General features: G+C 39.8%; 1 protein-coding gene across 1 annotated transcript; it reads left to right on the top strand.

Annotated features, from left to right (window-relative positions):
- Nucleotides 1–18,075: 18,075 nt before the first annotated feature.
- Nucleotides 18,076–58,982, top strand: SNX9 (sorting nexin 9). The gene is made up of 17 exons (XM_009873749.1): nucleotides 18,076–18,156; nucleotides 20,480–20,554; nucleotides 21,391–21,513; nucleotides 34,729–34,912; nucleotides 35,664–35,817; nucleotides 37,200–37,284; nucleotides 38,103–38,228; nucleotides 38,515–38,632; nucleotides 41,845–41,975; nucleotides 43,336–43,439; nucleotides 46,228–46,331; nucleotides 48,990–49,067; nucleotides 53,187–53,263; nucleotides 54,171–54,260; nucleotides 55,681–55,795; nucleotides 56,811–56,902; nucleotides 58,832–58,982. The coding sequence occupies exons 1-17, from the start codon at nucleotides 18,079–18,081 to the stop codon at nucleotides 58,877–58,879; spliced, it is 1,782 nt and encodes a 593-aa protein (XP_009872051.1). The 5' UTR covers nucleotides 18,076–18,078; the 3' UTR covers nucleotides 58,880–58,982.
- Nucleotides 58,983–71,838: the final 12,856 nt, after the last annotated feature.

Genomic DNA, 71,838 nt, shown 5'->3' with positions numbered 1-71,838 from the left:
TCAAGTGGTGCAAGTTTTTTTTTATTCTACACATTGCAAGTTATGGCTGTTTAACTGGAAAGTTAAAATTGGGAAGTGATAGTCAAGGAAGACTTGAAATTTTATTGCTATTATTTTCATATGCTTGTAACGGAAAGCAATACTGAAGAGAAGCTTACTTTATTTTCTGTGAGACTCCCCCAGGAAATACATCCCTCTCTGAATTTCCCTGTTTTGGATTTTAATTTGTTAAATTTAGGCAAGTGTCAGCTCTAGTAAAGGATACATTTATTTATTTTAACAGCATAAGGAAGTAACTGGCTCAAGGAGCAGTTTTTAGGAGTTCTGCCAACTAAACAGTCACCGTTTCACTTGGAAAGTAAATTTTGCTTTTTAAATTGTAAACAGGCTTCTCACCTTCTGCTTGTGCTTCTTCCAAGATAGTCTATTTTTAGAAGAAATGCAAAGTGTATTTGTATTGTATGTGAAAGTGTAAACAAAACTTAAGTAATTAGTCATCTGGAGTGTTAATTTCTCAAACTTTAATGGTGTGAAATCCTGTATCGCTGGTAGGGGCGACTGACAGTCAGGCCTGGCCTGTGCTGCACGGGCTGTAGCACTTCCTGAATTAATTCGGGTTTAAACTAGAATATACTTTCCAAGGAGGGGTGAGGGGAAATTCAGTCTTGTTTTGAACGCTTCCAATGATGAAAAATCCAGTCTTTATTTATTATTTTTTAAAAACTAATAACTCTTTCGCTGTTGATGCTTCTTTATATTGAATCTAAATTTGTTCAGTTTCTGATTTCAGTTGTATCCTTTTGTCTATGAGATTCACAACTGCCTGTAGTGCAGTGTTAGGTTTCCTGGGTGGAAATAGCGATTTCTTCCACAGCTAGCTTGTAAACACTGGCCAGTTTTCTTGCTTTGCACTTTGACAAACCACAGCAATAAAGTTCCTGGAGTTTTCCGGTGTGAAGACATAGTCTACAGTCATGTAATCTGCCGGCTCGCTCCTGTACCATTCTGACTCACTGGATTTCTTGCTGAAATAGTAAAAGCTTTTAGGGGGAAAGGACCGCTATTTTCATGCAAAAAGAGCTTTACTGATGCTTTCCTAGCTTATTTGTTAACCGGCAACTTGGTAGAGAGTCTTTTGTCGCAGTGGGTCAGGGGTGGCTGTAGGCCCCAAGTCCTGTGATGGCTGAATCTGGTGCTGTGAGCTGAGCGAGCACTCACCACTGCTCCTTCTTCCTCACTCCTCGTCCTCTGCTGCCTGCACATCCCAGGAGTTGGCTCCAACTTTTGTCAGGCCTCTCTTTGAGCTACTGTTAAGTTGCCGAAATAGCAAAACATTACCTGAACAGAAACAGGGGGCTGTTTTCTCCAGTTCTAGGGAGGGTATGGTAGCTGAAAGTTTGCTCGGACCTGGCACAAAAAGTTGGGTGAGGTGACAGAGTGGGGAGGGGGAGACTTCTGTGGTGTAGGGTGGAAATATAAATGGGAAATGGAGGATCTGAGGTTTCTGGTGGCGACTCTCTGGTTGGCTGGATCCTTACTATAACTTGGCAGTGGATTTTGTGATTCTCTAAAGGCTTGTTCAAGGTCATGTGCTCTAAAAACCAAAGCCAGTGAAAAAACAAACCTAAAACAAACACAGAAAAAAAGGATTGTTTAGGATATGCTAACTTCCAAATTTTACAGTAATTTAACTGAACCTGACCTCAGAAGTAGGCAATTTTATATATAGATTTAAGAATGGATGCGTTAAGCTAGATACGTTGTTGTGGTTTTTCCTTCAGAAACAGAGTTGGTCTTACTAATTCCTTATTTTTAACTGTACCTTACAAAAGAAGGTAAAAAGTGCCTGCACTGAAAAGAATAGAGCTTAAACAATTTTCAAAACTCAGTCACAAAGAAAATGCAATATTGTAAATGTGTTTGTGCTTGTACAAGTCCCAGATGAGAATCTCATTCTTCGGTTTGTTCCTTGCGACTTCTTTGGCCTTAACTCTTTTTTTTTCCCCACTAGAGTTTGCCAAATTCCAGCTTTACACATGCCCTTTCTTTTGTTTTTTGAGTTTCATTGAATAAGGAGAGCTGGAAATGTCAGGAAGTGATATGCTGGCTTTCAAACAATGGCCTCCCTACCTCGGTCTGATTTTAGAGTTATTTATTGTATTTTTTAATGTAGGCAAGTCATTTTCTTGAAAAGCCTGATGTTTTGCCATTTGTGAAGTCCTAATTTCAGAAGGAGGTGATGATATTAAGAGCAGCTGATAGGTTGCACGCATGCTGGTGGTGAAGACAGTTCTTCTGAAACGTGTGCTGCTAATGTGCGGTGGGTGTTGTAATTTTAAGCTGAAACTAGGAGCTGATAAACTCTGTATAGGAGTAACACTCTTGGTGACATTACTTCTACAAGCCAGGTATTTCACAAGACTGGTACTGATAAGCTTCGTGAGATTAGGCCTCTCTTAGTGTCAATTACAAGAATTTTTCTTTAACTTTAGGGGCACCTGTATCCCACCATTATGTTCTTGATCCTTCAATGGTTTGTCTGCTTTAAAACTCATTTCTCTAGTTTGTGTGACTGGGCCCTTTTTTTTGTGGGAAGAAGTTCCTTGAGATGAAAGCTTGGGTTGAATATTCCGTTCTTAAAAGAGCATATAGTTTAGGAATACTTATAAAACATGTTGTTAAAAGCTTTTTTTTTTTTTTTTTTTTTTTTTAAAAAGTCCACTGAATCATGTTGGATTATCTCTTTCAAATGTCACTAACCAGACATAGTTGAAATTAGTGTGGCTTTTTGTAGTTGTGATGAGGAAAGATCATAATTTATATAGGAAGATTTTAGGTAGGAAAAGATAACACATTAGACTTCAATTAAAGGTTATTTTTAAGTGTATCATTCCTTTCATCTTTCTTATTGATTCTTTATTGCTTTTACTACTGTAAGGCTCCCCAAAGAAGTCTCACATTTGCCTTTGTATCATCATGAAGCTGTTTGTATGTTTGCATTACGAATCGGGCAGAAATAATTCTTTGTTCTTATGTGCAGCTGGGAAATGAAGCGTTCCTCTCTCTTAATCTTCCAAAATACCCAAACTTTGCATTCTGCAAGTCTGCCTTCTATATTGTCATAACTTGGAAAGTAGACTTTCTGGGAAATTGCATCTTAAGAGAATATTCAGTTAATAAATCTTGATACATCTGTGAGCTGGCGTGAACTTATGCCATGCAGATAATTTCATAATCCATTCAGCATGTTCCTCTATTTAAATTCAGCGAAGCAAGATATACTGCAAAGAATGAGATGATGGTTGATTTATATATGTAGGATGTGATGGAACAAAACTAATTATGCAAAGTAATAATTTTGGTTTTATGCTCTCAATCAGACGAAAAATTGTTTAGTGTTTTTTAAGCTATGATTAAGTAGATGCAAAAATATTTCCTGGAACTTTTTGGATTATTTTGGTTTGGTGGGGTTTTTTTAAGGGGCAACAAGCTGACTAAGAGAAGGTGAATGTGTTTGGTAATGCAAATTTACCAGAGATTCCTGACTTAATGATGGAGGGAGATGTTAGGGTGAGCATGAGAACTGATACGGTCTTATTTTTAAAATTTTTATAGTCTTATTGTTTTCTGGTTTTTGTTTTCTGGTTTTCTGTTCTTTTTATCTGACCTTTTGATCTTTTAAAAGTTCACTGATAACAGGTTATGTTACATTGCATTAATTACTAGTTCAAGGCTTCTCATTTCTGTGGTGGGAAGCTGGAGAGGTGGTGAGATTCTGTATGATGCTGTGCTTGGGTAATGATTCCTCTGACTCAGTTTTTCAAAGTTATTTTAAGCATCTAGGCATTGAGTCATCAGAGACTCATTACCAGAGGTCGTCACTTAAAAACATGATAACCATAGCTAAAGAGGAGGAAGTCTAGTATCAGATGTCATAATCTTCATCTGGTTTATGGATTCAGCAGTTCAGATTTTTCACTCTAGTAGGATTTCTCCATATGTAGGTGGTATTTCAGCAAGAAATCTTTACAGTTAACTGTGGCTTTATAAAAAAGTTTACTCAATTCTTTCAAGATTCTCCTCTGTGAAATATCTTCCTCTCTTAGAACCTCTGATTTTCGGATGTTGAAAAAGCTCCTGAAACATTGAATATTCACACATTCTTCTGTTTGTAAAAACCTCCTTATCTGATTAAGACATCTAGGAAATCTTTGTGTGTACGGAGATTACAAAGGGAAAATGATATGAGAATTTGCTGGTTTAAATATATAGGTTCCCTCCTGTATTTATAAGCAATTGCAAGATTGATGGTGTTGCAAAGCATGATTACAAAAGCAGGCAACAGAGACTGTAAAATAGTGGGAGTGATTTGTTTCAACCAGCATTGCGGTAGGACAGATCAATATGTAGATATCTGGAAGTATTTAAAGTAAATTAACTATTGCCATATTCGTTTAAAGCTAAACCTCTTCTGTTTCAAAGCGTATTTCACAACTACAAGGTCACTCGAATTCACTTTAAACCTCTCTGAGGGGGCAAAAATCAGAGCGTGTGCTTTCACTTTCTTTAGTTGTATTCCTGCTTTCTCAGCAATATACGATCGGCAAGTAGCTTCCCAAGTAAGACAAAGTGCAAAAACCAAAGCAGTCTTGCAGTAGTCCAATAAGCAAAAATTTAACTGCTACTGAAGAGAAAAAAATATATGCATATTGCTTACTGGAAAATTTAATTTAAGCTCTGAGCCTTATCGCTTCTTTCCAAAGCGGTCTTTCTCTTTGAGTTTTACATGAGTAAGAAACTTCCTTTTTTTTTTTTTTTTAGGAAAAAAAAAAGGAGCAATTAAGATCAGAATAATTTAGCTTTGACAGATGGTCCTCTGTGAGATCCACAGTAAGAGGAGAAGGGCAAGAGGGACAACTCTTCTTGTAGGGCAGGCTGATCCAGCTGTTGTGTAGTTGTGAGAGGACACTGAGGCCATGGCATGGTGCGAAGGACACATGAGCCATCCTGGGCACTGCTAATAGGAGAGTGCGTGCTCATAGTGAGTGTGCAGGGTAGAGCCAAACCTGCAGCTCTGTGCATGTCAACACTTGTTTCTGTCGATAAAAACTCTGTCCTCCTGTATTTTCAAGCAGCTGGGATTGTTTAGTCTGGAGAAGAGGAAGCTCAGGGGAGAACTTATGGCTCTCTACAACTACTTGAAAGGAGGTTGTAGTGAGGTGGGGATCGATCTCTTCTCCCCCGTAACAAGTGATAGGATAAGAGGAAATGGCCTCAATTTGCACCAGGGGAGGTTTAGAATAGATGTTGGGAAGAATTTCTTTACTGAGAGAGTGATGAGGCACTGGAACAGGCTGCCCAGGGGAAGTAATGGAGTCGCCATCCCTGGAGGCTTTCAAAAAACATGCAGACGTGTAGGTTAGTGGTCATGGTAGTGTTGGGTTGATGGTTGGACTAGATGATCTTAGAGGTCTTTTCCAACCTTAATGATTGAATTATGCCCCCTCCAGACCCTGCCCCTTGAAGAAAAACACCATATGGGAGTGGTTTCCAATGTGCAAAATGGGTGGCTGGAAAGAGGAGGAGGTGGTAGGAGGGTAGGCAGGGCAGCTGGAGGGAGGTCCCTTGGGAGTCCAAGCAGAACAGCTGCTTCTGGGGGTGGGCAGCCAAGCCTGACGTGGGGTTTCTGCAAAGGGGACTTGCCCAGGTGAAATCATTCAGTCCCACTCTTGTGAAAAGTGAGACTGGTGTTTTCTTGTGACTTACGGTTGTGTTACCGACTTCTGCTCTGAGTGCCATCTGCTCCTCCTTGGCAAGGGAACTGTTGTGCTTTTATTTTGTGTATTCATATGGTATCTTTGTTTGTACACAGTACATTTTGGACTTGCTTGGCTTTTTCCAGCCTTCTGAGACTACAGGTCTCAGTGTTCAGAGCAAAAGTAAGTTGTTCTCATTATTCTAGCTGAATTCAAGTAAAGTGTTTGTTTTCTTGGCTGATAGGACAAAATGGCTAATTTTCAAGAAAAACTATAAAAATTCTCTTAGGGTAGCTTTAAACTGGTTCTCTCGTTTCTATGAGTATGTGTGTGTTTTGGTGTGGTGTTTTGTTGTGGGTGTGTATTGGGTTTGCCTGGCTGGATTTCATTGAGGGGGGACGGGACTGTGGAGGTGGCTTCTGCAAGAAGCTGCTAGAAGCTTCTTGAGTCTGATAGAGACAGTGCCAGACAGCTCGACCCAGACCAAAGGGAACCCCGCTCCAAATGGGGCCCTGCCGCTGGCCAAGGCTGAGCCTGTCAGTGATGATAGGATAGGAACGCCTCTATTTAAGAAATGGGGAAAAGAAAGAACTATGCCACACAGCAACTGGCAGGGAGACAGAGGAGTGAGAATATGTGAAGACACCAAGGTCAATGAAGAAGGAGGAGGAGAGGATGTGACCCAGGTGCCGGAACAAAGAGTCCCCCAGGCTGTGGTGAAGCCATGTGAAGCAGGCTGTCCCCGTGCAGCTGGGGGAGGACCCCATGCCGGAGAGGGTGGATGCCTGAAGGGGGCTGTGGCCTGTGGGAAGCCTGCGCTGGAGCACGTTGCTGCCAGAACCTGTAGCCCGTGGAAGAGAGGAATGCCCATGCTGGAGCAGTTTCCTCCTGAAGGACTGCAAACCATTGAGAGACTCACGTTGGGGCACCTTGTGACAAACTGTCTCATGAGAGGACCCGCACTGGAGAAAGGTGTGTGAAGATCGTCTCCTGTGAGAGGGACCCCACAGTGGCCCAGGGGAAGAGTGAGGAGTCCTCCTCCAGAGGAAGAAGCAGCGGCGGAAATGATATTGGATGAACTGACTGCAACCCTCATTCCCTGCCCCCCTGTGCCGCTCGGGAGAAGGAGATAGATAAAATGGGGTTGATGTTAAACGCGGGAAGAAGGGAGGGACTGAGAGAAGGTGTTGGTTTTTGTTGTGGTTTTTTTTTTAATCTGTTTTTATTTCTCACTACTCTTCTCTGATTTGTTCTTTAATAAATTTAACTGATTTCCACAAAATCAAATCTGTTTTTCCCAGGACGGTAGATGTGAGGGATCTCCCTGTCCTTATGTCAAACCATGGGCCCTCTGATATATTTTCTTCCCCTGTCTTAGTAGAGAAGAGGGGGTGATAGAGCAGCTGTGTGGGCACCTGGACGCTGGCCGTGGTCAAAGCACAGCAGTGGGTTTTTGTGTTTGTTTTTTTTTTCAATATTATATAGGTGGTTTCCAAACAAAGGTGATTGAGATAAGACTATTGCATTTATTTCTCCTGCTAGTTCTGATTTAAATTTTGGGATTCCTTGAAGAGCCTTTACGGTTCATCTCTCTGCAGCAGTAAAACCATGACTGATGAGATGCTTCCTTTTGTTCTATGACTTCACATTTGAAAATTAAGCCTAAATGTTTTGTTTTCTCCACTGCATTAATTATTTTTTTTTTCTGGGGTTAAGATGTAATTCAGTAATTAAATATTGCAATAACATATGATAATACAATATAATTGGTGCTTACCTAGTTGCAGCGCAGTTCTTGCAGCAGTACTGCAGTTTCATCCCTTAAGAACAGCCATTTTGGCTGTTTATGGAATACAAAATTAAGCATCTTCCTTGTTGTAAATAAATAGACCGTATTCTTGAAAGTTTGTATATGGTTGTTGAATTGCAATTTTTACATCAACAGCTCTGTCGTGTTCTGTCAAGCTGCTAAATTTTCTGGTAATTTTTCAGGAAGCAGAAGTTCAAAATTTCTTTTCTGACCTCTTTGCTGCTTTCTGTCCCTGTAAAAGTTGCTGATACAATTGCTGGTGACCAATTTAAATCAATTCCTAGATAGAGGAAGATGACTTAATGACAGAATCACAGAATGTTAGAAGATGGAAGGGACCTCAGAAGGTCATCTAGTCCAGCCCCTCTGCCAGAGCAGGATCACCTACAGTAGGTCGCACAGAAACACGTCCAGGTGGGTTTTGAATGTCTCCAGAGAAGGAGACTCCACAACCTCCCTGGGCAGCCTGTGCCAGTTCTCTGTCACCCTCACAGGGAAAAAGTTTTTCCTAATGCTTTTCTGGAACCTCCTGTGTTTCAGCTTGAACCTGTTGTGCCTTGTCGTGTCATTGGACATCACTGAGAAGAACCTGGCTCTGTCCTCCTGACACTCCCCCCTGACATGTTTATTAGCATTTACAAGGTCACCCCTCAGCCTCCTCTTCTCCAAGCTAAAGAGACTCAGCTCCTTCAGCCTTTCCTCATAAGGGAGATGTTCCACTCCCTTCATCATCTTTGTGGCTCTGCGCTGGACTCTCTCAAGCAGTTCCCTGTCTCTCTTGAGCTGAGGGGCCCAGAACTGGACACAATATTCCAGATGTGGCCTCACCAGGGCAGAGTAGAGGGGCAGGAGAACCTCTCTCAACCTACTAGCTACTCCCCTTCTAATACACCCCAGGATGCCATTGGCCTTCTTGACCACGAAGGTACATTGCTGGCTCATGGGCATCCAGTTCTGTTTTGTGCTTCTGTTTAGACATGATTTTTAAAATGTTTTTTTTAATCTATTTTACTTCAAGTATGATAAGACAATACTGCCAGTGTGTGCATTGCATTAAATGGCCAGTGACTAATGTCCCGTTCAAGTGCTGGGTGTTTTCTGTCCAGGTCTAATCACTGAGCTTTGCTTATCTGAGCTGCTGTTAATTGTGCCCGGTTGGTAACTTTACAAGGTCTTGTGCTTTTCTACACTGCCAACAGGAAAGCCTAAAACAGCAGTAGGCTTGGGTATGTTAGAACGTGTAAAACCTGAACTTTGCCCCTTTCTAGAGTAAAGAAGCTTCATCTGATAAAATGGTGTAGTAGTTGAATCACTTGTCTTCATAAAATAAAAGTAAACATAGAAATGATTCAGCTGTTGGGCTTCCATAAAGTAGTGTTTCTAAAAAGGACTAAGAGATCAAAAAACATTAGTGTATTGATTAGTGTCAGTTACTCACAAGTAACAGAGAATTTAGCAGAATTCCACAATGAGGATCAATTCTGCTGCATTTCAGGTTCCTTCTCAGCTGTCTTCAGTTAGCATGCTGTTGAATCCTTGTTTTCCTATTAATAAGTACCAGTGTTTGGGACTTCAAAGTAGTACAACTGTTCCATTCTGTATTTTGCAGGTCAATTTTTATTTGAAGTAGCATCATTTTAACGTGCAGGTACTTTAGTAGTCCTTTGTTTGCTTCTGGACTCGCCTGTGGAGCTGGTGTGTTTAAATGCCCAACCTCTAATAGTGTGGTGAGTCTGAGGAGGCTTGAAGTTCGTTAGATAACCTTAGCGAAACTTTGCACCTCTCCAGTTATTGGGATAATTACTCTTCTTTCTAATCTCCGCTCTCATGGAGGCAGCACTATTTTGTCACTACGAGCTGTCTTAATGAGTAGGTCACAATGTGGCAATTTTTCTGGTGAACACTGCAGGCTTTTTCCTGAAACCTTCGTCCCTTACCAGCTTTATTCTTTGGGGACAGGACTGGGAGGGTACAATACTGATTGCCCTAAAGTTTCATGCAACCCTCGGGGGACTTGGCAAAGCAGGCTTCTGAAAAACAGTGAAATATTGGCTCAGCAAACAATTGCAAGTGTTGCAGTTTGATTTCAGAGACACAGTAATGATTAATCTAAGCAGACATCTTAATCACCCTTGAGATAAATGCATCCTGCCTGACATCCATAAATACCAACCCTTGCTCTGTTTGCTGCAGTTTTATGTGCTGGTGTAACTGGAATTAATATTCTCAAATCTGAAAACTGAATTTGAAATTGAATTGACCTGGAATTAGGTTGGTATTTGGAAAGGAAATTATGGGCAACTCTGGGCAGTGCAGTAAACCGATTCTGAAAAAGGTCTTCCAGTATCATTAGGGCTCCTCACTCATGGTTAAAAGTTTCACAGTACCTTGTTAATAACTGATAACTGGTTTATAAGTAATGTTTTAAACAAGAAAAAATACCCCAACGCTTCAGATGCTTAACCCAACTGAAAGGTCACCTGTGAATCACAGGAACATCTGAGTCAGTATTTGGAAACATCTCTAAGTTGCGTGGATGTCTCTGTGTATTTCTGGAGCTGAATTTCCGTTGCTTTTCTATTGCTTAGGCACACAGGGATTCAGTTATTTGGTTTGACAGTGCCCTGTAAATAAGTCTGTATGAACACCACAAAAGGTAATCAAGCATCTCTTTTAATAGCTCGTGATGGTTCTTTTCGAAAGTACCAGATTCTGAATGCCGATTTTTAAAACTATTGAGCTGCTTATAGATAATCCACAGACGTAAAAATGAATAAGCAGTTGCAAACCTGGAAAATATTGCACATTGCTTTCTTCATGCTCTGTGTCAGTGGTTATCTACCCCCCTACATGTGTAACTGCATGGAGAGAAGCTGTAGTTTATTTTAATACCTTAAGATTTTAAGATCCATTATGTTCTAATGCTTTTAAGAGCTCTTAGTCTTATAACCATTTTGGTCCTCATACTACAGGAGTAACTTTTAGTCCTAGATGCTTGAGCCAAACAAGTGGCCTCCCAAAGCGTAGGAATTCAGTCAAAATGCAAGTTTTTAATGTGTGTGCTGCCTGTAATGCTGGCCAGGAGTGTGAATTGGTGGGCTTTGGGGTGTGCTGGTGTTTGCTGGTTGTATAGACAGCTATAAACAAGCTCAAATTCTGTAAATCAAAAATCGGATTAAACTAGAGATGAGCTGGACTAGACTGAATAGAGTTCAGATTGTCTTTCCTGGCCAAAATTTCAGCAAGATGAAGTCTTATGTTAGACTTGAAGAGTTAATCTGTTTCTAAGATTTGAAGAGCTAATCTGTCATCATTTAGGAAGGCTTGAGTTGCTGAAGAGGCTGGGATTCGTTGTCTTTATTACTAGACAAAATGTTTCCAAGTCTCTTTAACACTTGCCTAGTTGGTTCTTTCTTACACAAAATCATACAGAAGTGGTTTCAGAGCAAGGTTATTACAGCTTTAATTCCAAAAATGCCTGTGGTTTAAGCACAGACATATTCGTTAGGGCTAAGTATTTTGTTACTGTATCTTACCCTACAAATGCTTCAAACTTTGTTTTGCTTTTTGGAGACTCTTCATGCTTTGTTAACCGTTTTCTTGCAATATGAAGTAGGCCTTTTAATTCAGTGTGAACACTTAATTAAGTATCTGCCTAAAGTATTGTAGGCACTTAAAGCTTCCGAGGCTGAAGAGGAGCTTCTGTTCTAAGCATGTCCTCTGTCTGCAAACATGTTTTATTAGCAAGAAGAACTGATGCAAGTCCTTGTTTTTAGTTCTGCATCTATATTTCATTTGCCTCTGCTGTGCCTGTAGTCAATGATATTGACTTCAAATGACTAGTTGTGAGCTACTGAACTTATTTTAGAGTTGAGAGAATTGTTTAGAAGAAGGTGAGCTGGCAGGTCAAGAGACACATTTGTAGACTAATGTGAGGATTCAGCAGTTATGGCTGGTGAGGTAACTTTGAGTAATGATTTTTTAATATTGTGACCTCTCTTAATTTCATCAATGAATTTAGCTTCGCTTCTGATGTTGATGAAAACAAAAACACAACTGTGTTAGAAAATAAATGTGATACTGAAGGGAGTGTTTTATTAAGCAAGTGAATTTTCATTTTTAATTATTGTTTAATAAAATCTTGGTATAAAACCAAATTGAAGGGATTTTTCAGTTTCTTCAAGCTAGTAGGCTTTTTTCCCAAGGCAAAAGTAGTTGAGTGCATACACAGGTAATATCCATTTTCTCAATTTGCTCTGTATTAAATAAAAAGATAAGCATTGAGGTTTCTTCTTCTTTGCAATAAATCCTTATCGCTTTAACTGCCAGTTTCTGGAATAATGTATAATCTCTTAAATGTATAAATCTCTTAAATATCTCATAAAGATATGGTTTCTGTAGGAGTCTGTGTAAGAGAAGATGGTGTCCCTAGTTTGCTCTTTTGTTTCCATCTTGAGGTTTTTGTCTGCTGCCTGTGTCTGAGGAATGCCTGTGAGAGGAACATGTGTAGAGGTTGCTTTGCTGTAGGCAGAACAGAAGGTAGCTGCCTTTCCAGAGTGAGAGGCATAGGCACTCGAAGAGCCACTTGATATTTCTGCATAGACTATCCAAATGTAGGCTTTGCCTGGCAGTCTGATCCAGTTGTGACACAGAAACTAAAATGAAGACATTTATCTATTTTTCATTGTTTTTTTTTGTCGAATCGCATAGTCCCAGATGTTGCAGCTGCTGCAGTGAAAATCTCTTCAGTGTTGGAGAAGAGGTGGCAAAAAAGATAGTGTCCTTATTGCTCCAGTGCCCACATCCAAAAAACCGGTAGTAGCAAGTGAATAAAATAATCTGGGAAGACAGAAAAACATTTTACTGTTCTGTACTTCCAGGTGTGATCAACATATTTCTTATCAGTGTTTCACAAGCAGCTAGTTTCAAAGGCTTGTGCTTACTAGATATACTGAAGAATGTTTGTACTAACTGATGCAATTTTTGTAGCAAACCTTTCTGAACTTTTTTCATTACTGAAATGTTAATGGAGTTATTTGAGGTGACTAAAAGTCGCTTGTTTGTTCCAGCCAAAAGCTTAAGCTACTGTCCTAGAAGAAAAGTTCGAGTCTGCTTACTGTCAAGGCTATTTAAAATTTAAGGACTTGTGAAGAAGAGTCCTAGCTCAAAAAAAAAAAGCTAATGATTACTGGTTTTTAAAAGACATTTCATGAGGCTCCTCAAATTCTGGTTGCTGCTTCACTAGTGGGATGCAAGTTTATTTGAAATCTGCCCCATTTACTTCCCAAAACAGAAATACGGAATTGTATCCTTTTTCTGTGACTCTGGGAATGGCTGCCACCACCAGCAGGACAGGAAACTGGAAGTGAAACATGAACCCGGAAGGTGTTGGCATGCTTGCTGCATGCAGTTGTCTTTCTGATCTAGTGGCACCGAGCAAATTAAACCTGTGAATCCCTGTCCCTTGAAAAGCGCACTGCTGCATGGCCGAGGCACTGAGCTGATGAAGCGCTAACTAATAAAAGGAAGGTGTACATTTACTGTGGGAATTTCATACTTTTTATGGATATTTCATTTGCATGATCTGCTACTGCTAGTTGTCCAAGAGAAGCAATTTTTGTACAAGTTGGCTAATATTTTAACACGTGGCTGAAACAAGTGGCTCTGTGGCATAAGACAAGAGCCCTTTCTAATGCAGTGAAGTCCTGTCCACAGGAAAAGCATTTGCAAATGTGTGCTCAACTTTTGAGTGGCTTCTCCAGTTTCAGTGCTGTAAAGCATACTTTCACTGTATCGCAGCAGTTCTGCACCAGGAAGTCCAGCATTACAAAACCATTTTGCTTCCGAAGAGTGAACTTAAAAACCAGTAAGCACTCCATGTGGGTCTTGAATCATTCTTATCAACAGAGGTTTGGGCAGGGAAGCTATTATAAAAGCTGTTGTGGGCACAACTGATGCATTAACTGTTTGTATGCTCATGGATAGTGAGGAATGCACGGTGATTTTTGTTTTTTTTTCTTTTTTTTCTGTCCTGCCGCTCCCTGGAAGATCCAGCCTGCTGCAGGTGAACTGTAACACAGGCCTGTGTGCCTGTGACCCTCAGGACTGTCAGACTTGGGGGTAAATTGGTCTTCCAGCTGAGCCTAGCATCTCGAGTGAAACATCTTGGAAAAGGCAGAAAGATTCTTACGAAAAATAGATGTTGCTTTGTCAGTTCTCAAGATTCTGGACGAAATATAGAAGACCCAATCCATCAGGATGTCTGTGGAGATGTTAGGTACATTAGTGTAGTGTAGTGATAGTGTTATCGTTGGAATTTTATTTTAATGATTTTTACTAGCCACCTTCCTTCTCGCTTAGCTTGTTCTAAGAGTCTTGACTCACTGACAGTTATAATTGCATAGTCTTACATCTGCTTGCAGAAATCAGATGGCAGATGCTTTTTTTTTTCCCCCCCTGGTTTTTAATATTTTGGGAAAAGGAGGGTGGTACTCAACTCAGACAAGAGTTGGAGAAAAGTCTGCTCCAGATCTGCAGAGAAATAACGCTTTTGCTAATCTAGGCTTTTCAGTATGAAGAATCTTTTGTGGTTTAGTGTGTATAGACATGATTACTAATGTCATTCTATAAAGATAGTAATAGTGATTGATTTCAACTTAATTTCTAGCTGTTGAGAGGCTTCATACTGTAATAAGTCAGTAACTCTTTAAATTGGGAAGTTGCACTCCAGGTGTGTAACTACAGTAGGTAGAACCAGCTCCAAAGAATGCTGATGTAACACTGAGAATTACTGCTCTCTTTTATTTTCTTCTTCTTACTACAGTCTAAATGCCTATACCTTGAAAACTGCCGAAAAGCTAATTTTCCTTTAATAAGGATGATATCTTACTGGTTTCTCCCTGCCCTCAACTTGTAGAGAAAACTGCCAGCTCCTTCTCAATCCAGAGAAACAGCAATATATATGCCAGAGCTGCGGTGCTGGGCATCAGAGGGCCCTTTCCTCCTTGGCAGGTGCAGTGTCGGGGTTCTGCATAACCTGTGCTGACCTTTTCTCACATGAGGGAGCACAAGCTGACTGTTGATGCGGGTTGCAAACTCCCAGTGGAGGTATGGGAAGCTCTGCTGGCACCTGAGCAAAAGGAGGCCAGAGGTGTACGGTGCCATGAGCAGGTGTGCTTTCCAGTCAGTGAAATCTGTTTAGACTTTTGGAGGTTAGCAGTCCTTTTTCTCAAAGGGTGTGATGAAACAACTGCAGAATCCAGAACCAGTTGTAGCTTAGGAGGAGTGGGTGCAGGAGACAGGGAGGGAAGTATGTGCAGCCAGTAAAAGAAGCGATTTTCTTGTAGCTCATAGACAGATTAGCAATTCTTACTTGTTTTGTGCATATGCAGTATTCTGTAAATGAAGCAATGGCCTTTACTTCACAAACAGTGTTTGACTTTCTAAAGTTCCTGCAGTTCTTCTTTGATCCTTTTACATGTGATCAGAAGTCAATATGAAGCACAATAGTTATTATAAGAAATCTTGTGGGGGTTTTTTTTTTTAAAATCTGTGTTTTGAAGAGGTTGCTTTTATGGTGTTCATTCTGTAATCTCTGGAATTTCAGATATTGTGTAAATGTTCAAAATGTCTGTAAGCTTAGACCTAATATTTGATGCACATATTGCAGTGCCCAAAAGCTACAATCCTTTTCTCGTTAAATGCTTTCTTCTCTCTATGTCCACATACTATTTTGCCTAAGTGGCAAAGGTCTGACTCTAAGCCGTAACTGCTACTTGGATGTAATATTTGTGGCCAGTAAGTAGGAAAAAATGTATTGCAATAAACCAAAACATTTTCCTTTTTGTAGTATTTTGGAACTGATTATCAAAAATTTGAATAGGATTGAGGCTGGTGTCTCTGCCCAAGGAAAGGCTAGAGGATTTTCTGTTGTTAAAAATATATTAGTCACTTAGTTTGACTTACTTTAGAATTGGTTGAGTTTATACTATTTTTCCCATTAAATTTCAACAGTAGGACAGTAGCATTAAAGCTTACTTCACAGTTCCTAGGGACTTAATTCCCAAACTAGGCAAATGACCCCAGAAATGCAAGTGAAACAGAGTGCCAGCAAAAAAATCTGGGGAGTGTGAGACATCAACATATGAGTCAGGTTACAGATGTACCTCTGTAATAATCCATTTCTGTAATATTGCAATTCTTTTTTTTGTTTACAATTTGTTAAACTGCAGTTAGGCAAAAAAATACTGGATTTATTTGTAATTCTTCTCTCACTCTAACTTTTTTAGCAACTTTTGTAACAGGCTTCCAGAGCAGGTGGAGAGATAGGCTTTGACACAATGACTTGAAAACTCATATGTAATCACCCTTGGTCTTTCCTTTCCTACAAGCTGAGTACTTCCAATTTTTTCTGAGTGACTTTATTTCCCTCCTGCATCTGGAGAACCTAGTATTTGCATCTATTCTCTTATTAGACAGAAATATATCTTACCTTTCCAGCCTCGTTATTGCTCCTGGGATGTTTTGCCAGTCTTCCTGAAGACTGGTAAGATCCACCTTTGTCCTGGTGAGCGCTCATCATTCCTGTGAATAAAAGGAAGAACCTTATACTATGGTGTACTACTTAAAAAAGGCTCAAAGGGTGGCAGTTTTTACACCCTTCCTTAAAATGTTGTATTTCAAAGGTATGCTATTTCTCTTCAGTTTGCTTTTTGAGGAAAGCAGCTCATTCTTATATTTGCATGGAGGCCTGATTTTCTGCTGGAAAGAAAGCAGTCAGTGTTGATACTGAAAACAGTTTTCTCTTCCCCATGTTGATTCTAAATGGCATAATCTGAAAGTGCTGAAAGCCTCAGTTCTTAGGGAAAAGCTTTCATGCAAGGAAGCGTTCAGAGTGCTTAGCACATGGTTTTCTGCAATGTTGTGCTTCTCTAGTGGAGGAGACAAAGTGTCTGATTTGTTGTGCTTGTGGTTCAGGGTTGGCTTTGTAAGCTGAGCTACAACACACACATTTTTTTCTAGACTGTGTTTTTATTTTTACTGAAATAAGATATCTCCTGACCAGCCAGAAGTATTTCCACGTGATACTTATGAAACTGAAATGTGAGGCAGGGAAGTTATGTTTTTTCCTGATTTTGTGTCAGAAGAAGGGATGTCTAGGTGGGGATTGTAACAAGCTGCAATTCTGAGATAGGCAGGGCTTGATGGTGGACCTCTGTCTTGTATTTTTTCTGCCATAGCAAAAATTAAACAGAAATCATGATTTTACCATCATCTTTATGGCAGAAAGTGTTAGTTTTTGGTTTGTTTTGTGTTTTGTTTTTTGGGTTTTTTGCTTCCCCTTGACCTCCAAGTACAAGGAGGATCTCATTGCTGTACATAGTGTCTGATGTTATTAGTAAAACTAATACAAAACTGTTTTTCTTTGATTTAGTTCTTTATTCTGCAGAAACATAGTCCATTTCTGTATGAGCTGAGGTAACTAAATCGTATATCTTACTGGTGAAGGTGAGACAATAGCCTTGCCTCTTTCAAGATGAACTAGAGAAATTGGTGTGTTCTATGAAATGAACTTTCTTCTGCTCTTGATCCTGTATGAGCTAGAGAACTAAGGGCTATGATGTAATCTATATTGATAACTGATATTTTGTTTATAACTGTCAGTACTGTCTGGTAAAATTCATACTTTTTCTGTTTGCCTTTCCTGACCTGTAGTCTAGCTTTTCCATTTGCTGCTCTTTGATACTTTAGCATTGGCATTAAACAGATAAAGTATTGTATTAATTACTTCTGGGGCACCTATGTTTCTTGATGTAGTATAGTAGCAGAGTCAGTACACACCAAAGCCTTTGTGTGTGCAAGCACTTGAAAATTGGGTTGGTTTTGCTCTTCTTTCTCCCCTTATGCCAATATGTGACAGGCCCACTCTCAGAGTTTGTACATTTGCATAGTTCCTCCTGCGTACAAAGAATCTCAAAACATAATTTTACATATTTTGCATATTGCTTTTTACGTATTGCAGTGGTTATTTACATCTGTAATTACTTGCTTTTCTTTTTCTGAATTATTTGCTTTATGAAACACTTCCTTGACCTGAATTGGAGTTGGAATGTGTCTTGTAGAGTAGGGGGAGGGGTATCAATTGGATGGTTGGCTAAAGTTAGAAGCTTTTCCTTCTTTCCCTGGAGAAAGTTCTACGGGAAGGCCTGGACATGGCAGAGCATAACCAGTTGCAAACTGTGAATCCTGATGGAAAATAATGATAATCTCTAACAAGCTCCACAGGAGATTTTTGTCTTGTTAGGTCTGTGTTAGTGTTTGGTTTGGAGTTCAAATTTAGGAAATGATAGCTTCCTACCTGCCAAGTTGTTCTTTGTACATCCATCCGTACCCCGCTTACTATTTTTGCTACTTAAGAATATGTTGTACTCATGCTTCCTTCATGAAATCTTCTAAATAAGCTGGAAGGCTCACAACTTCCTTTTTTTTTTTTTTCACATACAGGCCCGTGTTATGTATGATTTTGCTGCTGAGCCTGGAAACAATGAGCTGACTGTCAGTGAAGGGGAGATCATTGTAATTACCAACCCGGTAAGAAAACTGAAACGGAATAAAGGCTTCAGTGCACTTTCCTGACCGACTTCTAGCAGATGGAAGACAAAATGTGCTAGGTGACATCTGAAAGCCCTGGCTACCCTCCACTGAAGAATTAGCAAATAAAATAAATGCAGAGAATTTTCTGATAGTGTTGTGGAAACAAATGCAATGAACAATTTTAGAGGACAGTTTTGGGCCATCTGAGATTGTACCTGCACACTCAGGAATTTGCTCTGCTTTGTCCCTCTGAGTGCCAAGGCAGAGAAAGGAGCTAATGATGGTGATAACTTTTACATCGGAATACGTTGTCTTCTTTTTGTGTGCATAATGTAGAACATCTTGTGTGTATGCAATTTTTCAGGTGCTTGCCACTTACATTTAAAACTGACATGCCAGTTCACTTTTCTGGGTTTCTTAATCAATGATTTTGGCATTGAAAATTTGTTTAAAGAACTTGCACCAAAATTTGCTACTAAATTTGTATGTACTTTCATAATGAAAGCGATATGTACAGAAAAGGAGTTGTGAAAATACTGTGGTAATACTGTAAGAGCATTGTTAAATTAATAGCACTTTTGAGCACTGACATTTGATTTGCATGTACAATTTGAATTTGAGTGCACTTTTATTGTCCTGTTTAATTCTTTCCCTTGATAACATGATAAGCATTAGCTGATTCTGCATTTGCTTTTTGTGTATTGACATGGCTCAGTGAATAGACTTTCCTCTTAAAACACATACAAACAAAGCATGCCTGACCTTGATGCCAGTTTTTATTTATCTGATTGTGTAAGAAACATGAGTTTTGCAGAATGAAGAGTCTGGTCATGTGTAATCCTAATTTTTAGTTCCACTGACCTTAAGTATTTGAAGCAGATAATTAATCCAGCACTTTCTTGGATGGGATACTATTGTGTGGCAGAGGTAACATTTTAAATAAATTCAGGAGTTTAATGCCATTTCACATAAGTGGGGCTGAAAGTAGTTTACCACTTTTAAGCTAGTTCTTGCTGAACAAGACATCTGTGTATTCAGGCAGTATATTTAAAACCAAGTAAAACTAGTTTATGCTGTCAATAATTAAACTGTGGGATAGACTGCCACAAAGGCTATTTATTTATGTGTTGTGATACATCTAGAAAGCACTAGCATAAGTCATGAAAGTCCATTTGTGATCACTCCTAAGTGCAGTGGTGCAAATGTGGCTCACCATGTCATTACTTTTTCAGTTTAAACAAGCTGGTTGAATTTATAATCTGAGATGTTGAGTTCTTTCTGTGTTCTTGAGTGTAAGCTTTTAGGAACATAAGAAAAAACAAATGAAAATCAATTATTTTGATAGCTGATTGATCTTGACCGTTTAAAATCCTGAATCCATAAGTGGACTTCTTACATGCAGGATTACATAAAATTTCCAAGTGAAAGAAGGAAATTGTGAATGAACAAATACCTCCCTTAAAAAGCAAACTAAGAAAACCTGAAATGCAGCAATGCTAACATACGTGGTTCCAGTTTTGCGTTAGCTTCACATGTACTTACATGTTCAAGAAAAAGCTTGACTTAAGACAGAACTGGCTTATTCCGGATAACGTCCTGGAATTGACTGCCTAACTGCAGAGCTCTGCAAAGCCTTCTTACTGTGTGTAAAGTATGTGGGGGTGTTTTAAACAAACAGTAACAGGATGCCCCACTGAGATCAGAGCTGAACTGTGTTAGTTCTTTCCAAACTAATAGCATGAGACCTGCGTCTGAAATGGAATGTAAACTAGAAAGAGGATCTCCCAATCAAGAATGGCCCATGCCTCTAACTTGAGATTATCTTTTGTATTCTTGTGGGTTGTCACTACCAGTCCTCACACACCTCTGCGCCTTCAGTAAGTGAAGCAGAGATTTTACAGCTATTACCAATAGTGTAATTCCTTGAGTTCCTTCAGTCTTGCTTCTTTGTAATCTGTTGATTAAAATGAGTGTCTTGGAATTGGCATTCTAATAGCTGTGTTTTGTTGTGGCCTGCGTCCAGACAATTGACTGTGGTTTCATAAGTGATCCAGAGTACTGAAAATCAACCTTTTTCCCCACCCTTGTGCTTGTTAAGTCTGAAGTCCACAGTAGGTATGTGAAACAAGTGTAGTCTGTGTTCTGTTTGAATGAGCATCTGCTGCTTCAGCAGATGTAAGGAAGTTTGTTGGTGGTCATGTAGTCATAACTGTATTTCAAGCATTGCATTGACAGCAAGACAGAGCGCTTCCTCCTGAGCAGTTTAAAGCACACTGTGGGATCCATCTAGCAAAACTGTTTCTGTGTTATGACTTTTTAGGATGTTGGTGGAGGCTGGCTAGAAGGAAAAAACAGCCAAGGCGAGAGAGGACTTGTTCCAACAGATTATGTTGAGGTAAGTGACTACACTAGTCTACGCTAAGAAAACAGACCTAGCTACTCAAAAGGCCATCCTGATCAGACTGTGATACTCAGACGTAAAACTTGCAGTGTTAAAGCTTGGAATACGTATTCTTATTGTAGCAACTGTAGCTGGCTTTGAAGACCAGTGCAAGCATGCCATCCAAAGCTACTGTCCTTCTCAGTGGTTTCCCAAAAAATACAACAGGAGGTTGTCTAGGGTAAACACTGGTGATCTGCAGAGTATGAGTTATTTTGGGTCTGCTTCTGGTTTTGAGGGTCTCGCAATCCAAAAATGGTTTTGTTTTCCTGTCTGAAAATACAGAAGTAAAATGAGTAATGCAGTAATGCTATGGCAGAACTGCCACATGCTCTGGAATGGAACCCCATTTCTGGGGCTCAGGATATAGGATCCCAAATCCAGGAACTACTCAGCTCCTCGTTTTCCTGAGGGCCTTTGCTGTGTCTTCGTTGTGTGTTGATCCGCTCTTTGTTTAAAGAGTGATTTTGTGGGAGTGGGGGTGGAATGGGTGTCCCAGTGCAAAGGCTGGAATCCAGTTCACTATCTCTGTCTGTGTGTGGCCAGTTAGTTGTCCACTGCCACAACAGTCATTTGTTACACTGTGATAATGCAAACCAATGCCATCTGTTGTGGAAGTAAGTCCTCCAGATTCCTCACAGCAACTTCTTGTAAAAGGTACTATTTAATTTAAATACAAAACGGTATATGTAACATCTAGTGACATGAATGTTGGGATGATTATACATGATAAAAAGCATAATTTGATTGATGGAAGCATAAAAAATCTTTTGAAACTTTTTCCATTTCAGATCATAACTGAAGGTGCAAAAGATGGAATTAGCTGCGGTAACTCATTAGCTGACCAAGCCTTTTTTGATTCCCTTTCTTCAAATACAGCTCAGACCAACGTTGCTGCAAAAAGCAGTAATCAGGTATGTCTCCAGGTTTTTCAGGCACAGTGAGGGCGTGGCAGGTTCTGTTGACATAACTGCACTCTTCAGTTGTGCTGTGGCATATTTGTAAGCTCTTGTAAAAGTACTAAATAAAGTAATTTTGTTTTCATTAGGAAATACTTTTGTTGAATATTTGTGATATGTGTGCCTGTTCAGCTACTCTCCCTGCTGGAAAAATTAGTATTCTACTACTTGGGAAAAATAGAGGAATTGTGTTCTTTCCAGCCTGCAATCATAGATCTGTGACTACCTCAATTTCTGTTTGTACCTCAGTTTCATAGAAATGCACTCTTGGAAAAATTTATTTTCAAGTTGCTGATATTAGTGTCCTAACCTTTGTAAGGAATTGTAACTTTTATTTGAAGTGTCTAGTACAGTTGGGTGGTCCATGCATCATCCAGAGTGAATGGCTATGTGTCTTTTTCCAACTTCTAGTAAGAGTTACTTCTTTGATTAAAAAAGGTGAAGCAAGTTTGTACATTGTCCCTTGTCAGTTGGAGAAGAGCCTAACTTTGGGTTTGCTGGAAGAATGTTTTTCTTTTCTTCCCCTTCCTTTTATTCGTCGCTTTTTGCCAGTGTGCGAGTTCACTGAGCAGCAAGTATTTAGTCTCAGGTTAGATATTTGAATGCATACATTATCTTAAACACAAAGTGTTTGTTGTTGTCTACAGGCTGCTGCATGCACCACGGCTAGGAACAGTTAAACATTTCAAAGTCACAGGTCAACAGAAGAACAAAATCTGTTTTTCCCAGTAGCAGCATGCAAAGGTTTTGCGTGTTAGAAAGCAAATGCTTTACTGATCATAGCAGCTGGAGACACATGACTGGTTTGTGGATCCGTTAAATAACAGTTATTAGTTTTCTTAACTGTAACTTGCAACACAGAGCTTAGATGTGAAGTGAATTAAAAACTGTACCTGGGATATTTTTGTATGACAGTGAATGTAACAGTTCATTGACTGTGGTGTTAGATTTGTGCTTCTTGTGTTCAGCTGAGCAATGCCAGAATTGTGATTTTTGTGATCACGTGTGACTTACATTGACATCGACCTCACTCTGATTGTTTCACTGTTTATCACTAATTTTTTTTATTGATGCCTAGTTAATATTTACATTAAACACAGGACTCTTGAAATGCCTTATTAATCTCATGTCAGCCTGAGCCAAAATCGATGGTTACAGGTGTGTTTTTTTTCCCCTCAGTAAAACTTAAAATAAATTTGAAGGTAGAGTGGGAACTTCATTTCTTCTGCTCTGTCTCTTACTCCTATCTTTTTTCCTCCTATGGAGTTTCTATCTGAAGTTTACTTCTGAGTAAGCTTGAACTATTTGCAGCAGCTACTTCTGTCTAATCCAAATACTGTTTCTGTTATCCTGGTGTAGAAAAGCTTGATAGAGTGAAAGACTGTATTGACTCATGTAATACGGCATCAGAAGGTTGTACTGAGTTGCTTGTTCTCTACATACTGGCTTCTCCATTAGAGCCACTGGTTTTCTGCTTTGTGGGTATGACCTGTCTTCCTAAAGAGATTAGTCTCTGTTTAGTTCCAACAGCATTTACATTGCTTAACCAGGAGTTCACTCCAGCACTTTGGATTGACCTGAGTTCAGATGTACAGTTGCAAGTGGTTGCTCTTTTTCAAGTGCCTTAATAAGTGACTAGGTCAACATACATAGCACTTCATCTTAAATGAAACTTGTGTATTCAGGCTATGGAGAGCAAAGAAAAATGTCTAGTTTGGTGTCACTGTAAAGAGATTTGATGTTGGAGCGTGGCCCTGTAATGGGAATTAATATGTTCATTGATATAATCTAGTAGACTGAGTAAGAAATAACAGCATATCTGAATTACAGAATGCGTTGGGCTGGAAGCAACCTTTAAAGGCATTTTATGTTATCTGTTGTATTTTATAGTAACATGGAGGGTACATGTTCATTACAAGAAGATTTTATAAAAGACTTATAAATAAACAGATGGTTTGGGATTCTTCTTACTACTACTGTATTGAAGAAATTACTCTCTGTAAACATTAAGTCACTTTTAACATACACATAATTACACAGTACTCCCATTCCCCAATTTCAGTAATTCAAAAGATGGTTTAATTTTTAGAATTCCACTTATCTACCAGTAACTAAAAACAAAAACAAAACCAAAAAAACCCAAACCAAACAGGTTGTTGCATAGTCTTTAAGTATCAAGGCTTATCAGAAATAATAGATCTGGCTGCACTGAAGTGTGTGGGTGTGGTTTGGGTTGTTTTTTTTGTTTGTTTTCTTTAGGAGACTAGTTAAATCACAATGGTGTGGTTTAGCCCTGGTAAACAGCTCAGCCACACCCAGCCACTGGCTCACTCCACCCAAGTGGATGGAGGAAATAATCAGGCAGAGTAAAAGTGTGGAAACTCTTGAGTTGAGATCAAGACAGTTTAAAAGGTAAAGCAAAAGCCACGCATGCAAGCAAGGCAAAATGAGGAATTCATTCACCACTTCCCATGGGCAGGCAGGTGCCATCTGCAGGAGGGCAGGGCTCCATCAGTCGTAATGGTGACTTGAAGACAAATGCCATCGGTCCAGACGTCTCCTTCCTTCCTTCTTCGCTGCAGCACTCGTTGCTGAGCATGACATCATGTGTTATGGAGTATCCCTTCGGTCAGCTGGGGTCAGCTGTCCCGGCTGTGTCCCCTCCTGACTTCTTGTGCACCCACAGCCTGCTCACTGGTGGTGCAGTGTGAGAAACAAAGAAGGCCTTGATGCTGTGTGAGCGCTCCTCAGCAGTAACTAAAGCATCCCTGTGTTATCAACACTGTTTTGGTCACAAATCCAAAACATAGCCCCATACCAGCTACTGTGAAGAAAATTAAGTCTGCCCCAGCCAAAACTAGTACAGCGAGTTTTATCCAAATGCAAACTTTGTCTATAACTTTTTTTCGTAGTTTTATTTTTCACATTCTGAAGTGGTTAGCCTATTAGCGTAGAAATTATATCTCAAATGGCAATGTGCTTCTGACAAGGCTTAAAATATTCCAACAAATTAATTTTTTAGTTTTATATGTAGTATTTTTTCTGATGCATCTTCATATGCCCTCATAGGTCTGAGGCAATAACCACTTTTGTTAAGTAGCAATATTGCATGTAATACAGAATCCTAAATCATTATCGTTTTCCCTGATCAGTATCTAGGCATGCATATCTCTCTCTCAAAATAAACATTCTCCTTCTGTCTATACTATCCCTTTTTGCTTTCCAGGCAGAAGAGAGGCTTTTGGATTTCTGCTCTGGAATCTGTAACTCTTTGGTGTTAACTTCATCACCTCAAACACTGCCTTACTTGCTCTCTGTCATTCTCTAACAAGGTTTTTTGTTGTTCAGTAAATAATCTCCTGAAAAGTAGTTAATAAACAATTACTGAAAGCAGGTGCTTTTACTTCCTTTTTCTTCATTGAGAAAGGTACAATGACCAAAGCATCACTTTGGTGTTGTCCTTTACCTGGGTTTGTCACAGGTGTAAAGTGACAGTAGGAAGGGGGCACAGAGGTATTTCCTGATTGGAAAAGAGAAAAATTCTACATAACCCTTGACACTTTGCTTGTCCCCTACTCATTCCTGGCATCGGTAGTGTCTCAGCAATACCTGCCTTGCTAAAGCTTGGACCTGCTCTTTTGAAGACCTACCTGTAGAAGATAGTGGAGAGACGAAAGCAATCAGAGGAAATGATGAAGCTAATTATATGTAAACAAGGGGGAAAAAATGACTCAAGGTGACTATTTTTGCACTCTGAGGAAAAGCAGATATGAGAATTCAGCGTTAGAACCTGTCCATAACATTTGTGGCTTAATGTCTCGAAGGCCTTTAAAAAATTATTCAAAATAATACGATTTAAGTAACCCTTATTTGCCAAAGATAGAGGCTGTTGCATGGGTTTTGTGTGGGTCTTGGGCTGCTTTTGACCTTGTAGCCCTTGGATGGAGGAAGCAAAAGGAATGAGAAATCTTTCTTCTCTGACAATCCCGTGTTCCTCTGAGTGGCAATGCAGGGCGCTAATTTTAGTCTGTCATTTGAAACAACCAGTGAGTAAGTATATCAGCACATATATGTTTTTTCCATTTGTTAGAACTGCATATATGTTACATGTATTGAAATAAGTTACCTGCAAACTCTTCTGGTTTTAGAATACTACTGGCAATAATGGCACTGAAGTCAACTTGAATGATGGCAGGTTAAACCAAATAAACATCTTGAAATACACTGAACACAAAATTTCTCATTTCTGGTGAAAACTGAGTTGTATATTTTTCTCTCGTAATATTACTTTTGATGCCAAGTCGATTACAGGGGCTGTAGCAACAATAGATATCCTGTTTCACACTTTTAAATAGTGTTTTTCATTGCAGTTCGTGAGGAGGTTGTTAGCTTGGTGACATTTGGAGTTCTCATAATTAAAGTACATATGGAAATACAAGCATTAATGCAAAATTCAGTCTGAGCAGTCTCCTCTCAACTGCTTGGGATTTTTTTGGTGATTGAGACAAGTGTTTCTGAAGTCAGAGATGTGTTTATTTTACGTGTATTCCAGGTTTGGTAACTACTTTTTAATAGCAATAATCTCTCTTTCCACATCGTTTGGTGGTTTTTCATTTATCTGATTTAAAATGTTTTAGAAGTTGTGAACAAATATCAGCTTTATGTTTTAACAGTAGTGTTTATCTGAGCTATTTAGATTTAATCTAAATTAATTTTAAATTGTGACTATATTGGACTAAACTGATTTTCCTTAAGAAGCTAAAACTTCTTAATCTGCACAGTAATCTATAAATAATCTGTATGTACAATTAGATGTAATGTAGTCCAGCTGTTTACAGCCTGTGTAACATACATGTTTGGACAGAGGATAGAAATGCTGTAAGTTTCAATATACTGTATATTTTAGTTTGTGTGGTTTCTCTTTCCTTCCCTCTAAAGCCCATTTTTTTTCTCTCTAAGAAATAGAATACTAGTATTAAAAATGTATAAATGAAATTGGAGTACTGCCTGTGTTTCAGGGTGGAAGTGGATCACCAGCTTTGTTAACATCTGTCAGTGTGGCTTCACAGTATTTAACTTAGGGTTAGCTAGAAGAACTATTTTTGTAAGTTGCATTTGTAGAGGAGTTTGTTCCCTTTTCTTGATACCAACTCTCTCATTGCTGCCAAGTCTACTTGTGTATGAAGGTGACTCTACAGCCTTTCTTAGTTCTGGTCGAAGTAAGTATGGTGAGAGTTCGCATTTTCATGAATTGCAGATTTGTCAGTTAATTCTAGAGTGACCTTAATGAATCCACATGCTTCATGTCCTCAGTTCAGTTGTGGGCAGAGCAGCCAGGGCCCATGAGTAGGAGCAGGAAGCAACTAGCAGAAACCTCTCACGTTTGTATTTTTCCATCCAGTAGTAAAATCGCTCAGGGTAGTTTCTCCCATAGTAGAAGAAAGATGAGCTGCTACACAGTTCTTGAAGTATGTGAAAATAAATGGACTGTCTTATGTGTAGAAAACCTTTCCCTTCAAAAAGCTGTGGGGCTTGTGTGTAGGCAGGATGAATAAATAGTAGTGAGAACACCCTTAAGTTACATGATGCGTAGACATAAGTTGTTGAACATGCGTGTGGAGGATGCTAAAGGCGCTATTATTTTAAAGAGCTTTACTTCATGTGTTTTGCACCCTTACAACTCAATGCTGGAAAGGCAAATTGCTTTTGTTAAATATGCATACCATAACTCCCCCTGTCCTGAACTTCTATGAACAGCAATAAGTGCTAAGATTGAAGAAAATATTTATAGTGCTCTCACTAAGAGTGCACTGTTCTACTTGCGTGGAAATTTTGACGTGTGTTACTGGAAATGCTGTTACAAGAATGCATTCTCTGATGCTGCTGTGTGCAGTACAGTAGAAGAATTGTCATAGGAAATGTGACTCACTCATGTTTGGTTGAGTCCAGTTTGTCTTGTTAAACCAGTATGCTAAATGACTTTATGAAATACACAGGTTCACCATGAAAGTTACGATTGCAGATCTTTATGGGTTTTGGAAATGATTGCTTCCTTGACTACTAAACCTTAACTCTGCATAAATGTGTGTGTTTGTAAGAAGAAGAGTGAAGTTGCCTCTGTGTGTGTAAGGCATGTCTAGAAGGGCACAGTGCACAAGATATCTAAAAAGGATATAAGCAAAACTGATGTGTTAGAACAACAAAAAAAATACCCAGAGTGTTTTATGCTAGTTAGACTTTCATGATTAGTCACTTCTAGTTCCTGTTTCTGTAACATCATCCATTGCTACGTGTAATTTGAAAGAAACTCTTCCCTCCCTGTCCCCCATCTTAATCACAATACTGTATTCAGACCTGTAACAGGAATTTGTGACCAATTCTTATTTAACCCAAATACCAGCTGGTGACTTCCGTACAGTACTGGAAACAGTGGCTTGCATGCTTTGAAAAGAATCGTGTTCACATATTGAAAAATAGCTGTCCAACATATGACAGTGACCGTAACAATTTCGGTTACAGAGTTGTCTTGAGCTTTTTTTTGTCAGTGTCCCAGCGCAGTGCAAAGGCCTGGGCAGCAAGTTGTTAGACTGTTGTTCAGTGATCACTCCTCACCTTCATCTGCACCCATGTACCCTCAGGCAAAATATGACTATTGAAATAGTCAGTTTTCCATGATTTACACCGTGTTTGCATGCTCTTTTTCTTGTAGCTTTTTTTTTGTTTGACTTCTTACTTCATGAGGTAGCCTTGTGGTCTAGAAGTTTGGCATTGATGATGAAAAGAATGTTATAACTTGATAATGGCGACAATCTTGTCAGCCCTCCTAGGAGTGTTTCTGCTTGCTTGCACATGTTCAGTGGCGTGTGGTCACTTCATGTGCCACTTCACCACAGCAAGGGGCTTACTGCAATATTTTGTTTCCTTCTTGATTTTTTTTGTTGTTACTGAACAACTATTTTTAGGTGTAGTTGTGGACATCTGTAATTGAAAGTGGTAAGGTGAAAAGCCTTAGCCGGTAATACTCTTCAACTTCTCATCCAAAAAAAAAAAATACAGTAAGGGAAACCCCTGTCTCCTGTTCCCAAACAAAAATAGAATGCTTTTCCCAAAAAGGAAGGAAAAAGCCTTGTTTAATTTTTATAGCCGGATCCTGGGGTGTCTAGAGAAACATCAGAGAGGAACAGGGAGTCTTTCTTCAGTTTTTGACATTGCTGTGACTGCTACTTGGAAAACTGTCTGAAATTTCTCATTTGTGTTTCAAGGAGAAAACATTAGGGATTGAAATCAGCTCAGGAGACTAAAAAGAGGTAATACTTGATTGCTGTTTACCTATGCAGGTGTGAATAACAAAAACAAAAGCCTGAGAACTCCATTGACTAAATGTATATAGGATTTTTATTGACTGAAAGTTGAAACAAAGCAAACTTAAAACAATAAATAATTTGCTTTAAGCAGTGAGGGTGACAATAGATGTGTGTTTTCCCTGCCCTTGTCCCATCACTGAGTCATTATTTGCTCAAGTCTGAATTATGTGTCTTACTAAAAGACCACTCTGCACTTCAAACGTGGCTTCTTTTTTTGAGCTGAATCAGGAGATAATGATGGAAATCCTTTGCTTACACTGTGCAGAAGCAATACAGCCTCTAGTCCACTCTGGCCCTGAATAACCTCACAGGTAAGGAAATGGGGTTGGAAATGAAAACAAAAGAAAAAAATTAATTGCCCTACTTCTTGTACTAGGAACTCAGTTCTTCCATTGGTGGCTTAGATTCTGAAAGCAAGGAGTGTCCAGTGGGTGGGCTTTGGCTCTAGGTGGGCTTTGGCTCTAGGTGGTTTGTGAGCAGGCAAAGCTCAGCTTCTTTGCAGGAACTACTTTATGAAGGGGGCAGTGGGACTGGAAGTGGAGGTGCTGAATGATGGTTTCCTCTGGAAGAAAGGAAGGTGGCAAGAGCAGCTGAAGAACAAATGGGTTCCTTGAACAGCATTGCTACTGCCTCCTTGTCAGCTGCTTCCAAGTGCTCTCCTCCTGTTGCTTTCATGTGTTTATCTACAGGAGCATAAGGTTAGTTGTTCTTTAAAGTCTAGGTCCTCTCCACTCCTGCTTTTCCTAGAGTATTTCTTTAAGGAGAAAACATGTTGAAATTGTATGATAGGAAAGAGGTCCTTCCTTCAGGAGTGAAAGAAGTGCCCAGGACTATAATGCTAAGCTAATGATTTACAAGGAAGAAAGCTTGGGCATAAAATATCAGGGGCATGGCAGCTGCATCAGGATCTACTAATGTGCACACCTGATCTATGGTACATACAGCACAGTGAATGCAGTTCTGTGATTGCTCTGGAGTAGGCTTTTAGCCCTTCACAATTCTTCCTGGAGGAAAAAAAGCTTGGTTTTTAGGGTGACTGACTGTATTCACTTATTTAAATGTATCTATTCAGAGGCCATTATCCAGAGAACTTTAGTTTAATGTAATGTCTGAGTATGCCTAAGGCTTTGTCTCTATGCAGGTGATTAAGGTAGCTATAAAACTGGAGAGGTATGCTCACTTCTGTGAATTATTCAGCTGAGGTATCAAGACACTTCTTGTTTTTTCTGCCATGTATCTGTGGTGACTGTCTCTTCTCAACCCCTCTTTAGGAGCATAACACTTGTCATTGCAGCTTTGGCAGTCCTGGACTTTGCTTGATCTGATCAGACTTAATTTCTCTACTCATTGCTTGAGCATGGCTTCTGTCTCTCAAAGTACATTTCAAGATGTATTTCTTACTGTTGGAGGTCATAATTTTTGATGGCACAGTTACCTACATCTTTTTACGTCAAATACTTTTAGTGTTTGAACATCATGTTTGGTTTGGCTTTGCCTGTCTCTCAGGAGTAAAATGGATCTATTTGTCCTTCAGGCGCATCCATTAGTATGAGGAAGGAGTCTGCCAGGAACAACTTAGATGGCCAAGACATGAAAAAAAGACCTTTGGCAAGGGCAGAGAGATGCCTTAACGACTTTGCTTTACTGTCTATAACTTTTGCAATCCCAAGATCAAATACAGGCTGGATGATGAGTGTATTGGGAGTGCTGGTGAATGCAAAACAGAGTATGAGCCATTAATGTGTGCTTGCAGCCCAAAATGCCAACTGCATCCTGAGGACCAAAAAGCCAACTGCATCAAGAGGAGCGTGGCCAGCAGGTTGAGGGGGGTGATTTTTTTTCACCTCTGCTCTTGTGTGTTCAGTTCTGAGGCCTCCATTGCAAGAAGGACCTGGACCTGCTTGAGCAGGTCCAGAGGAGGGCCACGAAGATGATCGGGGGCTGGAGCCCTTCCCCCCTGAGGACAGGCTGAGAGAGCTGGTGTTGTTCAGCCTGGAGAAGAGAAGGCTCTGGCGAGACCTTATAGTGGCCTTCCCATAGTTACAGATGGGCCTACAGGAAAGAGGGACAGGGTAGTGTAGTGATAAGAGAAGGGCTAACAGTTTCAAACTGAAAAAGAGTAGATTTAGATTAGATATTAGGAAGAAATTCTTTATTGTGAGGATGGTGAGGCACAGGAACAGACTGCCCAGAGAAGCTGTGGATGCCTCATCCCTGGATGTGTTCGAGGCAAGACTGGATGGGGCTTTGAGCAACCTGTTCCAGTGGGAGGTGTCCCTGCCCATGGCAGGGGGTTGAACTAGATGATCTTTAAGGTACTTTCCAACCAGTGCCATTATATGACTCTCTGAAAAATAGTGAAGATATCACTTCTTTGTATTTAATTTTTATTTCATTTATGATTCATTTGGTGAAGATATTGACACGTCACCCCCAAATGAAGGATTTTTCCTATGGTGGTGGAATTTTTTCTCATTCAACTATAATTAAAACTTAAAGACCATAGCAAACTTCTCCCTTCCAACCCCCACCAGCCCCATACCAGTTATCATCTGTTACTGTAGTTATTTTTGAATCTGCCCTTAGTGGAGGACTCTTGGAATATTTAATAATGCATTCCCTCTGTTGTCTGTTCCTCAGATAGCCTTTTTGTGGTGTTTTTTTCTTCTATAACGGTAGGAGTGAGCAAGTCCATAATAGTCTTCAAAAAGAAAAATCAGCTGCCTTTTAAGGAGTTGATTCTTTAATTTTATTTAAGTGTACTTGTTTGATGTTACCTTGAGGAGCAAGAGATGCAGTGTTTCATTTCAAGGTTGATTAATTTCTTAATTATACATGGTGTGGCATTTCCTCCTATATGTTTGCATTTGAGATGGCTTGCATACTTGGATGTTACGTATGCTTTATCAAGTTATATTGACTAAATAACAGCTTTTTACAAGGACTCTTCATCTTTTTTTGTGCTGACTAAAGAGAGGTCAGAGGATTATCAGTTTCAGTTACAGAAAACTACAGGTGTGAAAATATATGGTTTAATCACTTACAGAATACTTGCTGGCTTATTTAGGTTTTTTCCAACCCGAGCTAAGCCACTCAAGTCGCGTCTCCTACAGAATTTGTCAGCTGAAACTCCTGACTGGAGTCAAGATAACACTTTTTAATAAACGCTATATCTTTTAATTGGTCCTCTGTGGTGCTGTGGAACCTTGAGGATGGCAGGCCTGATTCCTGAGCCCTTCTCAGCTTTTACACGTTTCTGCCTACTACTTAGAAAAGTCCACTGTGTATGTGTGTGTAGGCAAACATTTGAAGAGAGTTGAAAGGAAACCTGTAAATGCTCTTTGTTGCCTGTGTATACATTCCTAACCAATCTTTCACTCTCTTTCTCAGTGCCTTGGAAAGATATTTGGACCCTTTAGCTGGATGAAGCTGAGTGGGGATAGCACATCCCAACTCTTTCATAGCCTGTGGGTAATATGCCTGGGATAAGAGCTTACCCTAGAGCTTTTTTGGACACTTCAGAACTAAATTTTCTTACATGAATAGTGCTTCCTTATAGGTACATAGTGATAAAACATCACTTAAAGTAATCCATTTCCCCTTGCTGTACAGCATATAGTGTGCATCAGTAACTGTCTGCAAGTTTGGTGATGACTGCTCTTGACAGTCATTCTTTTGTAGTGTACCCAATATTATTGCCTCCCTCTTGTTTTGCAGAAGATTTCAAGGTTTCTTTGCCACCCACTCATGTACCACATTTCACATGAACTACAGAGAGGAGGAAAACTTTACTCAGTCTTTTGGCAATCATCCGACTTCTGGGCTTTCATTTGCTGGTGATCAGCACAGCATATATTGCAGAAGTCTATGCAAATTAGTATTATGCAAACTATTCTTTTCTAGGTGCTCTAAGTTTTTTTAGGAGCAGGTACGCTTTGCCATGTGGTTGGGCCCCAGCATACATGTTTGCCTTTAGCAAAAATGATAAGCTCTGACTGATGGCATGTATGGTTTGTTGTGGGTTTTTTTTTTTTTCTCTTTCCATAAACTCATACCAGGTGAGCGTTATAGGAAGAGCAGTCTGGTACATCATAAGCTACCAGCAACTTCTTTGTAATGGCTGAGATTAGCACTGTGTATCAGCTGTCCAAGAATTAGGTAGACCTCAACAATATCGCTTGCTTAAAGAGTAGTGTTCTTGCATCATTTTCATTCTCAAAAAAAAAAAATATATCTCAAACTATCAATATAGGTGCTGTCTCTCTTGTGCCATCAGTTCCTAGAGACCTGCTGACTCTGCTGAGTCTACTGAATGGTAATTTCCTCTCAGCCTGGAGGCTTGGTCCTAATTTCCAGATCCTAGGCATTCTGTAACTAAAGAACAGGTGTTGTATGATATCAGTATTGTCGATTCAAAGCATTTTCAAGTCTTTAAAGGTTTGAGTAGTGTCTGTGAAATCTATCAGACTTTATTTTATGAAGAACTAAAGTGAGAGCTCTCATTTCTTAGTAACATCTGAAAGCTGAAATGAGAGAATTTTAGTGAAGAAAAATGCTGTATGGAGTAGCTCTACCTTTTACGTATTTTGTATAAGGAACAAACATTCACGCTTTTTTAGAGAATCATTTAGCTTTTAGTATACTGGCAAGTGTTCCAAGATTCATGTAAATGTTATAGTCTAATAGCGATTAATTTATTTTAGGCATGACTTCTGTTGATATGATGCTTTATGATAAAAATAATGCACTGGCTTCTGTATGTTTTGAGACACCCTTTAACAAAACTCTGTTTCTTCCTCTGCTGAACAAGACAAGCTTTGTAGGTTTTCTTTGCTTTCCTTCCCCTTCTCCTCCTTCCTCCTACACTTTGAGTGTGTGGGTTTAGATTTGTGTGGGTTTAGTTTTTTTCATTCTGCCAGCTAGTCTCTGCACTAAATGTCTGGAGTAGACTGCGCTTAACTAGTCAATGCTTTTTTTCAAAGTGTGGTGTTATAAACAAGGAGCTGAGCAGGATACTAAGCTATTAATTCAAGATACTGACAGATGAACTTGACAAATTGATGCTGTAGTTAGAGACATGTCTGCTCTACACTCACTGAGGTTTCCGCCTCCACAGCAGCATCAGCAGAAGGGTTTGTGTGATTACCTCCACCACAAGCTGAGAAGGAAGGTCTACAGGGAAATGCCAGACTGTTCCCTGGCAGATGTTTGTTTCCTTCCTTCATTTTCGACATGAATGAATTAAGATCGGACAAGGAAGCTAAACAGGTTGCTGGCCTTAACTGTAACACCAATAGTGATGGTGTAGGTGGGCAATTTATGATTTCTTCTTTTTTTTTTTTTTTAGTAAGGCCATTAATCTGAGTTTGATAAAACAAACATTTGGAAAAAAGTCCTTGACTTCTTGTTTTAAATGTACTAATTAGTCTATGGCTTATGTAATTAATAGTTCATACGTACCCTTCTTATGGTCTTGGTGTAAAATAATTACTATGGATAAGAGTGCTTCCTAATTCTTTTGGAACAAATAGTTTCATTTCCCTGAGGAGATACAACATTCTTATTAGTATGTATTGGTGTCACATTGCTGGGAAGCTGAAGAGTTCTTCCAGGTGCTTACTGCATTTTAAGAGCTGTGTAGCTTGGAACATAAGCTTTGGCAGCTGCTCCTCAATCAAATAAGTGCAGTGTGGAGTGCAAACTCATAGCCTATCAGGAAGAGATCAAAGACTTCAAGAACAAAGTATGTGGTTGTTGCTCACTTCTTCAGCAATTTCTTCTTTACTTTTGTCTTCATACAATGTAGGCAAACAATGCAAGCGATCCTTGGTCCAGCTGGAATGTTGGGAAGTCTGGGAACTGGGATAATGGAAATGCTGTTGACAGCTGGTCAACGAAACCTGAAAGTGCAGCTGGCCAGAGAAACAGTGCTTCAAATAACTGGGAGACAGCAGCAGCATTTGGTCATCCACAAGCATATCAAGGACCAGGTGTGCTAGTAATGTTCTTATTTTTGAATCATTAGAATAGGTGGACAGTAGAGGTAAGAATTGGTTGATTTTTCATAACTATAGAATATGGCTTATTTAAAAAACAAAACCATCTTCCTAGTAGCGCATTGCCATGTGGTTAAACTAGACAGTAAAATAAATATTTTAAAATAAAACTTAAAAATCAGATCAACTGAAACAGACTACTGAGACTTGTGAGGAAACCTGACAAGCCAAAGTTTTGTGCATACATGATCTATTCTCAGGCATGTTGTTCAGCTTGCATAACTGGAACTTAAACATGCTTGAACTCGTGCCCTCAGGCCTGTGAAGTAGTAGTCTTAAATCCTTAATTTTAGGATATGGCTAGTCTTTCAGAAGACTTCTCTACCTTTTTGTAGTATGGGCCTAAATTAAGAGGAGTACTCATAACTGGGGAATGCTAATGTGGAGTCTATTAATATGGCACACTATGGAATTAATCTTAACACGCCAGCATCTCTTCTTTTTTTTTTTTTCCTTCTTTTTCTCTGTCCTTCAATGTATTTCTAACGTAGTGTTTTGCAGGTTGTGTTTGGTGAGGATGGCGGTAATTGAGCAGGAATCATAAGGTGGAAGGCTGAACTAGCTCTTAGTATATTTACCTTATTCATTATTTGTGTATGAGCGCTGACGTAGCTGCTTCTGCTTTTAAAGAGAAGATACTTAACTTTCTCCTTTCCCTACTCCTTTGCTCCTTCCTATACTTTAGCAGCTGCTGATGACGACGATTGGGATGATGACTGGGATGACCCAAAATCAGCTTCACCGTCTTATCTTGGTTACAAGGAGACTGAGGCATCGGAGGCTGGGGGGCTCCAGCGTGGGAATTCTCGTGCAGCTGCTATGAAGTTACCACTTAACAAGTAATGGAAAATGCAGGGCAAATGTGTTTATATTGAGGAGAGTTTGAATTTGTCCAGATGTGTGAATGTGTGACCATTCAACCATCTTGAAAAATACAATGTAAACATTACAGTTTTGGAGTAAAAGTGGGCAAGGATTTGTAGCTCAGCATTCTCCTTGTGTGATCAGAGAACAGAGAGCCATAAAAACCTGGAAGGTACATGACAAAACCTGTACAGCTTTTGGAGGCATTACATAGGCAAATGACATTTTTTTGCAAGTTCTGAGCTTCTGGACCCGTTTTTTTAATAAAACTTAACTATCTTGAACACTGTGTGTGCTAAGTGGAAATGAAAGGTGATGGATGGCTTGTCCATACAGTGAGACTCATGAGACGTGCTGCTCCAGAGTTTGTGAGCAATCTGAGATGCTAGGAGTGGGGAAAGGTTCTGCTCTCATGCGTCTGTGCATCACGTAGGTTGATTCTTGAGCCACAGAAAGCTTGATGTTTTAGATAAAAATCCTGCAATAGCATAAAGCTTGTCAGAGTTAGCATTACCTCTTGTTGCAACTTCGTTTTTATTCCAAAGCTACTGTTACTCTGAGAAGTCACTGTATGTTAATCTTTAAGTGGATAAAAGCAGATTGGAAAGGGTTTGTAGAATAATGCTCTCCTTGGGCAGGTAACTAAAATTAACAACCAGTCATACAGAGGCAGTTGATTTAGTTCATCAGCAGAGACTTTGTCTTTGCAACCATACGTTTTCATTGTAGTGGCATCTACTTGTTGCAAAGCAATTTAGTATAACCAGTGTAAACGTATTTTATTTAAGAGTGTTATTTGTCTGTGAAGTAAGTCCTGCTTCACTCCTTGTGTTTCTGGAAGGACGCAGTAGATTCTTCTTAATTAGAAAGAGATCCACCATTTGGTTTTTCTAAAACCTTTTACACTGACCTTAAGAACATTACAGCAACTTTTTTGTTTGTGGTTTTCTTTCTAATTGGTGCATAAATTATTTAACGTAACTCATTTTTAGAAGCACTTGATAAATCTGCAGTTTGTTCTTTCAGATGATTGGATTTTTAAAATCTGAAACGGTAGGACAATGTGTGTGAAGTGCTTGTGCGTTTCCAGGGAGGGTGGACTGAGGGGGAGTGGCAGGTATTGCTTTACCTCCTCCTGTTAGTTTGCCCTGGGTTGCAGAGAACAGATAGCTGCTTTGCCTTGTAAGAAGGGGCCTGTATCGCACAGGTCAGTAGCTACAATTTTTTTGCTTTTTCAGGGCATATTGTTGGTTGAGTAATTCATGTCAATTCTTTTTTGTGCTTGAGAAGTATTAAGGGATTTTTCCTATAGTGGCAGATAATTCAGAATAAACTTATCACTCTGTTTTATTGTTAGATTTCCTGGATTTGCAAAACCTGGAATGGAACAGTATCTGTTGGCAAAGCAACTAGCAAAACCCAAAGACAAAATTCCCATAATTGTAAGTTGGAGACCTGTGTGTAGTTCTTGTGTGTGGGTGGTGTGGTTTGTTTGTGGGTTTTTATGTTGGCTTTTTTTGTGTGTGTGGTTTAATCCTCCCACCCTTTCATTTTTCCCCAACTCAACTTTTAGCCTCAGGGTTGCTATATATGTTTGAGTCAGAAAAAACTGATACTAAACATATAATTGGAAATAGAACTGTCATAATAAAACTGTGTACCATTTATGTATTATGACGTTGTGGTAGACTGTATTTCAGAGACATGTATCATTGAGGGATTTTTCAGAGTCCAATCTTAACTCTTCTAAGTGTGCTGACCTACTTTAAAAAAAATAAATATTTTTTTCAGTACTTCTTTCTCATGCTGGATCTGCATTACTTGTGATCATAAAAATAAGCCTTTTGGGGGTTGGGAAGCAGAGCAAATACATTTACATAACTATCTAGATAACTAATTATCTGATATGTAGGAGCTACGTTCATAAAGGTTTGCAACATTCAGTCACGATGCTCAGGTCATCTTCTGATCTAAACAACGAATTTTTCTAGATGTGTGCTGTTCTAGTGAAATGTGGTTGAAGTAGCAGTCCCTAGAATTCACTACTCTGCTACTTGGGAAGAAAATATAAAATACAGAGCAAGATAAACACAAATGTAGTCTATCATCTCTGGTTATAAGAAACCCCTCTATTTTCTGACTATCAAGCTCTCACTGAAATCAATGGAAACTTTCAAGTGAAGAGAGTAAGTATTTGTCTCCTTGTTTGCAGCTGGTACAACATGATGTACTTAAAGGTAATATTTGCAATTTCTTGCAGATTGGTGATTATGGCCCAATGTGGGTTTATCCTACCTCTACATTTGACTGTGTGGTGGCAGATCCCAAAAAAGGTTCGAAAATGTACGGTCTCAAGAGCTACATTGAATATCAGCTTACCTGCACTGTAAGTGTGTCTGAAATGGGATCTTTCGCACAAATATGGGTCACTTGTATGTAAAAGTAATAGTTTGTGTAACTTGGTAACAGGGTTCTAAAATTAAGTGGTAGATGTCTTACTCTCCGCCACCCCCCCCCCACCCCCCCAGGAGTGAGTTTGCTGTCATTACAGATTCAAGCCTCTAAATCATAAGTTTTATTTACATTCCACGTATTTACTATTATGGTCACACTTGTTTCGTGTTCCTACCTGTAGATGCCTGCCAAAATTCAGAGTTGTGTTTCTCTTCCAGAACACTAATCGGTCTGTCAACCACAGATACAAGCACTTTGACTGGTTGTATGAGCGTCTCCTGGTTAAATTTGGATTAGCCATTCCAATCCCATCTCTTCCAGACAAGCAAGTAACAGGTAATTTCCCATGCCATGAATTCACAACTGGGAATAAGGAGAAATTTTTTTTACAAGGTTCCGTTATTTCTTGCTGTTTGTTTTTCCCACTGGTTTGTAAAGAAGGTATCAAAAACCTCAGCCTTTCACCATTTAAAATTTATGATGAGTTGTGATAGCTTATTCACAGAATCACAGAATGTCAGGGGTTGGAAGGGACCTCAAAAGGTCATCTAGTCCAGCCCCCCTTCCAGAGCAGGATCACTGAGAGTAGGTCACACTGAGAGTGTCAGGAACGTGTCCAGACGGGTTTTGAATGTCTCCAGAGAAGGAGACTCCACAACCTCCCTGGGCAGCCTGTGCCAGTGCTCTGTCACCCTCACAGGGAAAAAGTTTTTCCTAATATTTTTGTGGAACCTCCTGTGTTCCAGCTTGTTCCATTGCCCCTTGTCCTGTCATTGGACATCACTGACAAGAGCCTGGCTCCGTCCTGACACTCCCCCCTGACATATTTATAAACATTAATGAGGTTACCCGTCGGCCTCCTCTTCTCCAAGCTGAGGAGACCCAGCTCCTTCAGCCTTTCCTCATCAGGGAGATGCTCCACTCCCTTTATCATCTTTGTGGCTCTGCGCTGGACTCTCTCAAGCAGTTCCCTGTCTCTGTTGATAATAAAATATCAGCACTAAGAGCATCATTTCAGAACTCAGTTCACTTATCTATTTCAGTGGTCTTAAACAAAAATAATGAAAACCAAACTAAGCCCTAGTTATTACTGAAGAGAATATTTGTTATTGGAGAGAAGAGATAACTACTTAGATTCTGTATTTGCTGATTGTCCGGAGAAATTTTTTTTTAAGGGTTTTCCATTGTGGTGTGTTGGCAGGGGGTGGTGGTATCTTTATCTTTTGCATTTGATTGTAAATATGTTGTGTTGTGGTTTTGAAGCAAAGCTCCTGAAGGAAAGGGAGCATCCACTGACAAATTGGTGACTTTGTCTCACAAGTAAAATGTTGCAGCTGTTTCTTTTGTTGCTCAATTTCACACTTAGTTTAGAAAGCATTTTTCATTTGTGTTAACGTTCTGCTCTGGCTTGATATCAGTTCAGCTTGACCAAGCTCTCTGAAGCTTATGGAAGTCCTTTGTTCTGACTTCAGGAAAGTGGGATTGGATCCTTTAAATGCTCCTGAATTCAGTCATTGCAGTTGAATATGGCAATGCCTGTGCATTTTCAGTAGTTTCTGGCTTCCTTTGTGCTGTGCTTCATATGTGCTGTGCTGCATATGAAGAAAAGAATTACACACCTGTATAGGAAGAAAATGTATTACTTCTGCTTATTTCCGCTTGTGTGTTTTCTGGTGAGATATTTATACAGCCTTTCAGCTAACCAGTCAAAAACAAGCATACAAAAGCCAGCATGTCGCCAGCTATGTGGCTGTGGGCATCACTGAAAATGCAGCAGCTCTGCTACGTTTAAAGAAAGCTAAGCATGGATGTAGGTGCTCGGGTAAATGCCAAGGAAACTGGAAAGTGAAGAAGTGACTTCCTCCCCTTATTCTCATACTCGGAATTCACCAGTATTTTTGCTTAAACATGTGCATGTGGACTAAAATGAAACCAGAAGACCTGACAGGATCTCTAGATTTTATTGTAACTATTTTAAAAGACTCAAGAGTTTGGCACCGCACTTAAACCTTACTTGTGGATTTCAGTCTTCTGGAGTCTGGGGGAGAGAATAACTTGTCTCGTGTGGAGAAAAACCAAACACACAAAAACCCCCTAACAAACCATACCTCTCTTCAACTCCTTTTGAAAGACAGGAAACTCTGAAAAAATGGTGCCTATTTTTCATTGTATTTAGGAGGCTTACTTCTGAAGACTGTCAAGAAAAGTATTTCTGTCCATTGGTCTTGGCAAAGCAAGACTCTTCACTTATAGGCTGACTTTGCTCAGGGTCATGATTTGCTGGTGCTCATACGCCTGATGACCAGCACGTAACTTCCAGGTGTGCCTGTTGCCTTGCCTTCTGTACACTGGCAGGAATGTTGCAGAGATTTTAGTACAGATTAATGGTGGAACAGGCTATTACTTCAGCTTATGTAAGGCCTTTTCTATAGTAGTTGATTTATTTAATTTTTTTCTTCCTAATTTGCAGGAAATGTAGCCATACCCAAACTTTATTTTTCACTAGTTGTGTTCTTTGCCTGCCACTCTTGCAAGTTTCCATATTTGCAGTTTAAAAAAAACACAACTCAACCTTGTGAAGCTGCTGCCATAGTAAACATACAGTAGAATTATATTGAAGGAGGACATGTGTTCAAGGTTTGTCATGTGCACTGCTATGAAAATTAGAAGAGTTGATAGCTGAGGGAATCTCATTCCTTTCAAATGCATCTTATTTGCCGTATGCCTTGGAAGTCTGGCATCGTGCATTTTTTATGTTGGAAACAATTCAAAAGAAAACACAGTCTGTGCTAAAAGTAAAGGCTTCTTGTAAATACGCAGGGATGATGCATTACTGTTTAAAAAAAAAAAAGGAAGGAACGGGCTAGTAAAGTAGTTTGTGTTAAAACCACTTTTCTCCTAAAAAAAAAAATCTATTAGTCTTGTATGTATGTATTCTAACTGGTTTATACGTGTGTTTGTGATTTTTTTTTGAGTTTTTTTCCCTAGCACATTCATTTACCTATATAGAAATATGTTAATGGGAGGTATTGCTTTTTTTAAATCTGCTTTTCATATCTGAGCAGTCCAATTTCAAAAATTTTGTTAGTTAGGACATGACAACTTTGAAAGTAAGTAGTTCCTTTTTCTCCAGTGTTTTTGAGCATTACAGTGACTAAGGATTTACTAGACTGTACCAGGAAAATGTCTGTATTCCAAGCCTGGCTTCTCTCTTGGGTCTCTGAACACCTTATTTTTTGATCCGGAAGTTTATTATTTTTTTTTCCCCCCAAGAAAAATTTGACTTTTGGGTGAGTATTATGGGGGTTTTTGTATTTCCCCGCTATCTTTGAAAGAGGAGTAGTCTTGGTCAGTAACCAGTATACCGTAATCTCAGGTTGTTCTGATTTGTCAGCATGTTTCTTTCTTGTAAATTCTAACTCATTAAATGGTTAATAACTCATCAGATCAATTACAGGGTCTGTTTTAATTTTTTAAAAAGGAGGGGAAAAAAAGAAAGGCAAGCTGAGGATACCAGAGTAGAACTGTAAGAATTACTGTTGTTACAGGGCGCTTTGAAGAAGAATTTATCAAAATGCGGATGGAGAGGCTGCAAGCTTGGATGACGAGGATGTGCCGCCATCCTGTTGTCTCAGAAAGTGAAGTTTTCCAGCAATTTCTCAATTTCCGAGATGAGAAGGTAGGAGATCAAAGTTCCCACAGACTTGAGATTGAGGAATTGCTCCCCCTGCCCCGCACCATTCCCCTTCGAGTAATACTCGACTAGCCTCCTCATTTGTCTGCCCCCCTGTGGGCAGTAGTGATGAGCTGAAAACCGAACTTAGTTGATTGATCAAAACGAGGTATAAAGTTTCTTGCATGAAATGCTATTCTGCCGTTCCCACAGACACGGGCTCTCTAAAGTAGCTTTGTTGCCAGTCTTTTAAGGACCGCTTGTGTCCTCCGGCAGAAGAGGAACTCATATAACAATATTTTTGGCTGTTGTCCCCCTTTGTCTCCCTTGGACTAACTGATCACTGCGGTCCTCTGACTGGCACTGCTTACTAACAGAAGATACTTTGTAGCAGATGTAAGATGTGTCTAATTCTGTATTATAATTAAAAACAAGCCCCTCTCAAAAATGCAGCTTTTAGTTGGAATGGGTTGTAATAGCATTATGCTGCAGCCTTACCTGATATAACCAGTCCCTGTTTATTCCCATGCTCCCCTCCAGCATTTTCTTACGCTGTTTAAAGACGTTTTGATATCTTCACCTTCAGTAAATAATGGTTTCTTGATGGCTGATCTCCAGCTCTGTTACTGATTTGGTTACCTACTAAACAGAAAAACTCAGCTGCTTTCTGCTCAAGATAGTCATGCAGCTAAATATACATAGCTTTTGCTGAAAAAGTAAGTCGTCCTTGGAGGCTTTAAAAACTGGATAAAATCATGAGTAACTAGGGTCACAGCCATCCCTATTTGAGTAGGAGGTTGGACTAGAAACCTTCTGAGGTCACTTGTAACCAGAATTATTCTGTGATCCTATGAGTAGAAGTTTTTAATAACATAGTAACTAGCAACCCTAATGAAGTGCTATTTGGATGACTGGTGGAGAATTCTCTATAGTCAGCAGTTCTTAGTATCTAAGGTATAGACTGATATAGACAGAACAGATGTTGCAATATGTATGGAATTTTTAACCTTTTGATCTGTTCCCACTGAGAGCTTAGCATGGCAACTGTGTAATTGTCTGATCTTGGGTTGCTTCTGATTATCAGCACTATCACGTGTGTAGAGACAGCTGAATATAATGGCTCTTACACTGTGTTTCAGTAATACTCAAGAAGGGTCTGTGACCCCCAGAATCTAGAAAACAAAGAGCACAAGAGAAGTGGGGGAAGCTTCAAGAAACCTTAGTCCCACCAAAACTTTTATTTTAAAGGTCTATTACTTAATAGTTCTCCTAAATATTTCATTCTCTGCTTATGTCCTTAAAGATGCACGAACAGTGGTGGTCAAGCTTAGTAATTTTTTTTATTTTTTTTTTTTTTCTTCTTAAGGAGTGGAAAACTGGAAAGCGGAAGGCAGAAAAAGATGAAACTGTAGGAGTCCTAATCTTTTCTACAATGGAACCAGAAGCTCCTGACTTGGACATGGTAGAAATGTAAGGTGGTTGCTTTTTTGCATGGACATTATGCATGTGGATATACAACAGATAGTGAGCTAATAGAAAACTAGAATAGTAAGTGTGTACATATGTGCGTAGATTTGAAGAAGTAATCATCAAGGCAGAGCTGAAGAATTGCTGGAATACAGCCACTCCGAAAGTTAGTGGTACTGCATGTAATGTCTCTTCAACTTCAGTGGCTGAATACTGATCCTGAACGTATTTATGCAAAACTAGTTGATGAGAGAGAGTACTAGCAGATCCTATCAAGTTTTGCTTTGTAGCGCTTTGGAAGTCTATTTTGATATTTAATACTTCAATTGTAAACAGTTCCAAAGCATACTAGACTTACCAAGTAGCTTAGGATAACTGTAGGTGGACCACAAGGAAAACAAGCTCTGTCAAACGCTGATATGTGTAAGTACTTCATGGGCATGCAGCATGATTCTAATATCTGGAATTCATTGAAAGCTATAAAAAAAAAAAAAAAGTGATTTAAATTACCAAATTTCATTTTAAATGGATTACTACATTTTTGTGGTATCCTCTGCAATGGGGAAGTGCAAATATATTTTATGTATATGTTATATATACATACACTTTTAAATGTATAGTTCTTCTGGTGGTAGACCTTTGGGTTTCATAGAGTGAAAGACTGGGTTTACCCTGCAGCCTTTAGTTCACTCCTTTAGGCTGAAACATTTTTCTTAGAAGATTAGTGTGCATGACATGCTTTTTTTTTTTTTTTTTGCTGTTGTAGAACCTAGAAACTTGAACAATGTTTTGTGTTTGATGTTGTGGATAAACTCAGTAGAAGTAGGGTACGTACGCTTGGAAATAGTCCAGTGTAGGCTTCGTCCAGGTGATACAGTGCATGTTAAGATGTACATAATAGCTGGTTTAGGTTGCTTTTACTTTGAACATGAGGATTTCAAATTTGATTAAGTGATTTGTTTTATATATATCCCCTTGGTATAAAAGCTGAACGGCTGAACCAGAAGGAGGATTTTGTACACAGGGTGCATGAGAGAGAGCAGGTCTGTGCTACATGCAGAACCCTGGCAGGGAATGACCAGCATATGGTCTGCTAAACTGTTTGTCTCCAAACAGGATGAGGACAAGCAAGCAGCCTCCAGGGAAAATGCCACCAGAAGGTACTGGCTCCTGGGCTGGGGCTGGCAGCCCGAGGTTGTTCTGAGGACCTGTGTCTAAGCATTGGAGGATGGGCTGTAACCACCTACAGTGAGCCTCAGACGGCCACACAGTGTTCCAGTGCCTGGGAACATGTCAGGGTGCTGCTAAAAAGCTTGTGTGAGCACAGTCTGGAAAGCCATTACTCCTCTAAGTGGACAGACTAGCTCATTCGATAGTTCTTAGGCTCTTCGCTGAAAAGACACTTTACTGAAGTGATTTTGGCAGTCCTGGGTCCATCCTGGTTTTGATCAAAGGGTGGTAACCCTGTGCTGGTTTGTGACCTGCTGTGGCTATGATACCGTAAAGTGTGAAGTACAGAAAATCAAAGGATGGTTTGCTAGTGGGAACATGGGAGTAAAACAAGGGCCTCTTGGAAGGAGGAAGGAGGTGCCAGTGGGGAAGTGGGAGCCTCTAGGTGGTCGAGCCACAGCTGGAGCTGCTACTGTGGCTCTGAGGAGTTGCTTAGGGTTGCCTTGCTGTGAGAGCTGTCTCATACAGGCTTTGATTGAGCATTTTTATGATCCGATGCAGTTTGACTAATTCTCATTGAAAATTAGAAAGTACACGTCGAGTTTTATTTTGTACGGTACACAGAGCCTTGCTGTGTACACAGGGCTATGTTAGTGAAAGCTTTGACAGCTGCATGAAAACATGCTTAAAGAGGGATAAAAAGGCAAATACTAATTCAGAATTCTCCTCTGAGCATTGCTGATATTCTTCCTAGCACAACTGAAGACAAGGGTATTGTCAGTATAAGATAAAATTATGCATATATATATATTTCCCTAGAAGAACTACTATATTAAATTTTATTCATGTATTTTAGACTGTAATAAAAGTAATCTGTAACAATTATTTTCTATCTATTTGTTCATTGTTATATGAATTTTACTGCTTCTGTTACTCTAATATCTGATTTTCTGTCAATCTGGGGTCCTTCTATTGGTGTGAAGTGCCCTAGGGTTGCATTTCCCTCAGATCAGATTTTGCTTTTCTGTTGATCTCATTGGGGAGGATATTTAGCTAGTAGGCTTTTTTGTTGTGAAGGTAACTAACGATATTAAAAATGATAGTCCAGTACTACGTGTTTAACAGATAGGGAAAAATAGAATGAAAAATGCCTGTATCTAAATTTTAAAATTTTTTAAAATTTGCATGTGTCTTCTCTTGGGCAACTAGTGACAGGACGAGTGGGCACGGCCTAAAACTGCATCAGGGAACATTTAGGTTGGATCTCAGGAAGCCCTTCCTCACGGACAGGGTGCTCAGGCATTGGGATGCACTGCCCAGGGCAGTGGTGGAGTCACCGTCCCTGGGGGTGTTTAAGGAGAGGCTGGATGTGGCACTTAGTGCCCTGGTCTGGCTGATGTGCTGGTGTTGGTACATAGGCTGGGCTTGAGGTCTGTGATTCTGTGAAATGGCAGAGATTTCAAGGAATTCAGTTATTTCTCTGATAATTTTTTTAAGATGTAGTTGACACTTCTAAACATTTTAGTATTGTGTTTAAAATTGTTGTAACGCATCTGTTAAACTGCCTTTTTTTTCCCTTTTTTTGTGTTGTGGTGTTTTGTTTTTTTTTCCAATGCCGCAGAGAACAGAAATGTGATGCAGTGGGTAGGTTCACCAAAGCAATGGATGATGGAGTTAAAGAGCTGCTGACAGTGGGACAAGAGCACTGGAAAAGGTGTACAGGGCGTAAGTGTCCCTTCTGAACTCAGCAGTCATTTCTGTGTTGCTTTTCTTTTGTTGTTCGCAATTCAAGGCACATCTCAGGATAATTTAGGATTTCCTTTAATTTTAAGAGTTGTGTGGCGTTCTAGCTGCTTTCAGTGTCTGAGAGTATAAATTGCGCAAGTTTTCTGTTCATGGTTTTGGGTAGCTGTTTTTTCTTTCCCTGAAATATCTGATCCCTGCCCATAGGTTTTAAAATATTAAAAGTTAAATAATTCCAGTAATCCAGTTTAAGTCCTTGTTGGACCTCTTCTCATGTATTTGTCATTTATCTATATTTTGATGACATGGGCAAAGTAGACCTGCCTATTTGATGAAAACATAAATGATCATATTTTATTAACCCCTTCTTTAGGATTCTTGCATGCCAGGAGGAATGATTTAAGGATTAAATGAATTTAAAAAAAGAAAAGAAGCAACAACTTGATTTTAACTTAATCGTTAGCCCAATTCTTTTTCTCCTATCTTGTCTCTTCCTTCCCACAGATATTTAGGGTTGCAGAACTTCACACCAAGTCCCTATGACTCTGCCTGGGCTCTAATTTCCTAGGCCACAGCAGTGTTCAGTGTTTGTGGCCACCACAAGGCAGCTATTGAAAGGAAGCAGGTACTACAGCTGAGGATTATAATAAGAAACACTTCAGGGCAGTCTGTAGTGTCTGGTGTCCAAAGACCCATCACAGAAATCTCCTACATTTCTTTCTTTCTTTCTCCTCCCCTTTTCCTTTTCTTTCCTGTTTTTACCTCCTGCAAAAACATTGTGCCCAGGCTTGGGAGTAAGTACATCTCCTGAGTTACCTCTGCTGCTTTCTGTTCCCCACTTGAGTATCTGGGGCTGACCAGAGGGAATGGGAAGTACAGAAGCCTGGTCTCCTCTGGTAGTGGTTACTTAGTGGACCTTAGTATCTGTAGGCTGTGAACTTTAGGTTATTTATGTTTCCCCACACTACGTAAGAGGGTTTCCTTCTACACAGCACTGAACCCTTGTGCTAGTCAAAAATAGGACACAGCTCTGAAGTTATATAGGTCTCATTTCACCAAGAAATTATGCCAGGGGGAAGCAGAGGGCAGGGCAAGGAGCAATGAGACTAGAAAAATAACATTGTTTTGCAGTTAGAAGGAACAGTTATCAAAACCACCATAATTAAGGGATGGCTGTGACTTGTGCTTACATTAGAAATTCAGTATTTTGTTCACTGCTAAAACCTCCCTGAAATTATGGCACTCGTGCTTTAGGTATGGAATGACTCTTCTAATACTTAGAGCTGTTAATGACTTGACATAAACATAGTAAGTCGGATGTGAATGTGTTGAAAACTTTAACTTCCCAGACATTCATACGGAATAGAGAAAGGAGACTGGTAAATTAGTACGTGCAAAACTGAAGAATTTCCTTAGTCTCTTAGGTTTTAAGTGCCCTGTCAGCTCTATTCCCAACTCCTAGCCAGAAGTATTTCTGGTACTTCCTGAGTAATAGTTACGTGCATTCCATTCTACAATATTTAAAATGACTGAGAGTGGAAACTTCTTAAAAGCAAGTGAAAAGAAACCCAGTGTTCTTCACTGAAGTTTCCAGTGGGGATTCATTAACAAGTTAATGACAGGTAACAGAACTCCAGTACCCTGACCAGTACCCGTTTTGTAACAAATACCAGTTGTCATAAATAATCTAACTTTTGGACAAGAACTTGATCAAAAATAATTAATAAGATTATGCACTGTGGGGGATATGTGTTTTGTTGTGGTTTCTTTTTTGTCACCACACAAAGGGGTTCCTCTGTGAAAACAGAATGTGTGGAATGCTAGAGCAACTAAAAACATACTATTTACCTGGACAGGGTACTCTCTGAATATAAATATTTGAGAATAAAAGCACATCTACTTAAAGTTGTTTTTCTCGTAACGTAGGTAGGCTGTCAAAAGTTGCTTTCAATTTTCAGTTTGTTTTTTAGGCCTCTGGAGTGGTGATATTCAAAGTGTTAATAATGAGCGCGCTCATTGATCACAGCTTATTGACTTCATTGTGAAGAAGCAATTTATGCATATGTTTTAAATAAAATAGATCATTAAAATGATAAAAAATATTATAATTCACATGCTAGCATCAGTGTTTATCCCTAGATAATCTCGGATTCTAGTACCTTTAAATAAAAAAAATCCGTGATTTGAGGATTATTTAGGTATTATAATCGCCTCTTAAAATATTAATAAGATCTGTTCTACATACCACTGCAGCACTTCTCCCCGCCAAGAGGATAAAGTTGGCTGATGAGGGGAAAAACAAAAAATCTTTCTGTGTACAGAGGCTATGTATAGGAGGACAGAGCTAGGAGTGCATTGAGATTTGGGGTTTTGATTTTTTTTTTTTTTGAATAGCAGTCTCACACTGTTTCCCCAGCTGTGTTTGGCTTTCAAGAATCCAGATTGCAATTGCTTTATCCAGTTTTGGAATGTGTGTAGCAGGGGAGGGGGTAAGATTGTAAATGCTTCTTTAGAGGCAATGTAAAGCCTAGTTGGTTTTGCATCTATCATGTTCTGGAAATGTTGCAGGCATAGTCTCACTTACCCTTGTGGGTTTTTGCTTTTGTTTCCCTCCTTTCCCCATAATTTTCCTGCTTTAAGCACTACCCAAGGAATACCAGAAGATAGGAAAAGCCTTGCAGAGCCTGGCACTGGTCTTCAGCACTAGCGGATACCAAGGTACTTCTATAGCTTCATTTGTACTTTACAAAATATATTTTAATTACATTGTACTATATCTTTTTTCCAAAGATCTTAGTATTTTCCTCTTTGAGCTTTAGATGTTAAACATGATTCTGGAAAAAATGCTAAGAATTTATTTCCCTGCGTGTATTGTGGCATTGTATATTCTAGTCTGCAATTTTCTTTTTCTCTCACTGTATAATCACGTGGTGGGGTGGTGGTGGTGTTTACCTTGATCTCTTTAATACATAATCTGGTCACTGGCCTGACTGACAAAGCATGCTATAGCATTTCTTGTTTTATCAAAGAAAGGGGAGAAAATGCAGCCTTGCAGATACCTGTCATGGAACTATTCTGTGGCTTGGTTCATGAAACAGCAACTCCACATGAGGTTGGAAAACTTACTACAAGATTTTGTATACCGTTATGTGGGCTGGAGGGTTGGCAACTGTAGCGTTTTCTGGTCCTTCACCTTTCCTTCTCCTTCAAGAGCCCTAAAATAGAGCCTATCATGTTAGGTAGGAAAGTTGTGGGAGGGAAAAGGAGGGCATGAATTGCTCAGACTTCTCTTAAAATGTGGCCTTTAGGCCAAAGTTAAAATCCTGCTTTGGGGTGTTAAGTTATTCTGCTGTTTTCCAGGTAACTGGAAAATATTTCCTCATAAACAAGAGGGAGCTTATTGAGTTCTCTTTCTCTGGGATACTCCTGTGAATTTTTTCTCCTTTTTTTTTTTCTCCTTTTTCTTTTTTGTTTTGAAAAAAAAGTCAGGATGGGACAAGTCTTTACCTGTTTCATCAATACGGCCTGCTTACTCTGCAGAGCTTTATTATGTGTGGTGAATGTCTACTGCCTTTTCTTCTCATTTCCAGTCTAAAATTAAGATTGCACCAAGCAAGGTGCACTTGTTAATCTGCCTCACTCAAGCTTCTTTTTCCTGTGTTGCAGGATGAGCCTTATCAATCAGTTGCAAGCCACAGTGTATATTAAGAATGTGGCTCTAGTATTTGTGGAGGCAAGGGTACCTTTTAAACTATTAAGGACACACTGAGAGGTTCTCATTTAGCTTGGCCGTGGGCCTGTTCACTCTCTGATTGGTTTTAATACCACATGCTTTGAAAGTATGACCCTGGTCCAGAACTGCATATTGCACAGTTCCAGAATGTGCCTGGAAATGTCTTGCAGCCTGGCACTCCCTTGCCTGTCTTATTGCATCATACGATGCTCTTAGGTTAACGCAGCCTTAAATAGCGTGGCTTCTCTTCTGCGGCACCAAATCTGGGCACGTCTCCCTGCTATATTAAGAAACCATGAATGGCTGTGGTATGCCATTCAATCAGAGTGAGATCTCCTAATCCTGTATCACCCTTCAGGAATTTTGTTAGGCAGCCTAGTAGTGGGCACATCTTGCCTTCCAAGGCACTTGTGTGCTGAACATTGTCAGTCTGAGGTGTACTTGTCAAGAAAAGTTTTGCTACAAGTAGTTTTCTAGTACATCAAACTTGACCTTTGTCTTACTCCTGGATTCTGTTAAAGCATGCTTTGAAAGTAAAACAAACAAACCAAAAACATTTCTTGACCAAAAAAATTCTGCTGCCCCAGTAAAGCCTTACGGCATACTGGTTCCCTCAGTATGCCTGGAGCATTGCCTCAGAGGTGAAAATCACTGGCATTTACCAAGCAGTTGAACTGCTAAACATATCCAAAAGACTTCTCGTAGTTTTACATCTTCCTTTATCTCCCTACGACAGCATACAGGCCTGTAAATCAATAAAAACAGCAGTTTCTCTTCGTAGTTGGGTTAAAATACCTGTAGAATATTATTGGCAATTCTAACTGGTTTTTTTACAATTGCTTTTAGTCAATGCTTTTAAGCCTTCTCTATTTCTCCTGGGGATATATGTAATGCACGCTGCCCTAATTCCTTTTTAAATGTCAGCAGCATGTAGGGCTTTCTATTTTCCATTGATTAAAGAACCCCTGACATCCTGGTGGGTCTTCATGCTGGGACCCAGCTCAGCTTCCATAGCTTGACTCAAGAAGCCTGTTCCCAGCTTCGCTGAATCACAGAATGTTTCCCATTGGTTCAGAAGCCAAGAATGCTAGAAACTCAGCCCTGTTCAAGTAAATATAACTGACCAAAAGCCACACTGACAACAGTGATTGGGAGGAATCTGCTGCTGGAATTCGAGTTGCTCTGATGGGTAAGCAGGTGGGTTGCGTGCAATACCTCTGGCAAGGTAGCCTGGTGTAGGGAGTGACTGGCTGAGTGTGATGTGACACTGCTCATAACATGTATTAGGACTTAGAGAGTGCTGCAGGGGAGAGATTAAATCTGGCTCTTCAAGGCTGCCCTGGCACTACCTGACAAAGAGATTGTAGAAGAAAAGAATGCGGCCTGAGGAGCTGCAGGTATTCTTCTACCACTAGTGCACCTGTCTAATGTTGGCATCCACTGTCTGGAACAATTTTTGACATACACTGTCCCTTAGCCCTATTTCTGGAAGAGTGTAAATGTCTCTGCTAGTAGTAGAAGGTTTTCATGCACCCTGTCCCTTGAACATGCTGGCTTTGTGCCCTGCTGCCCCCAAATGAAAGAGGGTAGGTGTTGGGAAGGTTTCTGTAGGTTCTTTGATACTCCAGTCTAGGAAGGTCCTTTGAGTTCTCTTTCTATTGAAATATACATACTCTTTGCTCGGATAGGAAAAGTCATCAACTTTTATGGCATTATGAAATAAACAGCAAGATCTTGACCAACCTGGCTTCTGACTCTAAAGTCACATCATGTTTTGTCCCAAAAATCTAGAAGTCAGTTGCCTAAGCAGCAGTTATTTCAAGGTTACTTCTGAGCAGGCATGGGGAATTCTGAAATAATGAAATTAAGTCTACCTGAAATAATGAAATTGATCTGCCTGATATTTTCACACTGTAAAACAATAAAAAAAAAAAATCTTCTGAATTATGTATCTCTTAGATCTTGCAATGGGATTTCATGCTGGTTATATTTTTATTTTATCAGGACAAGCTCAAAACAGGAGAAAAATAAGTACTTCTTTAGCAGTGTTTGTGCTGCTAGACTTACTAATTCTTAGCATCAGTAGCTTTCCCTCAAGCCTTTTTATTTTATGAAACCAGTCTAATGGACAGAATCGATTGATAGAACTGAAGCAACATTCAGTCATTACCTTGTTTCTTTTAAGACAAGCTGAAAATCAAGGAATCCTATCTAATAAATGCCTAATATAGATTAGACCTTATGTTGTAATAAAAGAAGGTACTTTAATGTTAAAATTAATCATTAATTAAATCAGTGTTTGGTAATTTTCAGTTAAGCCACTGATCAATGTCTATAGAATAAAACTAAAATGTTTGTGAAAGAATAACTGCTGCCTAACATCACAACATGTCTGAAAGGATGAGAAAAATAATATTTTTCTCAAATTAAAATTCAATATCTGCAAATTATACCTTCCCCTTTCTCTACTGCTTTCCATACTGTTGACTACGTGATTTGGACAAGCTAAAAAGGATGGAAAAAAAACCCCTGTGGTGTTCTGGGAAGGTGAAGTTGCGTGAAAAATAACCCAAGAATGTAAGGCTTGTTTCCATCTTTGTTCCGCGTAGCCATGTCCCGCTGGTGATACAGTGTTATGAGCACTTGTGGTGTTGTCTAGCTTAGGCTGTGTGGTGATGTCTCTATTTTTAAGTGTAGTTTCTGAGCCCCTTTGATCTATTTCATACGATGATGATGATGAAAGTTAGAAACTCTCTCTCAAAAGCAGTGATCCTTACAGAATTTGAAAATATTATCCAAGAGCTTCCTAAAGGGTCAGAATACTTGTTGGCAAGGTAAAAAGTTAGTTGGGCCTCCTTCTGCTTCTCTGACCTTCCAACAGTTATGGTCCAGGACTGCCGGAGAGCTTAGGGTGAGCATCGGTGCTCTGTAGCGCATCGTGGAGAATTTACTTATCAGGTATGAAAATAATTTTTTAAAAAATCAATACAGCAGGTGTCTCTTCAGCTTTGTTAGTTTGTCTTCTAGTGCTACCCTCCTCATTCTACCAGGCAGGTTTGTTGCTGTAATTGACTTGCTGTAATTTGAACACTGTTTACTTTTAGGAGAATCTGATCTTAATGGAGCAATAACAGAAGCAGGAAAAACCTATGAAGAAATCGCCAGTCTTGTAGCAGATCAGGTAGGAGTATTATGAATCGTTGGTGTAGTATGTAAAAACATACCACCTTCTCAGATCGCTCCTGACTTTTTTCTGTTAAAACGTAACTGTTAGTGCTACAGACTAGTTAAATGAAAATTACTAGTAATACTTCTAAATGCTCTTCAATCTTTTATTCTACTCTATGTCAACTTAGGTGGGATGTGGTGGGATGGGTGGATCAGAAAGCTAACATTCTGATTTTTAAAATACTAAAATTGTTCCTTTTTTAAGTGTGTTTGTTTTCTGGTATCAGTGAGCTGTCTTCATTAGTGATACAAAGGAATGAGATTTAATCAAGGATAGAGTTTCTGCTTTCCCCCTACATTCCCCAGTTGTATGAAGGATCCAGATCTTGCTGCTTTTCATTGTCTTGACATACAGTTGTTTGCTTCAGTAAAAATCTAGCTTAAATAAATCCTGACTGGTGTCAGTATTCAAGTCATAAATTGATGTTTAGCATATGAAGCCTGAAGTCTCCAAAATGCAGAACCTTTTGATCTCAGGTCTGAAAGTTCTTAAAATAGCTTTCCAAGTCAGTAACTAAGGAGATTCCCTTGTGCATGTTCCTATCAGTATATGTAATGAGATGGCACTGGTAACTCCAGTGAAAATTTGAGGCAAAACTCCTCACTTCATAAGCTAGTGTTGAGTAAAACAAAACAGAGGCACCTGCTTGCTGGTTCTTGGTGCCTTACTCCAAAGAGTGTGTGTTTTAAAAAGGACCTTTTTAAGTACGAAAAGCTGTCAACAACCAGTAAAATTTGTTGAGTTGGGTTTTTTCTACTCGTTCCTTCTATTTTCCCCCCTCATCCTTTTTTGACATCAGTTTTTCTGTGATGTAATATGCCACAGGTGCTTTTACTAATACTTACACTTTGTTTCTTAGCCGAAGAAAGACCTTCACTTTTTGATGGAAACAAATCATGAATATAAGGGATTTCTTGGTTGCTTCCCTGACATCATAGGAGCTCATAAGGTATGTGAGGGGACTTTCGTTTTAAGAGTTGGGCAGTAGGAACATCTGCAGCAACAGAAGTGGTGGCGTGGTCACTGCATGTGTGCAGCAGCCTGGCCTCAGTTTCCGTGAACACAGAAGTTTCCATGAAACTGATGTGTTGATTTTTAAAATAAAAAGTACTTAAAAGGACAGGGAAGCTAGAACTTGTTTCAAAATTGGAGAATATAATTAATTTCTGCTGTAGTAGAGCACTAGAAGCTTCATGGTTTTTTTCAGGTTAGCTTCATGTCCCAGTGTTGTGAATAGCAATAGTGTAAATTTATAGTATTTCAGTCTTACATGGTGGTTGATGCTAAACCATACTAGAACTGTAGGAAAACTTCTGTATGTTTACATGGCTAGCTTATGTGTGATAACTAGTCACAAACTGCCTAGAAGCTGCTTAAATATTAAAAAAAGAGACTAGGGCTAACTTGTTTCTGGGGGAGGTGGAAAAAACAAAACACCAGCAACAAAGAACCGCCACTTTGTTCTCTGCAATATGAAAAACGTCAAAAAATAAAACAATAAATTTAAACATTGTGTCTAGTGTTGAATAGTCTGCCTTGGTTTTTGTTTTCCTTATGTTCATGTGCCTGCTGTAACATACTTCAGGAAACTAAAAATTTTGAAGTATTAAACAAGTACACAAGTATTATTTTATTTCTTTACTATTTGAAGTGTTAAATGAATAAAACAAGAAGATACTTCTGAGAGCAACAAAGATAAAAGCATATCAGATTATGTATTCTTTCTTCAGGACACTTACGGTCTCTCATCCCACAGAAACCTTGGGGAAAAATACCATAAAAGGAAAAGAAATGTTTTTAAAATTCAAAACAAGCCTACTGCCAAGAGACGTGTAAATAGACTCTCTTCAGTGTTGTTTGGCACAAATACATTGTGAAGGGGGAGGCATTTCTTTTATGTTTGTTGTTTATGCAACACAAAGATTTTCCTGAATCAAAAGTTATACATTACAATGAGTTGTGGTCTTTTGGAAAATAGTTTCTCTTGAATAATGTGCAAATAAGGTTCTGCAGGCATGTGATAGTTTGAGGCTTTTGTGTAGTGTTGGTCAGCCATATTTTGAAACTTGGTCTTTTTTTGTCCTTTCTGTATATCCTTGTGCGTTACTGCCTTTACCAAACTCAATTTCTTGGTGACTGTGCTAAAGCCTGTGTGTGAAGTCACTTTTTGCAAGCTGTTAGTACCCCTGAAGCAACAGAGTGAAATAACAAACTTCAGGTGAACATGTGGGATGGCAGAATTGGCCATTGCCTGTATGTGTACCTGTTCAGTAGGCAAGCTCAAAATGTGGCCAGTGGCATTTTAAATGACTATGAAGACATTTAAGTTCACTACTCTTTTTTAATCTTTCTGCATTTGATTTCTACAGGGAGCGATAGAAAGAGTGAAGGAAAGTGATAAATTAGTTGCAACCAGTAAAATAACACCACAAGACAAACAGAACATGGTGAAACGTGTGAGCACGATGGCTTATGCACTACAAGGTAACCCAAATTTTGGGCTAAGTGGCAATGCTGTAGACCTCTGAAGGACATCTCTTAAGTAACAAACTTTGAAAGAGAATCTTTGTTCTACCGGAAATAATAATAAGAGCTAGGTGTGGTTTGTGGGGTTGTGGTTTTGTTTGGGGTTTGTGGGCTTTTTTTGTAATCTGCTTAGATTTTCGTAAGTTTTCAGTTATTTTGCCTGCTGTTTTCTTTCAACTCTCATATTGCTATCACAAAAAAAATAACAGGGTTTGGAAATGCAATTTAGAAACAAACAAAAAGAACAACAAACCAAACAAATTTCTCTAAGAAAGCTCCCCACACCGTCCTTTCTGGTTGTGATGATACAAAGGGACTGTGCTGTGTAAGTGGTAATCGTGAAAAGGACCTCTAGGATGACTTTTACAATCTAGAGTATTTCTTTTCCCTCTATATATTTAAATTTTTATTTCAGCCATGAGCTGTGATCTGGCAAGAGATGCAGAAAATGGTTAAAGATGTTATGGATTCAGTAATGCTGTTTCTCAGGTTTCTGCTGAAACAGCCTCAGTCAAGAATGGGTCAAAAAGTACCGGTCGTATCTCTGTTTTCTGAGCTAAATATGTACAGCTGTGGGTTATAACTTGATATCTATACCCATGGAAATTTGAATGTCATAGCCAAATTCTGCTGGCAAAGCTTCAGAAAAGAGCAGTTACCTCAGTGGGAGAAAATTCTGCTCATGTTCTTTATCAAATCTTTGTACACCTGAGTATTGTAACAAGAGCCCAGCTTTGTCCAGGAAGCGTCTGTATTTTAGCAGTGAGTAATTGGCACCCTACGACTTCTACAGACTGTTCCAGCCGAACTTGAGTGCTGCAGGCAAAACAGGTTGTGGAAGCACGAGAACAATAACTGCGGCAGCTGGGCTGGCCACTAAGCTTGTTGCACAGTAACTAACCTGAGCTGAGTGAAGCTTTTCCTGATTTTGAATGCTTCTCTTAAATAATTTGCCTCCTGGGTCTTATTGCAGCTGAGATGAATCACTTCCACAGTAACCGGATTTATGACTACAACAGTGTCATTCGTCTGTATCTGGAGCAGCAGGCACAGTTCTATGAAACGGTAAGGTACAGCATTTCAGTGCCATTTTCCTGGCACGTACTGTGCTGCTACTTTTCTAAGAAATACTCGCAGAACTTGATCATCTTTTTGTACAAGCCTCTCCCAAACAGTAGGTATTTAAAGAATTGTATATGTAAAAATCCAAACCAAACAAACAAAAACTCAACCAAAACTGCAAAACAACAGAAAAAACCTCCACAACCGAAGAATGAGTTAAAATATTCTTTTCCTATAGATACTATCCTATGTACATAACTGTCCTATTAGACCTAAAAACTGTGTTGAGAAATATTATAGTTGTCAGCATGATTTCTTAATTTTTTCCCAAATGCCAGTAAAAAGCTTACAAAAAATTTTTGTTCTGTGATGTGCAGTAAGTAGTGGAGACATTTTAGTGGTGGACCTGGCATTGGTAAGTTAATGATTGGACTCAATCTTTAAGTTCCAACCTAAATGATTCTGTAAGACCTGCTGCACTGAATACAACAGTAAACCAGGGGAATGAAATTTCCCTCCCATAGAATGGGAAGAGGGAGGGAAACTTCTGTGATTTAAAGCCTGATGTATACAAGGTGTGGTGTAATGTATGTAATATGGTAACTCTGAGCACTTGAGCTACAACCTTAGTTATTTAACATTGTTCTTAAACATTTATTCCTTGTGGGTTTTTTTAAATGAAACACAAGAACAGAACCACAGAATGTCAGGGGTTGGAAGAGACCTCAAAAGATCATCTAGTCCAACCCCCTGCCAGAGCAGGATCACCTACAGTAGGTCACACAGGAGCATGTCCAGGCGGGTTTTGAAAGTTTCCAGAGAAGACTTTGGGCAGCCTATTCCAGTGGTGCTCTGTTGCCCTCACAGTGAAGAAGAATTTCCTTATGTTTAGGTTGAACCTCCTGTTTTGCAGTTAGTGACGACTGCCCTTTGTCCTCTGACTGGACACTACTGAGAAGAGACTGCCCCTTCTTCCTGACACCCACACTTTAGATATTTATAAGCATTGATGAGATCCCCCCCTCAGCCTCCTCTTCTCCAGGCTAAACAGTCCCAGCTCTCTCAGCCTTTGTTCACAGGGCAGATGCTCTGCTGCACTCATCATCTTAGTGGCCCTGTGATGGACTCTCTCCTGTAGTTCCTTGTTCTTTGTGACGTGGGAAGCCCAGTTAATGTGATATGCTGGTAAAACATGTGAGTTAGAGTGTGCTGGAACCTGGCTTCTGTCACTTAAAGGAGCAGTGTAAGCAACTGGTTGCCCTTCACAACAGTAGAATGTGCCAGTGGGGCTTCAGAGATACCTTTACGGGGTGAGAAACATGGGTCCCCCATCAGGTCACCTTGCTCAATTTCTCCGGCACATCCAATTGGGTTAAGCATAGGTTTCCCCTTACCTTGTTTCAGTCTCTTGTCCAGTCTGTCCCAATTCTTCTGGCTGCAGCATCACCAGTCTCCTTGTACCAGTCGTTTCTCTTCCAGTACAGGCACCAGATCCGTGTTCACATGGGAGGTTGGTGCTGGCTACCATGGGAGCTGTGGGGGAGAGCACAGCAGCTCTGTTCCGACGTGTGCCCTTGTTTCAGCAGGCAAATGGACTTCACGAAAAGTCCGACTTTGTTCCTGTAGCCCTCCTATGCAGTGCAGTGCTCGATAACCTAATAAGCAAGAAGACAGCTCTGCCTACAATGCTTGCTTCAACACAAGCTGAGCAGTGGAAGCACAAAACGAACAAGGCAGGAAGTGTATATATGGGAAGAAAAGTCTTTATAATGTAATGTTTTGAGAATCCTACAGTAAACAGTGTTACTGCAGTAAAAACTGCAGTTTTTCAGAAAATGAGAGAACAATTCATTTAATTTCTTAGCTTGTAGTCCTGCTCCTGCGTGATGCAAAATTACTACATACTAAATATGTTCTGTTTCTTTGTTTCAGATTGCACAGAAGCTGAGGCAGGCACTCAGCCGCTTTCCTGTGATGTAGAGAATAAGGGAGTAGTGAACAATAAAAAAACAACTCCGAAGTGCTTTTTTGATTTGGGGGCAATGCTGATAAAAACTTGTTAGCCTTTGCCAGCCAAAAAAATCCACCAAAAAACCCCATAATGACAACAAAAATCAGCTGTACAAAAAAAGAATTATTTAATTTTTTTATTTCATCAGCCTAAGTCATAAGATAAGATTCTCTTATCTTGAAAGCTCTCCCATTTGTATCATTTAAATAAAACCAATTAGGTAATGTCATCAGTTATAGAGATCTAAATTATGGAACTGATACATTGCCATGGACTTCATGCAGACATGCATCTATCAGATGTTCTTCAAAAAACTCTTAACATCGGAGTTACAAATTTGAACTTTTTATAAGTGGGAAAGCAGACAAGGTTGAAGATTCCTTTAACACTCATTATATTCAGTTCAGGTCTCTAGTGATTCAGTAGCCAGGAGGAGTTGTATTTGTGTATGTTTCTGGTACATGTTCAAGGTAATCTGAATGAATACTTTGTTCTCAAAGTTTTGCTTCCTATCTGCAGCCATGGCATACTGCTCCCTCTAGTGATTCAGTAGCCAGGAGGAGTTGTATTTGTGTATGTTTCTGGTACATGTTCAAGGTAATCTGAATGAATACTTTGTTCTCAAAGTTTTGCTTCCCATCTTGCAGCCATGGCGTACTGCTCCCACTATGACTTATGGTAAATATCATTCATTCTTCCCTTTCCTTTTTTTTTTTTCCCCCTCCTGAGTCTTGTAGTTGTGGCACAACACCTCAGAGCTTGCGTCAGGCTCGCTCTTTCTCGCTCTGCACTGCGTAAGACAAACAAGGAAAGAGCCATTCAGGAAGGTGTGAAAAACTGTTTTACATATCAGCACTTTGATGCCCTCCCTGATGTTCTGCCATGAGGCACTGGTGGTCCTCAGTGCTGCACAGGGCCAGCTTCCCTCTTATCCCTCAGAGCTGGAAGTGTTTCAGCAGAGGGGACATTGCCACATCTGACACAAGCTAGTAGAAATCCCCAAATTCCAACTAAGCTCAGGTCTTCATGTATCGGACGGCACGCTATTGGCTTGGGTTAACTTTTTGTTACCTTCTAACGTGAACTAAAAGGTGACAAAAATAGTAGTTACCATACACACTCTCTGCTCTCATCATCATCTTGAGTGGCCCAGTGCTGTCTTTCATACTATTGAAATAGCATTTGAGGCCTGGGCTTTTCAAAACAAAAAAGCCACCACCACCCCTGTTCACACTGGGCACCAAGCACCATAATTCATTTTGTGCCATAAGCAGGAAAGCCAAAACGTAGGTTTGGCTAAAATGTGTCTAGAAAATAAACATTTTAGCGAAGTTTTTTGTTGTTTTGTTTTTTTTTTTAAAGGCATTTTACCAATAAGCCATTCTAAGTGGCAGGTACATTCTGCTGGTTGAATAGTTGCCTTATTCTGTTTTGCATTGGTGTTACTTTTGTGTACTAGAAGGAAAATCTGAGTCTGCCTGAATAACCTGAAACCAAACCGAACAAGACTTAAGCCTAAGTCTAGATGTTTTTCAGTGTCACGGGTTTTGTTCACATTTTATAAACCTTGTCTTTTTCTCCTCCCAACTTTAGTTGTTCGCTTCCAAAATTCCATAGCGCAGTGTTCTTGGATACAGCCATTTAAATATGTACAAATTGTAAAGAATGTGTATAAATGTTTTACACCAAATGTAAGATCTGCTTGCATGTAGAAGCAGCTTATATAATAAATTGTTACAATGTGTACAGTAAATTCTGAAATCACTTTTTCAAGCCAGCATTTTTTTAGCGTTTGTATATTCACTTTTTGGTAATGAAATCTCTTTGTAACAGACTCAGTTTGGGAGGGGGAAGGGGGGGGGTGTCTTTTTTACCAATCTTTAAATAGCTCCATATGCACTAAAGTTGAAGGTTCTTTTATCTTGAATAGATTGTTTTGGAATCTAAGTGTAAGCTGTGCATTCCCGGTGCAGGGAAGCTATGACATTAGCAACTGTGTCAGAGATGCAACGTTTTGGGGAAAAAGAAAAAAAAAAAAAACTGTTCAAAGACTTCTAGCAAAATGAAGTTACTGATAATAAATATTTATGTATATCCACCAGACTATTATTTTTTTCTTTGAAATAATTAACTTTGCTTTTTAACAGGATGATGCAGTATGAGGCAATTCCTCCTTAGAGCTTTTTCTCAGCTTACACACACCGGCCAGCTGAGGAGTGAGAAAAAGCATCCGTGTGTCTTCCATAAAGTAGGCACCACAACTGAACGGTACAATAGTGCTAGTGACTGCAGCCCAGCAAAGGCTGCGCACACGTTGTAAGCTTTCATTATTCAGGTCAGTCCTGCTCATGGTTGACGGAACCTTCCTGACTGCAAATAAGTAATAGAGCACAGTGCTGCTGTGTATTTCTGGTGTTGTGGCAGCATGGTGTTGTCCCAGAATAGAAATTAGATTGTCTTTGGTATTTGTTTTTTAAATTAGGCACATGAATAGTGGCATAGTTAGGTTGAGTGAGTTGAGAGCAACAGAAAACCCTCACACTGAAGATGCAGTCGTAAAACAAGAATAACAAGTTAGAGTAAGACTTGAACAGTGCCCTCCTGAATTTTGCTTGTCATAGCTGAATAATTACGCTCTCGAACATCGAAAAGCCTTAATACTGTTTCCTGGTTTATGCTTTTTTTCAGAGGCAAGCCAAGCACTGGCATTATGCCAGTTACTTTGTAAAAGACATCAGAAGCCCTAGTTGTTAGGTTTAACTTTTATATTTTCATTGCTTATTCCATTACTTCCAAAATACTAACGTTATTTTTTTAAAACAGTAAAAATGTAGCTATGCAAAGGGGAATGCGACCTGTATTTCTTGTCTGCAGTTAATCGCATGTGGGATTAGACTGCAGTAGCAGGCTTTGTTGCTGTTGCAACGTATGGTATGTTTTTGGAAGAGTACCATCTACTGCAATTAGAAGGAATATTCTTTAATGCTGTAATAAGGCCTAACTTTGCATGAGTACTGAAATTTTTACATTACTGAGCAATTTCTGTTTCTGATGACAACGTAGTTGAGCAAGTATTACGGTAAAAGACACTTCATTCTGTAAATTCTGCAGTTTTAACGCTACTAAAATTAGCCATGTTTAGTGCAGCAGAATAATTCAGACTTAACAGCCTCCTAAGGAAAGAGACGTACCTCTTGTGCGCTGGTTTAGTTTGACGCACACCAGATGCTTGGCCGGTCTGGGTTGGCCAAAAGTACTCCACAGCCTCACGGAGCGCAGAAGCAAAGTGCTCACTTGCAGGTGTCCTGCTGCTGCTGCCTCTCTCACTGCTTCACACAGTGATGTGTGAACATGCACCAGGGGAAGGTGAGTTGTGGGTGGGGATCTTCAGCAAGTTGGTTTTTTTCCGTGCTAAGTACTTCCCATATTTTTCTGTAACTGTTAATAATATTAATAACTGATATAATAAGTACAGAGCAGGAGAGGTAAGCACTTCGGCAGAAAAAAAAAAAACAACTTCTTTCTGTCTAAAGAATCCCTAACAAAAATAACTTCATAGAATTAGAAACTTCCGGTCTGGCTGGAGACTAGTATCACGATTTTGAAGGACATCTAAGTTACAAATGGACATTTTATTGGAATCTTAGAGATTCCAGAATATGCCAGCATAACCCTTTTTGGTAAATTAGCATATTACTGCTTAAAAAACTTTTCTTGACATACATAATCACTTCTCTAAGTCTTGGGTGTGTATAAAATGCTACCTCTATGCCTGATTTTTTGCTAACTAGAACAGTTAACCAACATATCTAATAGTTTTCATGTACTAAAAGTCTTTCCTTGTGCTAAAGTGTATTGCCTTTCTTCCCTGGGTGCATAAAACGAGTATGTTGTCTTGCTCACACCAGTCCTGTTGACGCACACCAGAACAAGGATTGTAGTTCTTGCCCGTCTGAAAGTCCCACTGCTGGCTCATCGGTTGGTGGTACTAACGCCCATGCTGCTCTGCTGTGGTGCTGCCTGGCTGCATAACCCACACAGTGATCAAATACTATACGTAGAGCTTTGTGCATCTATCACAAATGAAATCCAATTTCCAGCCGTATTTTTAATTTGTAATGCTCCATTCTGGCTGTATTTGCAACCCGGGCCTAGTTGAGGCCATGCAGGTTTTACTTTTTTGTTTGTTTGTTATTGTTTTTTGCTTTTCATAAACTTATGTTATATTCCAATTGGTTGATAGACTTTTAGTGTAAGTTTTCTACTCATTTTACACCTACCTGGTAGTCACCATATTTAGAATACAGCCTCTTGATCTTTTTCTGATATTTGAATGTGAGAAATTGGTCAAAATTATTTTTTAAAGCCTTTTCTTTACATCTTTAGATCCTCTGTTTTTAATTAGGCTAATCTTCCAGTTAAAGGTGGATATTTGACTACTTACAGATTCTTCTCAGCAAACTTGGTTTAGCTGCTTTTTTTTCCCCATGATGGCTCGTTTGCACATATAGAATCGTATCAGCTGGAAGAGACCTAGAAGATCAAGTCCAGCCTTTGTCCCACCCCTGTCAACTTACTAAACGATTCCCCCCAACGCAACATCCACCCATCTCTTAAACACCTCCAGGGATGGTGACTCAACCCCCTCCCTGGGCAGCCTGTTCCAATGGCTGACAACCCTTTCAGTACAGAAATTCTTCCTAATATCTAACCTGAACCTCCCCTGGTGCAATTTAAATCCATTTCCCCTTGTCTTATCACTCTCCACTAGGGAGAATAGACCAACCTCTCTACACATGAGTTGTGACTTTGGGGTCTTTGCAGTATCTTTGGGATGCCGCTTAAACTGATGTAATTTCCTTGTTTTATAAAGGTAAAAAATGTGTTTGCATATTTTAAATCTTCTGGGCCGTTTAATCTTTCCCCACAGGTCATGTTTTATGAGGCTATCATAATTTTTTGCCTTCCTTCAGATTCCAGCTGGTATGCCTACCACCTTTGTGCTGAACTTTCTGAACTCTGTTCTTGTCATCTAAAGAATTAACAACTATTTGCTTCCTGATAGACTTGATGAGCTTCTTTGAACTGATTCTGTCGATCTGAAGCTGGCTTTCTCATGTTTGCTAAAAACTGTTGTTCTTCCCTTATTCTGGCCTGTGACTTAGATTTTTTTTTTTTGTAAATCATATGATTTTCTGTTAGGGCTGAAGCACGAAGGTCTATCATACTTACTATTTTCTGGGATTTTTTGCTACCTGTAGTTTTCCTCTTCAACCTAGCATCTTTAAAGACTAGTCACTTAAAATTATTTTCTAATAAACTTACTTTGTTTTGGCACACACCAATCCAAGGCCACTTTCAATTCACATTGCCTTCTGTTGCAGTTAAATCTCAGCAGGTCCCAGTCTAAATTTGTTACTCTTCACTGGTATCCTTTATATTCTAGAATGTCACTCCTCAAACAAAGAAATAATTTGATGAACTGTTATTCCAAGAATTAGTTTTCCTGAAAAATATGTACTGGAGTAGAATTTTAAAGATTTAATAAGTTGCTAACTCAGAGGTTTGTTAGAGATTAAGTGGTTTGGTTTCTTTTGAATTGTATGCTGGTTATTTGACCTTAGTTATTAACCTGTTTCCAAAGACACTCCCCAAGAGCAAGAATTGAGGGGCAAGTGATACATGTGTATATACATTTACAGGCATGTGCAACATTTGTGCTAGTTAAGATTGCTGAGCCAGTCCCTGTGGGCTGACAAGTCTGCCAAGAAAGGTGTCAAACTGAGAAAACTGGTCTGCCAAGTGGATCAGTAACCAGGCAGGTTCTTTGATAAAGGGGAAGGGAGGAACAAGGGATACAGAAGAGAGCATTTGTCATCAGCCAGCTTAGAAGAGGCTTGGCTGGGGCGGTGGAACAGTGTTGCCTGAAGAGCTTGGAACTACAGGGAAAGTCCATGGCTCTGGAGAGGAAAGAAAATAAAATAACAAAAGGCAAAGGTCTCCTTCAGAGTTTTGAATTCCTTTTCAGGGTTTCCTGAAAAGATTTGCCCGGAGGTTAGAAGCAGTAAGAGCCAGGACAGTGGTTACATTAATTTTGTTTAGCTGCTGGGTTCCTGCCAGAAATAACTACACTTTGAACCCTTACGCACTTTCAACCATAACATGTCTCTTAGGAAAACACCTCTGTGCCCCTGATGCTGTGTTGTGGGGTCTGTGGGCTGGGCAGTCCCAGGTGAGTGACAGGAAGGCTGTGTCTGTAAACGTGGTGCTGAGCTTAGAGGAGGAAGTGTTCCACGCTATCAAAACCAAAGCAGGTCAAGTGCCCTGGGACTGAAATGCAGCTGCCCCGGGGTGTCTGGCCAAGGGAGTGTGCTATGCTCTGATGTTTCAGTGTCCCACCATGTTTCAGACTTCTTCCTGCCTGTGCGCAATGTCTGATCTGAACTAGGAAAGACCAGAGCAGTACTAAAGCAGCCACGACATGAGCTCTCCAGAAACAGAAATTCTACATGTTTGGCTTCAGTAAATCAACCTGCTCTGAATGTATATGATTTCTCCCATAGGCTTCTTTGCAGAAAGTTTTAATGTGAGGATGGAGGGACAGGTATTTTTACCTTTTGCTGGGAAAAACCTGTACCAGGATGTGTGAGTATTCTTCCTGTATCTCACTGCCAGGGAAACTGAGGGACGAATGAATTTTCACATGTCAAGAAGGTAGGATGGCTGAGAACGGAGCCCAACTGCCAATTCCGAGGAAGGAATTAGATGCTGATATTCACCTAAATTCAAAACCGCACTCTCCATCTCCTACCCAGCTTCCTTCTCTTCCCTTGGGCTTCCCCCTACCTCCCCAGCCCCTTCAGCTGCTCCTAATAGCTTGCAATAGAAAAGTTTCTGCTACATGTAAGAAGTATTTATTAAATTGCTTGTCATAGCATCCACCCACATCCACCTGATGCCTTGGTGACTAATGAATTTGGTCACCCACAGGAGACTTGAAAATAGTGGGAGAACAGACTGGAGTTTACAGAATAGGGGTTGTGAAGAGCACACTCTCATCCTTTCTGTACTGAAGGAGAGGATAAAGGGACTGAAAGCAGGACCTTGCTTGATTGAAAGATAGGCTTTTTGTTTGTGACCATTTAGAGTAGAATATCTGATAAAACAATCAGTCTGTTTAAAAAAAAAAACACAAATGAGTACCAGTTGTAGATGAAACTGGATGCTAAATATGATGGTACTTCCAAAACAGAAGCTAAATATTTATCATGCTTCTTTCAAATCTGTAATTACATCAAGATAACTATATCAAGTTATCCACTGTTTATCCAGTGTTCACCTATTTTTATTTATTAATTTAAATTAAATTCTTTCCAAGACAGACACAAGATCTTGTCAGGTGCATCCCATAATAAAATGATTCACCAAGTTAAACTATAGTCAAAGGGGAAGGTGCCTCAGAAATGAGGGCCAGACAGTGGCAAGAGATGGTTGTTGACTAATTCCTAACTAGCTGACTAGTAGTTTTAAGCTCGGTAAAGATTTTGTTTAAAAAGTCAACAGCTGGAAGAGAAGTGAAGAGTTGAACATAGCATCTGTTGCAACATAGGAACCAAATACAAAACCGGATACTTGCTGTTGGGATGTAGCTGCTGAGCTTGACATTGCCCCAGAAGGTTCCCATCCAATTGCCCTCACCAGGATTGCACCGCTCAAGGCTTGTTATACCTGCAAAGAAAGCTGAGAAATAAGAAAGCTCTTCATTTGTCTTCCCTATTTAAGCCGTAACACTTGTCTGGCTGGTCACAAATTGGACCTACCAAACTTCCAGCAAGGTATTTTTACTTTTTTTTTTTTATCCCCCCCAGACAAAACTTGGACAAGAAAGTAGGTATAGAGCATTTCTTCCCCAGTACAACCATGTTTATGCTTACTTTGCAATAGATGAACATTACTGGCCTATGTGTCAGTCTAGCTGCTGCTTATAAACAGTCTTAATGCTTGGCAGAAAGGAAACAATAAAAATCCCCAAACAAACAAAACCACAATGCAAGTGTTTATGAAAGTCTTTCAAAATTTAAACCAAATTTGCAATTGGTAAGAGGAGGGTGCTATCCAAAGACTACTATACTGTAAAATAAGTCTCCAGGATGACTGCAGGAGTTGGGATCTCTTTGAATATGGTGTAAAGATCAGCATGAGAAAAGAGCAACTTGGCAGGGGCTGCAGTGATTTCAGAGGGAATTGAGAGTCTGCTCCTAGAAGGAGAGATTTCAGAAATACTGTGGCTCTATGTCTATCTGGCTCATCTCCCCTCTGAGTGAGCTGCTTGGTTTATCTTGTCATTATCTGGTGTTAGTATCTAATAAAAAAGACTAGTGGCCATAAGTAATTTTTAATAGTAAAATAAGACAGCCCTTCCTGAAGATCGTGTGTCACGGGAAAAAAAACAAAATGCAACCAACCGAAAAGTAAGTGTTGTGTGGGGTGGTTGCAAGGGCGCTGCAGAGCTGTGCATGATCTCTGGGCTGTTTCTCACTGCTGTGGAGCCATAGGGCAGTAATCACCTCAGGCCCTGCAGAAGCCTTGGCTGGCTCCAGGTGATGTGTGGCACACACATTCTGCAGCATGAAGACAAACCAGAAAGACATGCACTCTTGCTGTCTGGTTCCCCCTCAACCGTAGGATGCAGTGACACCTTGGCTGGCCCTGTGTGGAACCAGCTGAGATCTTACAAAGCATGTTGGTTCTGCTCTGGGCCTTGCTAAAGAGGCTTTACGTGTTGCCTGGTCTAGTCGAGAGGTGGCATCCCTGCCCATGAACAGGGAGGTTGGACTAGAGGATCTCTAAGGTCCCTTCCAGCCTAGGCCATTCTATGATTCTACTAGAGAGCTGATGGCCCTGAAAGCAGAGAGAGGGTGTGAGTGTAGCCATGACAGTGAGTAAACAGCTCTAAAAGTCTACTCCAGGATATCTTACAGTTTTCTCCTGGGCCACTCCAGCCACCACCGAGTTAAACTCAGTAGCCAGCACTAGGCAACAGTTCAAGTGCAGATGATCATAAAAAAAAATAATAAAAATTAATCTAATAACTCAGCATGTATAGATCCGTCTCTTAAGGCAGAAGGTTGCTTAAAAGTAGTAATTTTATAATGGTTTCTCTGTGATATCCTGCCCATCTAGGACTTCTGTTCCTGTATCAGGGCAGCCTTGTGAGGAGCAGTTTCTAGGATTAAGTTGAGTTTAGTTACTGTCTTCTAAGAGGCATTTTTAAGATCACAGAGCATCTCTGCTTTTATTCAGCCGTACTACAAACTCTGTGCATCAGTGTTTCCATGTGGAAAAGATCTGCACCAGTTCTGGCTCTTCCATGTAGTTTGCAATAAATCTCCAGGACTAGATGAAGTCTATTTCAAATTTCTAGAAGGAATTTCTGGAAGAGAGAATTCAGCTGAACTCCTACCAAAATATGCAGGGAACATTATTTCAGATATCTGCCCTGTAAGAAGAGGACAGAAAAGCTGTCACTGCATCCATCTTTTTAAAAGACACAGGCATCAATTGCAGGGATAAGCAAGCAGTAACTCTCCCTATCCCTCAGCATCACTTATAGCAGAAATTAACCATCAGGAGACCAATTTAGGCGAAAAAAGGCATCAGAGAAAAAAGCTGAGAAGGGAGGGGCAGTGTAAGGAACAAAAAATAAAGTTGGTGATGGTGGCAGCAAAGGTGGCAATCCAAAGAGCTCATGAAGTAGAGGTAACAAAAAACAGCAGCAAGCAGGTATTGCATGAGGAGAACATAGTGGACCGGGTGCCTGACAGAAGTAGGGCTGTTACTTTTGGCTTGTGGCTCAGCGGGGAAGACATGCACACTGCTGTCATGCTTCAGCCTCCCCTGCCCCCTCCAGTTTGTTTTACATGGCACTGAAATTCTCACACCCCAGGAACTGGCTTCCCCCCCAATCCACAGCTTTGCTGAGCCTTTCCAGCCACACCCACACGCAGCCTTTCCATTCCACCCACCTGCTTTACCAAATTGATGACATTATTTGTCCTGCCCACAATCTCTACTCACCCCTTCCCACTCACACCAGCCTGCCCAAGTCACTGGTACTACTGGGCTTTCTCTAATGGCTGCTAGTACCGAAAATTAGGTAATATCCTAGGAACAGAGTGCAGAAAGGGAAAGATGCTTTATCACCTCTCTTCCACCCTGATAACTTATAAACACACACCTCACCCTGCTTGGAGAAAAAAAATGTTATGATAAGCTGCATGTAAACTTAGCTCTAATTCCTACAACTTTCAGTCAGCAGCACCCTAGACTAGCCTACTCACCTATACAGACTAATAATTTTTGCAATGCGCACCATGACCAATCCCCAGAGTAGCAAGGACTGCAGTGACAGCTACAGGAACAGTGAGGTCTCAACCACTGCACCTTGGGGTGGGAATACATCATTCTTAATCAACCTCAAGCTCTCATAATGGTTTATATGTTAATAGTGGACACGGCACGAGTAAAGTACAGGCAATTCTTCTTGTAAAAGTAGTGTAAGAACTTGTTTTAGTAAAGCAGACTGGCATGCCTAAATAAACAAGACACTGTCAAAACTAAATACTGACTAGCAAGCAAAACGAAAGCCTATCTATGTTTACTTGTGTACACACAGAGTCTGTGGATTTAATCAGTGCATTAAGAATGATGTAACATGCCAAAATAGCTGTTCAAATAACTTAAAACCATGGTATTTCCTCAGTCCTCCTCTTTTCTGACCTGTTCTCATTCACACACTTTGTGGTATTTTGTTAGCTGCCCCTTTACAGCAACACTGACAAAGCTGACACCTTATTCTTTAGTCCTCCTTTCCTTTCAAGGAAAACAGATGCTGTTCACTCTGCATTCACCATAAACTATGGGCCTGTGAAATAGCTTGACTCCTTATTCAGTTTGCTCTGGCTTACAATTTTAATTTTTCTTTACCCTTCTAGATTGTGGCTGGCGTTCTGCTGAGGAATTCCACTAAGTATTCTTATCTGAACTCATTCATATTCACTGTCTTTTCAAACTCCCTGTTCTAAGTCATCTTGTCAGAAAGCTGCTAAGGAGAGGAACACCTGAAATTTATTGCCCAACCCTAATTTTACAGGATTTTTCAAAATTTACAAAAAGCAGTTAAAAAGAACCCAAGCCCTCAGTCTTTTGGGTAAATTATTATGTTCTCCTTCTTCCATGTGAATGTGTTATTACACTGCCCCTTGCTCTTTGATCTGAAACCCCTCCTAAATCTGAAAATTAATGGACAGGGCTTTCTAAAGCATGAGGAGGCACAATACCACAAAGCCTCTGTTTATAAAATGAAAGGAGAGAAACATGCCTAACTTCAATTTAAAAGCACCACATATGTTGTACTGGAAACAAGTAAGATGGAAAGAAAACATTGACGTGGTAATAGAAGAGTAAATCTATGTGTGCAAGATAGTTTGGGTTGCTTTGAGAGGGTGACTGAATACATGGCTTTTTTTCTGTGTAGGTTAGTATCTGGCATACAGCCAGTGGTCCATTATGAAAGACACTAGCTAGAAATTTTGTATCTTAGGAAAGATGCAGCTAATAAATCCTGAACTTGGCACCTACAGAATGCCACACACTGTGTTTAAAGTAGTTTTAAAGACCTGTGACATCTATCTGAAAAAAAGTATAGAAAAGTAAAATGCTGAAAATACATTCATCTACACTAGATGAAATAAGAGTGAAATAAGATTAATAAGAGTGAATAAGAGTTGGAAGGGATCTCTAGAGATCATCTAGTACAACTTCCCTGCCAGAGCAGGATCCCCTCGGGCAGCCACAAAGTTTGAAATGGTCAAGAAAAGGAGACTCCACAACCTCTCTGGGCAGCCTGTGCCAGGGCTCTGTCACCCTCACAGTAAAGAAGTTTCTCGTCATGTTGATGTGGAACTGCCTATGTTCTAACTTAAACCCATTATTTCTTGTTCTATTGCTGGGCACCACTGTGAAGAGACCAGCACCTTCCTCTTGACACCCACTCCTCAGATATTTATATATATTAATAAGATCCCCTCTCAGCCGTCTCCTTTCAAGGCTAAACAGCCCCAGTTCTCTCAGTCTCTCTTCATATGAGAGATGTTCAAGTCCCTTAATCATCCTCATAGCTCTTCTGTTGGAATCTCTCAAGTAGGTTCCTGTCTCTGTTGAACTGGGGAGCCCAAAACTGGACACAGTGTTCCAGGTGTGGTCTCACCAGGGCAGAGTAGAGGGGGAGGAGAACCTCCCTAGACTTGCTGGACACACTTTTCTTAATGTGTCCCAGGATCCCATTGGCGCTCTTGGCCACAAGGGCACATTGCTGTCCCATGGACAACTTACTGTCCGCTAGGACTCCAAGGTCTTTCTTCAAGGGGCTGCTTTCCAGCAGGACGACCCCTAATCTGTACTGGTGCCTGGTGTTATTCCTCCCCAGTTGCAAGACTCTACACTTGTCCTTATTGAGCTTCATGGCCTTCACCTTTGCCCAGCTCTCCAGCCTGTCCAGATCTCATTGGAAAGCAGCACAGCCTTCAGGTGTGTGAGCCACCCCCCGCAGTTTTGTATCATCAGCAAATTTGCTGAGGGTATGCTCTATCCCCTGACCTAGGTCACTGATGAAGATACTGAACAAAAATGGACCCAGTACTGATCCCTGGGGAACACCACTGGCCACAGGCCTCCAGCTTGACGGGAGGAAGGCCTCTGGCACCTTATGAAAACCATATCCCTTGCTATGAGGTAATGAGGAAACTCTGCTTTCGTTGTTGACGTTCAAAACGTGTGGACAATTATGCTCACTGAGAAAAACTGCCAGCTTACATGCCACATCTCTGTCAATGTAGATTTTAAGCAGTTCACTTTAAATTTGAGGTTT

Source organism: Apaloderma vittatum, unplaced genomic scaffold, assembly GCF_000703405.1.
Source record: "Apaloderma vittatum isolate BGI_N311 unplaced genomic scaffold, ASM70340v1 scaffold3947, whole genome shotgun sequence".
NCBI lineage: Eukaryota > Metazoa > Chordata > Aves > Trogoniformes > Trogonidae > Apaloderma > Apaloderma vittatum.
The sequence above is the reverse complement of the archived record's forward strand: the minus strand, read 5'-3'. Positions and strand labels throughout refer to the sequence as shown.

Excerpts from the sequence above, each read along its gene's own strand:
- SNX9 (XM_009873749.1), top strand. The coding sequence starts at position 18,079 with ATGTATGATTTTGCTGCTGAGCCTGGAAACAATGAGCTGACTGTCAGT. Across the intron at positions 49,068-53,186 it reads CAGCACTAGCGGATACCAAG|GAGAATCTGATCTTAATGGA; the intron begins GTACTTCTATAG and ends GTTTACTTTTAG. Across the intron at positions 54,261-55,680 it reads ACATCATAGGAGCTCATAAG|GGAGCGATAGAAAGAGTGAA; the intron begins GTATGTGAGGGG and ends TGATTTCTACAG.